A 72,089-nucleotide genomic window follows, 5' to 3' on the forward strand; every position below is an offset into this window, starting at 1 on the left:
GCTCCGCTGGTGCACCGGACAGTCCGGTGGCACACCAAACAGTTCGGTGAATTATAGCGGAGTGTGCTGGAGAAACCTGAGAGTGGCTGGTTTGAGCTGTACGGTCCGGGTGCACCGGACACTGTCCGGTGCGCCAGACTAGGGCACACTCGGTTTCTTTGCTCCTTTGTATTTGAACCCTATCTTGATTGTTTATTGGTTTATGTTGAACCTTTGTGCACCTGTAGAACATGTTTTTAGAGCAAACTACTTATTCCATTATTTGTGTTGGGCATTCAACCACCAAAATTAATTGTGGGAAAAGGTTAACCCTATTTCCCTTTCAATCTCCCCATTTTTGGTGATTGATGACAACACAAACCAAAGCAAATATGTAAAGTGCATAAATGAACTAGTTTGCATATTGTAAGTGCATAGGTTACTCGAAATTAAACCAATATGAAAGTCTTGTTGCATATGAATAAGAGTGAATGGATTGCTTTCTTTTATTTAATATTTTGGACCACTTTTGCACCACATGTTTTTGTTTTTGCAAATCTTTTTCAAATTCTTTTTAAAAACCTTTTGCAAATAGTCAAAGGTATATGAATAAGATTGTAAGAATCATTTTCAAGATTTGAAATTTCTCCCCCTATTTCAAATGCTTTTCCTTTGACTAAACAAAAGCTCCCCCTGAATGAAATTCTCCCCTTGGCTTTCAAGAGGGTTTTGAAATGGGTACGAATTTTGAAATCTTAATTTTATAAGCATAGATACCAATTTGAAATTTACCAATGTGAAATTTATCTTGAGTACTACTTGAAAAACAAACATTGGTGAATACCAAATAACTTAATTTTGAAATGGTGGTGGTGCGGTCCTTTTGCTTTGGGCTTGATATTTTCTCCCCCTTTGGCATTAAGCGCCAAAAACGGAGAACGTTGGAGCCCTTTTTAGGTTTTCTCCCCCATTGATAATATAAATATGAGTGAAAGATTATATCGATGTGGAGAGATGGCGGAATACCGGCGAAGGGTAAATAATACCGATGGAGTTGAGTGGAAGCGTTGTCTTTGCCGAATACTCCATTTCCCTTTCAATCTAAGACTAACACAAGAAATACTCATGGAAGCACATTAGTCTTAGCTTTGGCACAAGAAGAATAAGAAATATGCATATGTACCAAATGAAAGAGATATGACCAAAAGATATGCCAATTAAGCTTTATCATAGTTCTATATAATATAGATTGCTCCCCCTAAATATGTGCCTTGAGAGGAATACATATTTTGGCCTTAAATGCCAAATGCACATAATGAGGTTAATGAGAACATATCTATATCATAGAAAATGTGAAGTGCAATGTGTCATAATATAAGTGTGATGCTCACGACAGATTATGCACTTATGAAAGCATGTTATAGATATTTGATGCATTTCCCCTTGAGGTTTCAAAGAGACTTAAGGAACTTCCACCTTTGAGACAAGGTAGCCTATCCTCATTACAAGGTTAGGCTTTAAGCTCTTTGATAAGAAAATCACTTCACCCAGTTTTAACAAAAATGCATTAATGCAGAAAAAAATAGAGGTTAAACTAGGTATGAAGCAGGGATATGCATAGACATGCTTTTTCTTCTTTTTATAAAAGATATGCAAAGAATGTATATAAGAGGAAGATTTAGGTACATGTATAAATGAGAGGAAGTAGTTTTACCCTTTTGTACCTTTACATACAGACGCTCTCTTCATTGTGCATTGTCCTTAGTCTTGGTTACTTAAGATCTATATTCAAGACAATGTATGCAAATATTTTGCACAAGAGAGAGTTCTACAACTAGTGATCCTTTTCTAAGCCATTGTTGTCATATATCAAGTAGATCACAAATTGCATAAGTTTATCATGAGTTCTCCTTTTAACTTAGTGCATATCAAGAGAGATATTGATTGATAGTATATGAGGCACTAAGCAACATAAGTGTTAATTGAAGTTATTCTATAATCAAACGAATAATAGATGCGATCAAAAGAACAACATATGCATTAGATTTTCAAATAAGCTTGAAATAGGAGAATCCAGTAAATATGCTACTTTAATAATGAAAGCCACAATCCTTGATAAAAGTGACATTACTTTACCAAAATGGATTGATATGACGTAGCATACTTCATGAGAAACTTATTCTCATAGTTGAGAAACTAGTTAGTCCAGTATTTGTGTTGGGCATTCAACCACCAAAATTAATTATGGGAAAAGGTTAACCCTATTTCCCTTCCAGCTGTCCCTGGTGTCTTGGAGCTCCATGAAGCAAAATTGTGTTGCACTTTCCACTGCCGAGGCTGAATACATAGCCGCTGGTGCTTGCTATGCTCAGTTGCTATGGATGAAGCAAACCTTGAGAGATTTTGGCTGTGAGTTTATGAGAATTCCATTACTATGTGATAATGAGAGCGCCATTAAACTAGCCAATAATCCCGTGCAACACTCTAGAACCAAACACATAGATATAAGACATCATTTTCTGAGGGACGATGAAGCAAAAGGAGATATCGAATTATGTCATGTGAACACAGAAAATCAATTAGCCGATATCTTCACAAAATCCCTCGATGAGACTAGATTTTGCTTTCTTAGGAGTGAACTAAATATTTTGGATTCTCGTAACTTAACTTGAAAACGGACACATAAATTGCTTGAACAAATAACACTTAAATCATGATTGATTTGCATGAATTTGTTTTTATGACACAAAAATACATTTAAAATCTTACTTTTAGTGTCTAAAATGTTAAGAATGGTCACTACATTAATCTTGTTTGTATACTTAGTCATATTTGGCTCCTACTGTAACCTGGTTGAGTAAACCGGCTGAGCCAGCCACTCAACCGATTTCTCTCTGGTGTAAACCGGCTGAACCGCTTTTTTTGTGACCCGTGACTGTGCTGTCAGCTCTGTGTGTCAGTCTGTCTCGCAGACTGCGCTGTCAGCTCTACGCGTTAGTCCTTTTTCTGCAGCTTTTTCTGTGCGCACTGCTGCAAAATCGGTTGAGCCGGTTTCTGGACCGGCTGAACCGGTTTTGGGCAATCTGCCCAGTCGCCACTACCCCTTTTCTTCTCCTTTCCCCTTTACCTCTCCTCTCTCTCCTCAGTTTCTTCCCTAGCCGATGCCTTTATCTTTTTGTTTTCTCTCATTCCCTCACCTCAAAATCCCTCCAATATCCACTCAAATCTCTCCAAAAAATTTTGGAGATAAGTTGAGGATTTGCTCCTCTCCCTCCGCATCCTCTCCTCTTCTTTTCGGGATTTTTGTGGACGATTTCACTAATCGAGGTAATTTTATATCTTCCCTAATTTTTGACTCGTTCCATGCATATCTTGAAATATCTTGAGATTTTCTTCCAGGAGAAGTTAGGTTTAGGCATTTGATTCACACTTAATCAATCCTCATTGTCGTGAACATAGTTTTGAGATTGAATCAGTTAATATTGTTCATTGTAGTTAGACCGTCCATATGAACGGTTGAAATGCATGCCCAATATTACACTTGACTCTCCTCAAATATGTTCTTTAAATTCCTTGAACATCAATATCTTTCTCACCGTATGTATCTTGTTTGATCTCAAGGATGGTTCGTCGTCTGAATCCATCGGTAATTGAATCTGACTCGGATGATAGTTCCCCTAAGATTCGTGAGGAGGTGCCCTCACAGTCTAGATCCAAGTGTGGGCGAGGATCTGGCAATGTCATGATGAGTGGTGAGGCCTCTGGGTCTCAGGGAAGTCGCGGGCGAACGGCTAGAACTCCTTCTAGTCGTTCTCGTCCCGTGACTAATCCACAAGCATGGGAGCCTACCAGTGATGATGAAGGCGGTAAAGATAATGATATTGATCTGCCTTCCGCTAATGCCCCCATTATTCATGGATTGGTTCTTCACAAGGCTCAGGCTCGGCGATCCCCCAACGAAGAAATCACTGACTTCAGTGCCAGCAGAGGGTCAGCTCTCCTTCACGATATGCGTTTTTAGAATCCTGCCCTCTGTGTGAGAGACATCAGGATTGAAGGTAATTGTTTTTGGACTCTACTACATGTCGATTTCTATAATACAGTTATCCTTCCCAAGAAACATCAGCCCATTTGCATCAATGTTTTATCAACTGGAGTGGGTGTGAAGGCATTGGCGATAGGGAGATGACGTTGGCTCTGAAGGCCTGTGAACAGAGGAATATGAAGAACATCATGACCTTCCAATTTGATTAGAACGATGAAATTATTACTCAATTCTACTCTACATTATGGATCAAGAATGCTGATGAGGAAAGTCCCTACAACTTTCCTTATATGATTTTTTTATTGAAGGGAGCTGGTACAACATCAGCTATAGAAGATTTGCTCATATATTGGGATTCTCTGATAATGATATAGCTGGAGATAAGGTCAGAATTCATGATTTTCGCGCTCCCACCAGAGCTGAGGCCAAAGATCTCCATCTTTCTGAAGATGATGAGTACTGGAAATCCACCAACATGCATAAGTACTACAGGTATCTTAACTCTCTCTTCAAGATGACTCTCATTCCCAAAGGGAGAAATCAAATAAACATTCTAGGAGAAAGCAAGGTACTTCTCTCTTTCATGAAGCCCACTAGCAGTGAGAGATTGAATGTGTTTGATATGATCTGGCAAGAAATCATTCATGCCTCTTGCTCTCCACCCAAAGGCTATCTGCATGTCCCCTTCATCATGAAAATGATTGAGGTAGTAACCCAATTCAGATATGAAAAGGGCACAAGGCATCTTTCTTATACCCCTTTTTGGATTGACCCTAATAATCCAGCAGGAAGGATGAAGAAGGCCCCTGTCAGCTCTCGTGAGCAGACTTCAGCTGGTACCTCCCAACCTTCTCCTGGTCGTGGCTCTCCCACTCCACGTGGCCGTGGTCGTGGTCACGGCCTAGGAGTCAGGTTGGCTCATGGGATTGCAACATTTTTCTCTATGTGCAGGAACATTTCTACTGACGTGCATGAGCTTGCCAGGCGGTAGCGAGAGACGGATGACAATCTCCGTCGTCAGTTTATCACCATGGGAATTCCCTTTGCTCCTCGCTCGCCCGATGTGCCTCTTCATGCACCCCCTCTAGATATCAATGAATGGCACCAGCAAACCTATGGTGTTCCATTTATGGCTGCCGAAGATGAAGATGTTGAGGAAGAGTTCTTTGATGATCGAGATCAGTTTGTCCCGCCTCCCCACCAGGGTGATCCGGGCCCCTCATCGTCTTATCTTCCCCCAGGAACCTTCAGGAAGCACTCCTCCCCCTGCTAACCCCGGGGAGGAAAACATTGTTGTTAATCTGGCGTCTCGGTTCTTCGACCCCTCTCCATCTTGGTGATATGTGGTTGTGTCTTCTCCCGTTTTTTTGGTGCTCGCTGCCAAAAAGGGGGAGAAGGGTTGGTGGTGGTTGGTTGGTAGCCCAAGGGGCTAAACTGCTGAACTATTTTATTTATGTAATGAACATGATGGTTTGTAATAACTTCACATTTGTCTGTGCTTGTGATGATGGCCTAGGGCCATGAACTACATTATGTGATGGTGATCGTTATTGTAATAGCTAGTTTTTATGATCCTCTTTATCCATCATATATGTGTTATGCTATGACATGATGAAATTGTGAGAGTATGTTATTTTATATCATCATCTCTTATACAACATTGTTGCATCCTTCAAATAATTATGCGATGTGTTGACTATTCACTCCCTCCAAATATGTTGCATAATTAACATATCAAGTCAATATGAAGATCACAAAATACATGCACATATTTAGGGGGAGCCACACATACACAAGTATTCACAATCTCACTAGTAATTTTCTCTTATATCTTTACTCTAGTTTGTTTTGGCATCAATCACCAAAAAGGGAGAGATTGTAAGTGCAATCAACCCTGACCGAGGGTTTTGGTGATTAAATGACAAAACAAACAAAGTTTCTAACAAGTTTGCTCCTAGTTTGTATACAGTTATCCTAAAGACAGAAGGAGCACAGATTCCATATGTACACAAAAGGGAAAGCACCGCGGATTAAAATTCTACATCATATGGCGTTCTTCGAGTGCTTGTGAACAACGGCAGTTTAAATTTTACAAATTCTTGAGTTATAGGAATCACCATTCAATTAAGAGGGATCCACAAAATTTGAGTAAGTAACTGCGATGAGCTCAGTCTAAACCTCTTCAAAAACCTCTAAGAAAATATTTTGTTAGACCTTGAATGCTCTTGGAAAAATCACTTTTATTTCCCACTCAGACTTCCCCAAGGTTCTGTCGTGTTTTCTAAAAACCAGCTCAAACTTTTTGAAAACTGACTCAGCCGGTTTTTTTGGACTGTTCACCCTGCTCTTTTCTGCACTGACAGTCTGCGAGTCTGCCATGTCAGAAAAAGCAGTGCGCAGACTGTTGAAACAGGCTCAACCGATTTTGGAGCCGGCTCAACCGGTTTTGATACCGGTTCACTGACCGACTGAGCCAGTCCCTGAACCGAGAACCACTCTAGTGGAAACTGGCTCAACCGGTTTTAGGACCGGCTCAATCAGTTTTCAGTCAGAATTCCCCAATGGCCACCAGCTTTTTGGGGGCTCCTTTATATACTCTTTGCACTCTCTCTCTTCATTCACTTCAACCCCATTCATAATTTCCTAGCTAACCTACTCACAAACAAGAGCATTCACTCCACATCTCACACCCAAAATCACATCTCCTTAATTGATTGAAGGACCCTTGGTGTGAGGTGAAGTTTGTCTAACTCGCTGTTGATTTTATCTCAATTCTCCCTTTCTCTTCATCTCTCGAGCTCATCGCAAACTTTAATCTTGTGTGGATTTGTTACTCTTGTAACCTTGTGTTCCTTGAGGGATAGAGGTTGCTCGAGAGTCTCCAAATTTGTGGACGACCCCAAGAAGTTTGTATCACCCACTCGTTGAGCTAAGTTAAGTAGAGATTGCCTTGAGCTTGGTGGTCGGCTTGTGAAGGATTAGGGTTGGAAAAGACATGGCCCTTTGTGGGCTTCTCAACGAGGAGTAGGACACCTTTGTGGTGACTGCCGAACCTCGAGTTAAATCATGTGTTCTTGGTATATTCTTGAAAAGTGCTTTAATTGTTGGTTAGTTCAGATCTGTTTATATTGTGTGCAAATCTTGTGGAACCGGTCCACATAGATTTGTCACCCATTCGAGTGGATTTTCTCTAGGGCAAGTCTTAAGAAAGAATCTCTCATTACTTCATGATATTTGTTTAACTGTTTATCTAATCTAAGTTGAGTAGGTTCAAACTTGTTCAATTGGGAACAAAATCAGCTGAACCAGTTTGCACCAGTGCAACTTGAATTTGACACTATCTCAAAGTTTTTGGTGAGAAATTTCAGGTGCAGCCTATTCACCCCCCCCCCTCTAGGCTACTTTCAGTTTTAATATATGATAGTTTTATTTAAAACTAATTTGATAATTGGTGAGCATCATATTTGGAATTGGGCACAGTCGGACGGTCCAGTCATAAGGCCCGGATAGTCCGTGATTAGATTAGCTCGGACAAGAGTCCTTATCCTTTGCGTGCTTATCTGGCTAATCATGTGGGAATTTTTTGGAATACGCCTAGGAACAGGTCCAAACCTCCCTTGAGGGAGTATGGCTGATTGATACACAACACAATCGATCCAAATCAATCTATTATCATTTTGTTTAAATTTCTTGCCTTACAAGTAGCAATAATTAGTCTTTCTTATCCCCGATCTTTACCTCTCCTTGATTCTTTCGTTTAGAGTCATCTTGGATGGCATGTCAATCACAAGACTACTCTAGGATCTTTCCTTCCTAAAGGATTCTCTCCTGGGGGTGAGATCCAGGTGCTAAAGGAGATCCGGAAGCCCTTTGAGCACACGTGGACGATCCATCACCCTATTGCGAACAGTCCGCGTGCCACAGAGAAGATCAAAGACCCTCTGTGCAGTCACGGATGGTCTGGTCACCCAGCATGAATGGTCCACGCGCCGTACGTCATCCCTTGGTTCATTTGGCGATTGGCCCCAGAGAAAGCCAACACACTTTTGGCGACTCCACTGGAGACAAAGGTGTATAGAACTAAAAATCGACCTCCAAAATGGCCAGTTCCAAAAATCACACCGTAGTTTCCGCAAGCAACATCACGAAGCCGACTCTATAGAGTCTATCGACTGAAGATCAACAACAATTTAAAGATTACATAAATCAACGACAAGCCCAAGAGCACAAGGGGGTGAAGGAAAGATATCTGACACATTTTCAGGTGGACCGGCATTAGAGGATCGTCCAACAGGGAGGGTTCGAGATGGCATCTCTTCTACATGCTACATATGCCCTCAATGCAAGTAAACCCGATGACATCCAATCGCTTAGGCAAAATATAGATAAGAAGCAGGATCAATTAAAACAATACATGGGGGGTATGTGAGAGTCCTTTAAAATTTGACACGTGGATATGAAAAATCCACCGTCTCAAATTTTCCATCACGTGACATTGATGTTAAGGCTGCCACATATAATTTATCAGCTACAAATGGTATTCACAAAACCTATACATCTTCTAGTATGCCGATGAACTCATACACCAAACCATCTTATTTTATAGGTTGTCTCAAAGGAACATTCTAGCTACGGTTTGGGCATTGTTGCAACCTAAAGAGACCATTGGTAATTTTCATTTAGTGAGCTTCCAAATGCAGTCGTGGACTCTTCACGAATAACATATAGAAATATAATTGTAGACTTTATCCTCCTTAACTAATGTACTATGCTCTTTAAGATTTTTTTCTAGCAATAGATGGTTTTAGATTGGTAACTAGTCGGTTACCCGTGCGTTGTGATGGCTCACAACAATACCCACATAAATTATCCATAAAAAGATTTCAAGATATTTTATTAATTGTCTCCGCTCTTCTCATAATATTTTTTATGAACGCACGAGTACCATAGGAAGCAAATCAGAGACCCTCGCCTCTCCCACTTCCAAGGTTTCGTAGAGCAGGAGGGTAAAGGAAGAGGCAAACATACATGTTTGTTGACGGAGAAGGACACGACGAAGACCTGGGCATCTAGAGGAGACATAGGTAGTATACCGCTAGATATATAGGTAGAGAGCACGCAAGCAGAGAAACAAGCCCAGCTGGAGCAGCTCCAAATCGAGAGGCACCCGCACCAGGCGTCAATCCGAGAAGGGCGAGAGAATGCTTGTGTTTTCCCAGCCTTAGACCCTGCCTAAGCGACACAACACCACCACCAACTCTGTAGCATATACCGACTGCTGCCATGCTAAGGGCCTTGGTTGTCCAATATCTCAGACCTGGACTCCTCATCACCAAGATAACCTAAGCGTGGCAGGCGCCACCATGTCCTCCTCGACGGCACGCACGGAGAAAGGCCAGTAGCATGACCGACTCGTGTTGTACCCTTGAAACGAGTATTGGTCGGCTCGTGGCTGCGACCGTGGGCGGGGGCAGCAGGTTGGGGAGGAAGAACAGGGTGAAGGCCGGGAAGACGAACGAGGCGTCCGACGACGGCGAAAACAATGGTGCGTGCATGATGTGAAACGTCCTCGTGGACGTGCAATAGACACTACGCGAGTCGGTGTCGGGGCTAGTGTCGGACGAATACGGGGAGGAGGCACATGCTCCTACGCCCTCTGTCGAGAATGGGGTGGCACAAAGGTGGAGGCATGAGGGGAGAGAGAAAAGAAGTAGAATGACGAACAAGGTGGTGACAACTGAGGCGTGGACCATCATTATCGTGTGGAGGTATAGATGATCAAATGAGTCGTGTCTGGCAAGTCGGCCCGAGGCACGACCTATTTAATAGTGTCTGGGCCAGCCCGCCACTATTATTTTTTATTTTACAAAAAATCATATATACATATGTACAATTTACATTCAATATTATAAACAATTGAGCATGATGTTCTATTGGTTAGACAACTTCACCTAGTGTCTTCCATCCTTCTATCAGGGTGTGGGTTCAAACCCCACCGCTTTTACGCTGAGTTGATTTGGAAGAAATATAGAGATTTTTTTATAAAAACATAACGCAGGACAACCGTTGAAACTGATCAACTTAGCGATTAGTCGTGTGATTGCTACCCTAAATCCCGCTTCGCCCAAACCCGTGCAGCCGTGCAGGTCCCTTCCCGTCGCCGGCGTCACGAGGAGTCTAAGATCATGTAGCACTAATTATTCTCTCGTTTAAAATCTAACCCGTAGTAGATTTTTTGTTTTTTTACCGTTTGGAGAGAAAACACTCTATTATTTTGGAATTAGGCTCAGGACCACGTGCAAAAAAAGAAAACAGACTCGATTACAATCTATATGATCTGATGAATGGATTTATTTTCGAACTTGCGCCCATGATCTGATGGATGGCTTCAGTTTGGACATTGTCGCGCAAGAAAGAATGGGATTATTCAAAAAGTAGAAACGGAAATAGCGTCGTGGTCACCTTGCAAGTCACAAGTCACAAGAATCGTGGTCTTTAGGAAGAAAGCATTTGTCTCTGATCACTGTAGATCATGTTAGATTGCATTGTATGAAAAAAAAACCCGTATATGATATATAGAATTGTAGCGATACATGGTCAACTAACTAGTCTAAATTAAGATATGCCTACGAAATTTGCTGCCAGATAATTACACACTAATATTAATAACAAAAATCTTGACAAAAGTCACAAAAAAAGCTTGGTTAATAACTAAGGGGAAAATTTTGTCTTGATACTCGGGCATATGCATGCTTATATATATATTTTTTGCTGAGAGGCTCATAGTCTCCACAAGATTGGCTTACCCTAGCTACTTGGTAAAGGAGTGTCCATGTTGTTATAAAATAAATCAGTCCTTAGTCCGTTCTTACTGCTTTTTTTTCAAAAAAAATGTAATAAGAACACGATTGCCATAAGAGAATCATTTCTCAGGCCTCGGACCCGTTCGTACGTACCTGACTACTCGTTATTTGGAAAACTTACGATAAGTTGTTTTACCTAAAAGTTTGTAATAAATGGTTCGAACCACACGTTTAATTTCATTTGTCTAGCTTTATTTTATGAGTCAAGGTAACTTCATGAATCGTGCATGGTATCCCCACACGGCCGCGGCGTCAGCAGCCTCTTTCCACGCGAAGACCACGGTGAGCAGCGCGGCGAGCGCCCAGACGGCCAGACCTCAGCGTTGAAGCCAACGCCTCCGGCATACTATAGTACAGTACAGTACAGTAGGAAAGATGCTACGTGGGGTGTTTGGTTCAGTTTTTTTTCTGACCAGTTTTTTCTGAGAATCTGACTGTGTAGAGAATCTGACTGTGGGAAGAATCTGAATATTGTGTGCATTACGTGTGGAGGAAGATGAAGTGGTCGAATGGTTCAAGATCTAGAAAGGAACAAATTTCTACTATCGTGACGATTCGACCGATTTTGTGTTCATATTGATTTTGAAAGGTTTTTACCAAAGCGATTTTTACAAAAGCTGGCTGAAAAGCTGAGGCGTTTGACGATCTGCAGCAGCTTTTGGTGGCAAGAAGCTGTAAAAATCCGAAACAAACGGGGTCTATAGAAGATTGCACATTTCTAAGGCTAAACTAATTTTTAAAGCAACCATATCATACGAATTATGAATATAAATCACGTGTAGCAAATGAAACCATGTTTACGTAGCAGATTAAATATATCATAAATACATCAAACTGAACGAACCACGCGAGCGAGAACAGCCAGGTCACAACTCACAGCTATATATGATCATATATACTCTGATATATAGCAAGCAAGAAAGTCCAATCCCTCCTTATTCACTTGGTAAATCATACTCAAGGCTCTAGTAAATACCTCACCATCTGCAAATCGATCGACCGATGAAGCTAGTTCCACAAGGCGAGCAAGTTCTTCAGGATGGCGATGGCCATGGCGGTGGCGGCCAGTGCCAAGTGCGGGAAGCGTCCTGCCGCTAGCACTAGCACCAGCGCGAGGAGCCACACGCCGAGCAGCCAGAGCAGGAGGCTGAGGAACGCCAGCACGGGTTCGCCGGCCGAGGTGGCGCCGAGCGCGCCGAACACCACCAGCACGCGCGCGACGTCAAGGAAGAGGTTCTGGAGAGCCTCGCGGTCACCACCCGCGTCGGCGGCGGCGGCGGCGGCGGCTTCTGCTCGGTTGGCCATTGGCGCGCGGGGCTTGCTTTTGCGCCAAGGCGCGTCCTCCCTTTATATAGGAGAGACGAGAGAGCTCACACTCGTCCATGTGTCGTACCCATGAAGGCCTCGCGATCCCAATCAGACCAACGAAGTCTTGTCATGCATGTTGTCATTTTCTTTTTCACGAGGACGAGGAGTTGATTGATCGAATCGTTGCCAGGGGCTGCGTGGGTGCACCGAACCCACTAAGGGCTTGTTCGGTTTTACCCCAATCCATATGGATTGAGGGGGATTGAGGGGGTTTTAATCCCTAGTAAGTCAAAATCCCTCTCAATCCGTATCAATCCCCTCCAATCCATATGGATTGAAAATAACCGAACAAGCCCTAAAAAGAAACTGAAACTGGCCTCTTCACGCTACCCTACTTGCAAGTTGCACCTTGTTTTACGGGAGCCACAGAGGCTCAAACTATCTCTATTTTGACAGAATATCGCTCAAGCGTATAGAAAATAAATCTTCTCTAAGTATAAAACTAGATGATCCTTTAGATTTACTCTGTAAATTGTGTAATTTACATATTTTACATGATCTATTGACAACAGCCTTACGACATCTTGTTAAAGTCAGCATCCGCTTTCTGCGTTGACTGTGTAGAGAAAAGAAGCCAAAGAAACAGCGAGCCCTGACCATGACCAGCGACCTGGCCATTTTGGCTGCCTGGCTGGGTGACTGTTGACGGTTTCCCTTTTATTTGTACTAGTAATATCATCTACTACACCCGTTTCAAATTTCAAACCGTAACGTGTTTAACTTTTTAAAATATATTCTTTTATTACATATCTAGATATAGTACTACCTCCGTTCACAAATATATGGCACCGTTGACTTTTTTGAAAACTTTGAATACTCGTCTTATTCATAATATTTATTCAAAAATATAAAATTTTAGGTCAAACACAAACTACCTTAAGTGATAAAACAAATCACCAAAAAAATAAATGATAAATCATTATTGTTTTGAATAAGACGAGTGGACAAAGTTGTTTTAAACAAGTCAACAGTGTCATATATTTATGAACGGAGGGAGTATATATCTAACCGTACAATAAAATTGTCGAGTACCGTAATAAAGGGTACCCCTAACACTCCTTAACATGGCCGGAAAACATCTTCAGAACAAACCGCAAAGACTGATAAGCACGGTTCAAGTCAAGGCCCCGTCTACCAAGGGACGCGATCTCATCCGAGCCCAGCCTCGGGCGGGAACAGTAGTGCCGGGCGGATTCACGCCTCGCCCGAGGGCCTCTACAGGCAGTGGGCGCACCCTCGGCTCGCCCAAAGCCAAGCTCGGGCGAACTTTGTCGCGTGGCGACCTCGACCAAATCACCTTACCAACCGACCGTATCGAGTACGCATTTAATGCGGGGATCGCCTGACACCTTATCCTGACACGCGCGCCTCAGTCGGCAAGGTCGAAGTGACCGCAGTCACTTCGTCCCTTTACTGACCGTTCTGACAGGAAAACAGCACTGTTCGCCCCGCTCCGGCTACTGTGCCAACCACCAGGATAAGACTAACAACAGTAAGTCATGGCCTCTCCCGAGTTCAGCCTCGGGCGCAACAGGGAGCTCCGCCTCGCCCGACCCCAGGTCTCGACCTCAGCCTCGGAGAAGGTCTCCGCCTCGCCCGACCCCAGGTCTCGACCGACGCCTCGGCCTCAAGAAGAGGTCTCCACCTCGCCTGACCTCGACCTCGGCCTCGGGAGGAGTCACATCCACGCCCGACCTCAGCCTCAGCCTCGGGAGGAGTCGCCGCCTTGCCCGACCTCGGCCTCGGACCAACTACGCTGCAGGGGATACATCATTACCCTACCTCTAGCTAGCCGCCTCAGGCTACGAAGGAACAAGACCGGAGTCACATCTAGATTACTCCGGCAACAGGTAATGATGGCTCCCCGCATGCGTCCATGACGTCAATAGCCAATAAGCTCTCTACGGAAGCAAGGAAACGTCAGCAGGATCCATGCCGCACCGCCAGCTGCGCTTCATACAGGGCTCAAGCACCTCTCCGCCGGACACGTTAGCACATTGCTACACCCCCATTGTACAGCTGGACCATCTCCTTGTATCTATAAAAGGGGATGTCCAGGGCCTTCCTAAGGGAGGGCGGCGGTGGCGAGCAGAGGCAGGCAGAGTGGGAGAGACGTGGAGGAGGCTAACTCAGACAACTCAAGGCCGAACTCTCTCTCTCTCTCTCTCGCTCAGCTTGTAACCCCTACTGCAAGCACCCCCAGTGCAAGATAACATAAGCCTCATTCCCTCTCTTGTGTTCCATCTTGCATCAACCCATCTAGACAGGGGCACGCGGCACAAAATTCACTATACACCCGATGGGTGCGCTCGCGCGCACCCATCAGGACAAAATATAACCGAGAAAGGCTGGTCCCCTTGCAAAAAATCCGGCAGAACCTCCAAGCGAGTACCTACACTCCCTTCAAGGCTCGGGGGCTACTTTCGGGTACCGTAATTAGGGGTACCCCCAACACTCCTTAACATGGCCAGAAAACATCTTCAGAACAAACCACAAAGACTGAAAAGCACGGTTCAAGTCAAGGCCCCGTCTACTAAGGGACGCGATCTCATCCGAGCCCAGCCTCGGGCGGGAACAGTAGTCCCGGGCGGAATCACGCCTCACCCGAGGGCCTCTACAGGCAGTGGGCGCACCCTCGGCTCGCCCGAAGCCAAGCTCGGGCGAACTTTGTCGCGCGGCGACCTCGGCCAAATCACCTTACCAACCGACCGTATCGCGTGCGCATTTAATACGGGGATCGCCTGACACCTTATCCTGACGCGCGCGCCTTAGTCGGCAAGTTCGAAGTGACCGCAGTCACTTCGCCCCTTTACTGACCGTTCTGATAGGAAAACAGCACTGTTCGCCCCGCTCCGGCTACTGTGCCAACCACCAGGGTAAGACTAACAACAGTAAGTCACGGCCTCTCTCGAGTTCAGCCTCGGGCGCAACAGGGAGCTCCGCCTCGCTCGACCCCAGGTCTCGACCTCAGCCTCGGCCTCGGAGAAGGTCTCTGCCTCGCCCGACCCCAGGTCTCGACTGACGCCTCGTCTTTGGGAAGAGGTCTCCGCCTCGCCCGACCTCGGCCTTGGCTTCGGGAGGAGTCACATCCGCGCCCGACCTCAGCCTTGGGAGGAGTCGCCGCCTCGCCCGACCTTGGCCTCGGACCAACTACGCTGCAGGGGATACATCATTACCCTACCTCTAGCTAGCTGCCTCAGGCTACGAAGGAACAAGACCGGAGTCACATCTAGATTACTCCGGCAACAAGTAATGATGGCTCCCCGCATGCGTCCATGACGTCAATAGCCCACAAGCTCTCTACGGAAGCAAGGAAACGTCAGCAGGATCCATGCCGCACCGCCAGTTGCGCTTCATACAGGGCTCAAGCACCTCTCCGCCGGACACGTTAGCACATTACTACACCCCCATTGTACAGCTGGACCATCTCCTTGTATCTATAAAAGGGGATGTCCAGGGCCTTCCTAAGGGAGGGCGGCGGAGGCGAGCAGAGGCAGGCAGAGTGAGAGAGACGAGGAGGAGGCTAACTCAGACAACTCAAGGTCGAACTCTCTCTCTCTCTCTCGCTCAGCTTGTAACACCTACTGCAAGCACCCCCGGTGCAAGATAACATAAGCCTCATTCCCTCTCTTATGTTCCATCTTGCATCAACCCATCTGGACAGGGGCACGCGGCACAAAATTCACTAGTCGGTCCGGTTGAGGATCCCTCGGGTCTAAAACACCGACAGTTGGTGCGCCAGGTAGGGGCACGCTGCGTGTTGACAATACTTTCCCGTTGAGTTCCAGATGGACAATCTTTGGTAGCCTCTTCAGCCCGGAACGGTGCTCCGCTTTGGGAGTCTCGAGTTCATGTCCCACGACGGCAGCTACGACATGGTACTCCTTCCCCCGCAGCACATCAACAACGACGGTCGTCGGGTCGCCCGGCGGAGACGAACTCGACGACGACATCTCCAAGTGGCAGAAGAGGAACACCTGAGTCAACCCCGCCACCCTCCTTGCCGGAGGAGACGGAGACGGGGCAAACATGGCAAGGTAGGGGGCAGCACCTCGACGGCTGTCGGACCAGAGCGAGTCGACGACGTCGGCACCCCTGGGGGGATATGTCGGGCGTTTTCCTCGCACATGAGACAACGACAAGTGTTGCTTCCCAGCAAAACACCAGCCCCAGGCGGACTGATGACGCCGGCACCTTTGCGAGGGACTTGTCGGGCATCAGTCTCGTGCCTGAGATAACGACGCAATCCATCTCCAATGCAACTTCACCGTCGTCTACCAACCAATAGGTACCTTCAGTTTTCCATCATGTTCCCTTTAGATTCAGCTTCGACTCACCAAGCGACCCCGCTTCGGTGAGCGCTTTTGTGAGGGCATATCCTGACCTTCCGGGGTACCATATGTGGTCAACTTGGGACCGACTGACGGCCGTCTCAACCTCCAGACCCGTGGGTTCTGAGGAAGAGGACGACCCCGACATCAGTTGGGATTTCTCCGGACTCCGTGATCCCGGTGCCATGCGTGACTTCATGTCCGCATGTGACCACTGCCTCTCCGGCTGCTCTGATGATGGCCACAGCCTCGACGACGAGGGTTGCGACCCAACTCATGAGTGCTTCCACATCGATCAGGAAGATCACGACGGAGAAAACCACCTCGGCATGCCAGGAAATGACGGCGCCCTTGCACCTGCGTCTCGCGTTGAGATCCCGCGGGAGCTAGCTGTGGCCCAGGTCCCTACGGGGGGTCAGGGCCCATAGCTCGAGCAACTCCGCGAGATGCAGGCCAAGCTCGACGAGGAAACTGGGTGACTTGTGCAGCTCCGGCAAAACCTCGAGCAAGAGTGGACAGGCCGAGCACTCGCCGGAGGAGCGCGTCATCGGGCCTGGGACGTCCAGCGCCGCATTATTAACGATGCCAGGGCGATGCCGCCCCCGGCCTTCAACGGGGCCAGCCAGAACCTAGCCACAGCAGCAATGTTGCTTCGAACGATGCCGGAGCCATCCACCACTGAGGGGCGGCGTATCCAGGGCGAACTCAAGGACCTCCTGGAAAACGCCGCAGCCCGGCGAGCCGAGAGCTCTGCCTCTCGAAGGCGAGGGTGCCCCTCGGAGCATCATGCAGCGTCCTCCTGACACATGCGCGAGGTCTCGGTCCACACCGAGCTTACAAGAGACGAGACACCAGCAGCCCGGGGTCGCCTTGGCGACCATCAACACCGCCGCGACCGTCGAGCCCGCCTCAAGGAGAACGTGCACCGAGGCTACCACCCTAGGCGCGGGGGACGCTACGACAGTGAGGAGGATCGAAGCCCCTCACCCGAACCACCAGGCCCGCGGGTCTTCAGCCGAGCCATACGACGTGCGCCGTTCCCCGCCCGGTTCCGGGCCCCGACAACCATCACCAAGTACTCGGGGGAGACGAGGCCAGAGTTGTGGCTCGTGGATTACCGGCTGGCGTGCCAGTTGGGAGGGACGGACGACGACAACCTCATCATCCGCAACCTCCCCCTTTTTCTCTCCGACGCTGCCCGGGCCTGGCTGGAGCATCTGCCCCCTGCGCAGATCTTCGGCTCGGACGACCTAGTCAAGGCCTTCGCGGGAAATTTCTAGGGTATGTACGTGCGCCCTGGGAACTCATGGGATCTCTGAAGCTGCCGCCAGCAGCCCGGGGAATCCCTGTGAGAGTACATCCGACGGTTTTCAAAGCAGTGCACCGAGTTGCCTAACATCACTGACTCAGACGTCATCGGGGCTTTCCTCGCCGGCACCACTTGCCGGGACCTCGTGAGCAAACTGGGGCGCAAGACTCCCACCAAAGTGAGCAAATTGATGGATATAGCCACCAAGTTCGCCTCTGGTTAGGAGGCGGTCGAAGCCATCTTCCGGAAGGACAAGCAGCCTCAGGGAAGGCAGAAGGAAGACGACCCCAAGGCATCCGTCCAGCATGGCACGAAGAAGAAGACCAGGAAGAAGGCGCAAGCAAAGCGATACGCCGTTGACACAGATCTCGTCGTTGCTGTCGACCACAGGAATCCTCAAAAGCCTCCCGGAGGGGCCAACGTGTTCGACAAGATGCTCAAGGAGTCATGCCCCTATCACAGGGGTCCCGTCAAGCACACCCTTGAAGAGTGCGACATGCTCCGGCGCTACTTCAACAAGGCAGGACCCTCGGTGGAGGACGGCAAGGACCACGACAACAACAAGAAGGGGGCGACAAGGAAGAGGGGTTCCCAGAGGTCCACAACTGCTTCATGATCTATGGCGGACAGGTGGCGAACGCCTTGGCCCGGCACCGCAAGCAGGAGCGCCGGGAGGTCTGCTCGGTGAAGGTAGCAACGCAAGTCTACCTAGACTGGTCCGACAAGCCCATCACCTTCAACCAAGGCAACCACCCCAACTACGTGTCGAGCCCAGGAAGGTACCCACTCATCGTCGACCCAATCATCGGCAACGTTAGGCTCTCCAAGGTCCTCATGGACGGAGGCATCAACCTCAACATCATCTACGCCGAGACCCTAGAGCTCTTGGGGGTTGATCGGTCCGAGATCCGGGCTGGTGCAGCACCCTTCCATGGGATTGCACCCGGAAAGCATATCCTGCCCCTCGGATAGATTGACTTGCCCGTCTGCTTCGGAACTCCCTCCAACTTCCGAAAGGAAACCCTCACCTTTGAGGTAGTTGGGTTCCGAGGGACCTATCACGCGGTGCTGGGAAGACCGTGCTACGCCAAGTTCATGGTCATCCCCAACTACACTTACCTCAAGCTCAATATGTCTGGCCCCAAGGGAGTCATCACCGTCGGACCCACGTACCGCCACGCTTACGAATGCGACGTGGAATGCGTGGAGTACGCCGAAGCCCTTGCCGAGTCCGAAGCCCTCATCGCCGACCTCGATTGCCTCTCCAAAGAGGCGCCCGACGCGAAGCGGCACGCCGGCAACTTCGAGCCGGTCGAGGCAGTCAAGTCTGTCTCTCTCGACCCCAGCAACGACGCCAGCAAGAAAGTCAGGATCGGCTCCGAGCTCGACCCCAAATAGGAAGCAGTGCTCGTCGACTTTCTCCGCGAAAACGCCGAAGTTTTTGCGAGGAGTCCCTCGGACATGCTGGGCATACCGAGGGATGTCGCCGAGCACTCACTGGACATCTGAGCCAAAGCCCGACCTGTGAAGCAGCACCTGCGCCGTTTTGACGAAGAAAAGCGCAGAGCCATAGGCGAAGAGGTCCACAAGCTAATGGCTGCAGGGTTCATCAAAGAGGTATTCCATCTAGAATGGTTAGCTAACCCTGTGCTTGTAAAGAAAAAAGGTGGGAGGTGGAGGATGTGTGGACTACACTGGGCTAAACAAAGCATGTTCAAAGGTTCCCTACCCTTTGCCTCGCATCGATCAAATTGTGGACTCCACCACTGGGTGCGAAACCCTGTCTTTCCTCGATGCCTACTCAGGCTATCACCAAATCAAGATGAAAGAATCTGACCAGCTCACGACTTCTTTTATCACACCTTTTGGCATGTATTGCTACACTACTATGCCATTTGGTTTGAGGAATGCGGGCGCAACATACCAGAGGTGCATGAACCATGTGTTCGGAGAACACATCGGCAGAACGGTCGAGGCTTACGTCGATGACATCATTGTCAAAACAAGGAAAGCCTCCGACCTCCTCTCCGACCTTGAGGTAACATTCGGGTGCCTAAAGGCGAAGAGCGTAAAACTCAATCCTGAGAAGTGTGTCTTCGGAGTCCCCCGAGGCATGCTCCTAGGGTTCATCGTCTCCGAACAAGGCATCAAGGCCAACCCTGAGAAAATCGCGGCCATCACCAACATGGGGCCAATCAAAGATTTGAAAGGAGTACAAAGGGTCATGGGATGCCTTGCGGCTCTGAGCCGCTTCATCTCGTGCCTCAGCGAGAAAGGATTGTCCTTGTACCGCCTCTTAAGGAAGGTCGAGCCCTTCACTTGGACTCCCGAGGCCGAGGAAGCCCTCGGAAACTTAAAGGCGCTTCTCACTAATGCGCCCATCTTGGTGCCCCCTGCTATGGGAGAAGCCCTCTTGATTTACGTCACCGCAACCACTCAGGTGGTCAGCGCTGCGGTCGTAGTCGAGAGACGAGAAGAAGGACATGCACTGCTCATCCAGAGGCCAGTCTACTTCATCAGCGAAGTGCTATCCGAGACCAAAATCCGCTACCCGCAAATCTAGACGCTGTTGTATGCAATGATTCTGACACGGCGGAAGCTACGACACTACTTCGAGTCTCATCTGGTTACTGTGGTGTCATCTTTCCCCCTGGGAGAGATCATCCAGTGTCGAGAGGCCTCGGGTAGGATAGCAAAATGGGCAGTGGAACTCATGGGCGAAACACTTTCATTTGCACCTCGGAAGGCCATAAAATCCCAAGTCTTGGCCGACTTCCTGGCTGAATGGACAGACACCCAGTTGCCAATGGCCCCAATCCAGGCCGAACTTTGGACCATGTACTTCGACGGGTCGTTGATGAAAACCGGAGTAGGCGCGGGCTTGCTCTTCATCTCACCTCTCAGAGAACATGTGCGTTAAGTACTGCGCCTCCATTTTCCGGTGTCAAACAACGTGGCCGAGTATGAGGCCTTGGTTAATGGACTACACATCGCCGTCGAGCTAGGGGTTCGGCGCCTCGACGCTCGTGGCGACTCGCAGGTCGTTATTGACCAAGTCATGAAGAACTCTCACTGCCGTGATCAGAAAATGGAGGCCTACTGCGACAAAGTTTGGCGCTTGGAAGATAAGTTCTATGGGCTGGAGCTCAACCATGTTGCTCGATGGTACAACGAGACTGTGGATGAGCTGGCGAAAATAGCCTCAGGGCGAACGACGGTTCCCCCGAATGTCTTCTCCAGGGATATATATCAGCCATCCGTCAAAATCGACGACGCGCCCGAACCCGAGGAGACCTCGGCCCAACCCGAGGTACCCTCGGCCGCCGAGGGTGAGGCCCTGCGCGTTGAGGGAGAGCAGGGTGGGGTTACGCCAAACCTGAACTGGCAGACTCCGTACCTGGAATATCTCCTCCGAGGAGAGCTGCCCCTCGACAAGGCCGAAGCTCGACGACTGGCTCGGCGTGCCAAGTCGTTCGTTTTACTGGGTGATGAAAAGGAGCTATATCACCGCAGCCCCTCGGGCATTCTCCAACGATGCATATCCGTCGCCCAAGGACGAGAGCTATTGCAAGAAATACACTCGGGGGCTTGCGGTAACCATGCGGCGCCTCGGACCCTCGTGGGAAACGCTTTCCGTCAAGGTTTCTACTGGCCAACCGCAGTGGCCGACGCCACTAGGATTGTACGCTCCTACCGAGGGTGTCAATTCTACGCAAGACAGACGCACCTGCCTGCTCAGGCTCTACAAACAATACCAATCACTTGGTTGTTTACTATGTGGGGTCTGGACCTCGTCGATCTCTTGCAGAAGGCACCCGGGGGCTTCACGCACCTGCTGGTCGCCATGGACAAATTCTTCAAGTGGTTCGAAGTCCGACCCTTGACCAGCATCAGGTCCGAGCAAGCGGTGGCGTTCTTTACAAATATCATCCACCGCTTTGGGATCCCAAACTCTATCATCACCGACAACGACACGCAGTTCACTAGGAAAAAGTTCCTAGACTTCTGCGAAGACCACCACATCCGTGTGGACTGGGCCGCCGTAGCTCACCCGATGACAAATGGGCAAGTGGAGCGCGCTAATGGCATGATTTTGCAGGGTCTAAAGCTGAGGATCTACAACGACCTCAACAAGTTTGGCAAGCGGTGGATAAAAGAACTGCCCTCGGTGGTTTGGAGTCTGAGGACGACGCTGAGCCGGGCCACGGGCTTCTCGTCGTTTTTCCTAGTCTATGGGGCTGAGGCCATCTTACCCACGGACTTGGAATACGGTTCCATGAGGACAAAGGCTTACGACGACCAAAACAACCAAACCAGCCGAGAAGATTCATTGGACCAGCTAGAAGAGGCTCGGGACGTAGCCTTGCTACACTCAGCGCGGTATCAGCAGTCCCTGTGACGCTACCACGCCCGAAGGATTCGGCCCCGAGGTTTCCAGGTGGGAGATCTGGTGCTTCGGCTACGACAAGACGCCCGAGGGCGCCACAAGCTTACTCCTCCCTGGGAAGGGTCGTTCATCATCGCCAAAATTTTGAAGCCCGGGACATACAAGCTGGCCAACGATCAATGCGAGGTCTACAGCAACGCTTGGAACATCGAACAACTCAGACATCGGCAGGGGGAGGAGCAGCACCCTCGGTGTCATTTCCACCCTCGGCAGAATCTGGCCCGGCCTCAGATAGCGACGCGGGCGGAAGGACCTCCACCTCGAAGGAGGAAGCCAGCACTGCGCTAGGGCCCTCGACAGCCGCGTCAAGCCTCTGGACCTCGGCTAAGGCGGCCTCCTCTTCGTCGGGTAAGCAGTACCCCTCACTGACCCGCTCCAGATCCACATCGTAGTGGGAGGCGAGGACGGCGAAGGCCCGCCTAACGCCGTGGTGCAGCGCCCCGCAGAGTCTGCTGCGCACATGGCCGCCCAAGGCCCGCAGGTGACTCTGGGGAGCTACCCGTGGGGACGTCGTCGAGGCCAAAGGTCCGGCAAAAGGCCGAGATAGCCTCGGACATGGCCACGTGGTCGGCCTCCTTCTGCTCAGCCGCCTGGGCAAGCGCCTTGCAGTTCTTGATAGACTCGTCGAGAGCCGTCTCGAACCCTGCAGACAGCCGGACAATGTTCTTCAAACATGAGGAGAAGGACGAAGCTAAACCAAAGTCGCAAAGCAGGCGAAACGTACCTTCGACCCAGACACGCTGCTGTGAGGCCTTAGCTTGGGCGGACCAAGCAGACCCGACGACCACGGCCAGGCCCTCCGCAAGGGTCCCGGCCCGAGCGGTCGCCTCAGGGTCTAGAAAGGGGGAACCCCCTCTACACCAAAACTTTCCTCGGAAAAGTTTTTCTACCAAAACGACTTTTGTGCCTTTCTACTGCGTCGATGGTGGAATCCTAAAAATGACAAGAGGGACCTTGAATGGCAAGGCTGACCGAGCCAAGGGACTCCTACGCCTCCGAGATACGGATACCTTACTCGTCACCTTCCGCGAAAGGTAACTCACGCTCGGATAAGTGATTCTGCTACCGACAAACAAGTCTTAATGCTCGAAATAAGAGGAAAGAAACACGGATTTACACACAAATACCCAAATGTTCAGGCCTCGGCAGCCACAGAAAACAAACACACGTACTTGGGATGACTATGCTGCGTAGATGTCGGCAGCAACCTCGGCAGCTTTCCCGACCTACAACAGATATCTCAGTACTTGGAGCAATTACATTTTGCTCTTACATTCCCTTACAAATGGGACCCCGCGCCATTCCCGCAGGAATGAAGTACCTCCACACCGGAGGGGCTACAAGATAACAAGCTCCAAGCGGCTCGCCGACGACCACTGCACCAGCAGCGACAACGACCTCTGCCTCGGGCGGCTAGACAGCAGCAGCGATTGCCTCAGGGCAAACGCTACTATGAAAGGGCCCTCATCCTCGTCTGAGGGGTGAGGACAAGCCATTAAAGCCAAAGAGCTGAAGGTCCGCCCGCAGGTACCACTAACGGTCTCATCGGCAGAGGCAACCACCTCGACGGTGGGAAGCCTCACCTATGGCGACCACCACCTCAGTACCGACGACAGCGACCACCTGCACCCCAACGCCGCACCGGCAAATGGCGGCCGCCCCAATGCGCACCGGCAGGTCCTCACTCCCGTCCTCGCCACAGGAGCAAGGACGAGACTGTCCCAGAACACGAACGCTGCCCTCGCGGCGTACGATGTGTTGTGCGACTGATACCCGTGCGGCGGACGGACAGCCACGCTCCGCCCCAGCGGTAGGAGGCGGCACCGGAAGCAGCGCTAGAGCTGCCCAGGCCGGGGAGCCAGACACGTGGCAGCTGACAGCGCCACGGGCGGCGAACGCCCTTCTCCCACGAACACTGAGGGAAGAAGCGGGCCGCTGCCCACGCAAAGGCGGGACCCAACTCGGCACACCCTCCTCCCCAGCACGGATGATGAACATCCTTGAAGCTGATGGTGGCAGGGAGGCCATAGCCCGGCTCGCCCTTCCCCGCCATGAGGCTGGTGGTCATCCTTCTGGATGACCATTGGTGGGGGAATGCAGCTGGGCTGCATGATGAAAATCCTTGAAGCCGAGCGATGACTGAAGAGTGCCAACCCCCACGAGGTCGTGCTCCTCCAACAGCAACAAGAAGAAGGAAAGACCACTGGCGTTGCCACGGGCGCGAGCTCTCTGGTGGTGAGGTCGCCAGAAAACACTGGCACACCTCATCTGGAGGCCCGGAAGGCGGAGGGGCACGATGAAGACGAGAGGAGCAAGGCATGGTTAGTGCCCGGGAGATCAGTCCCTTTTTATAGGCAGATCTCCCCACTTATGCCCTGAAACGTCGCGGGCAAAGTCTCCCCCGACGTGCTCCAGGATTCTCGCCCCGCGACACGGGGGCTAGGTCCCACATGTCATACAAACTTACCCGCAACGCGAAAATGGTGAACCGCTGCAGACGAAGCATGCAGCCGCCCCGCGGGTAAGCGCTCCCTCATTCTCGCCGAATCCAGCGGTCGAAAGGGCGGGCCGCCTCGCCAGAAGCGTGCAACCGCACCACGGCTGTACACCCTTTCAGCTTCGTCACAACTGGCGGTCCAACATGGAGGCCCAGGCCCGCATATCATGTAACCGATGCACCGGTTACCGCGTGCAAAGAAATCGCACCGCCATTCGCGCCAATGCCGCGTCCTCTTAGGACTGCAGAACTGTAACACCCCTGGTGTTACTGCAACTAAAACTTGAGCATGGCATCATAAACATTGGCATTGCATATGTTTGACACACCTAGAGTGCATTCACTAGGTAAAAATTTCAAACAAGTTGTATTGTTATAGCATCTTGCAAATAGAACCCTGGATAGGGGACTTAGCCCTAAATAGGGATTAAAGTGGTAAAACATAACCCAAAGTGAGAAAACCTAAAAGCTTGAGGGGAATAGTTATAAAAGGTTCCTAAGAATGAACTTGAATCACATTTATACCCTTGAGATACCAAAAACCACCATTTGAACCAAGGAAAAAACCCTAAGTCCAAACCCTAGGGGCCTATGTGCAAAAATAGTGCACATTTGGACTAAAGTGTAAAAACTACTATGTTAAAGCATATAAAGTCACATGGTTCACATTTAGGAAGATTTACAAGCCAAACCCTAAGTTTTGGGTCTATTTGCAAAAATCACCTCTTAAGTCCTATGTAGCCTAAGTCTGAATTTTAGAGTTTTGGCTCAACTTTGGGGCTTTGTAACTTTCAAAATATAGGGGTTTTGCCCTAAGTCACCACATCAAAATTATAGACCTAACATAGGAGAACAACTTTGCTTAAGAGTGTGAGCTCAGTTGTTGAGAAAAATCTAGAGATAATTAAGCCTAAAGTTGGACTGTCAGACTAATTAAAGTCTGAAATCAGACTGACAATGGACTGACATCAACTTCAAGCCCAATTTCAAGCATGATCCATTGGCTTTTTGTGGTAACACCATACAGCAATGTTGTAGATGGTATATTGCTCTACAATTTTGCTACAGAGTGTTGATCATGTTGCCATATGAATTTGGGAAAAAACGGAGCTCCAAAATGCTCTGTCAGGCGACTGAATGGGGATTCTGATGGTACAGTGCTTGGCTGGGATTAGATCGCCGCGGCAGAAAAATCTCACCGTCGGTGACTCCCCGTCGTGATTCTTGTCACCGGCGTCAGGATTCACGCTCGTGGTGGATGGATAACGTCGCGGGGAAAAGGATCTTTGCCGCCGATGAGCTGGAGGTCACTCCGGTGACTCACCGTCATCTCCCCCTTCTGCTTTGCGGCTGGTGCGGATAGCTTTGCCAGTGAACCGCCGCCTCTCGGCCTTGTGCCGCGTGGCTTTGCCTTTCCACCGCGTCGCCGTGACTCGCTATGGCTGTCCAATCGTCGTCGGTGAGATCGCCACGATGGTGGACATGAATTCATGCGCGCCAGTAACTCCCTGCCCTTCCGACCGCCGCGCATTCCCCATTGAAATTCCTGGCCATCGCTTGCGAGCACTATAAATTGAGCCCGCGGCTAGCTTCGCAACATCATCACCCACCCAGCCACCGAGAATCGCTAGCAATCGTGCACCAGTGAGCTTGAATTTCAGTTTTCCCCCAAATCAAGCTTCTGCCACCCTGAAACCAACCTCACCGCGGCCAGCCCCATTCCAGTCAGTTCATCCTCCCCTCTCCCTCGTTTAAGCTTTCTCATATGTCTACGATGCTTGCCGAAACACCAATTTGGACTAGGGGATCACCAATCCACGGGAACGTGCTCATCAGACCGCCATGTTCACGGTCGCCGTGGCTAGAACAACCCGTGTGACCATTAGTGAAATTGTGTTGGGGGAAAGGGTCGGGGTGGATTCAATTTCGTGTCCGCCGCTCGGGAGCGCCGGTCATGGCCCCGTTCGGCCGGTCTGCAAGCTCGCCGGAGCTCGGCTGCGCGCGACGCTGTCGGGGACCTTGCCTCGCGAAGGAATAGAAGACCGAGGGCTTTTCTGCAATCTGTCAGAGACACAGCGAAACAGTGAAAGAACATGTTCCAGTTAGCCGAAAATCCAAGTCCCTTTTTGCAAAACAACCAGCGCGCGCGGGCACGGGCGCGCTTCTGTCCACTGTTGGACCGTCTGGGCTGAAATCAGCCCAATACTATTCACAAGTTTCCCCTTTTCTTTTTATTCCAGAGCTAAAACAATTACAAAAAATTGTAGAAAAATCCTAAAATTGTCAAACCAATTTTCCTAGACTTCTTATTTTCCATAGTATTTAATAAAATTAGTTTCATGATTTTTAGATTAAATAAGGAATTTTAAGGCATTTACAGTAGTTTAAAACATTAGTTCTGGATTTTTAGAAAACAAATGGTAATTCCAAAAATGTCCAAACTTTTTATATGAGCTCTACACATTAGTTAGAAGCCATGGGTAGAATTTGGTTTGATTTGGACCTTGTTTGATACTTAGAACCCAAAACCCCCACCCTTGCCCTTTGAACTCCTTTACGGACTCCGGAAACCCTAAGTTCTCAGAGTTCCGTGAAGGAAAAGTGTATTCAAGACCTTAGATAATAAATTCTTATTATCTTTGAACTCTCATGAGCATTACATGGCATTCATTCTTATATACATATATGGTTATGTTTAGAAAACGAAGAAGAGATCGAAGTGACTAAAGAGAAGACACCACCACCATTGGAATCTCAGGCAGGGACTTGTCTCTACTTTGACATCTGCGGGCCCGAGCCTGACTCACCCACTAACGAAGGCAAGCCCCGGTGCATTTGCCACCTTCCTTGATGTTTTTAAAATCTTTCTCACTTGATTGATGCATTAGGTAATAGGAGTTGAATGCTTAAACAATTCCTGCATTCCCTTCCTTGAACTTGATTACCTTCCTTGAAAACCCTGTTTTTACAAAAGGTTTTATTATGCTTAGTATTGCTCTAGCAAAACAAAAGGTTTGGTTTTACAAAGGATGTTTGGCAAAGTGGGAGGGATGTTTTTGAAAATAAAACTTGATGGTGGATCCATCATGGCCGTGATGGATTCAACATCAGAAAAGATGTACCTCTGCCCCAAGTTTTTGGGGTTAAATGATTAAGCTGAGACCGGGCGGGTGACTTGCACGAGAAGAGAGTGTCGGTGTAGTGTCTCCGTCTGAGTCGATTAAGGACCGTCTCGATGTGGGCTTGATGACCGAGGACCCTTTAACTGGTCACATGCCTCGTCATGGGTAAGCCTTGCCTCGGGCAGACTAAGACCAGAATAAAATAAGACGAAATGGGCGTGGAGCGGTGGCGAGAGTAGCGTGTACCCTCCGTAGCAAGAGGCTGGACGGTGGTGTATCTGTGCTCTCGGTTTGCGTGAACCTGATCTGGTCTTAAGAACCCCGGTGGCGGGTTGACATATGCAAGGGTTAAGTGATACATATGTCGTGTGATTGGAGATCCTCAGCTGAGTATAATCGATTCGGATCGCCGTACCTTCGCGGTCATGAAGACTTGGTCACTGCCCTATACGTAGAAAACCAGTAAAGATGAAGGATGGATTAAGAAATTGGCTAGTTCAGGATAAGTGTTTGAACTAGGTTAGAAAGAACTCTAGATGCAGGTAAGTTTACCTAACCTGAAAATAAAATTGGATTTTTAAGGATCCACTCTTAGTAAGCATTTATGCAAAACAGAGTCTTCGATCTTGAGATACCTTACCTTGACTCCCTTATAACCAGCATACCCTTGAGAGTCTTTTCTTTAGTCGGGTAAGACTTGCTGAGTAATTCCATACTCAGGGTTTATTCCCCCGTTGTTTTTAGGTGAGGAAACAGCAAATTTTTGTTTCTTTTGTACCAAGGTGGTTCCACCTGAAGAAAAACAAGAGTGAAGCTGCGGGAGGACATGGTCCTCCATAAAAACTTTTATGTAAAGAACTTATCGGGAGGAGTTTTTGCCTCCCTTGGTATTGTAATAATACTATTCAGCACTCGTGTTATAACTCTGGTCTGTAATAAGTAACTTGATCTTACTTTCTAAATAAATGTAAGTTTATGTAATTGCTTCCGCATTTCTATATCTCCGATGTTCTGTGATGTCTGCAAGACGGGTGAAACGTTCCTGGAAAGGTAAGAAAGGAGATATCGAACTTGTCAAGTGATTCAGGAACATCTATAGGGTTGTCTGATGTCTGTTGGACAAGGACAACTATAGGTGGGCCTAATGACTTGGGAGGTTCTATCACAAGAACCAGTGCAGCGACTCGAGGCAGCCCCGCGCGTGACCCAACAGTGCCAATTAAGTGCGACGAACATGGGTCAGTCAGCCGCGGGGATAGGCGCGACAGTTGATATGACCAAAGGCGGACCAGCAGTAATTGCAGCGACAGACGTGCGGAAACGGCGGTCCAATCACCTACTGGCTCGCATCCTCTCCTGAAACGGTAGGGGAGCCCTCTCCCACGGCATAAAGACGACGCGCCCGTGTTCCATTCCTCGAACGGCACGCGCACGCGTAACAGGTACCCCGTGAATCGCCTGTCCCATCGCATTAACTTTCTGGCAGGGAAAGCGACACCTCTGGCAGGCGAAGCGGGCGCTGTTTCACCTCCGTCATGATGACCGCGTCAAAAAGGTGCGCCGCATTATTTAAATTCATATCCTTTTTCTTTTCCTCTCTCTATCTCTTGCCACAGGGATCGAGAAATGGGATATTTCGAAAAAGGATCCTTTTCGGCGAAGGAAACGGGCCCCGAGCCCTCCTACTGATCAGGGGTTCGAAGGTTGTGCCCTGCGGGGTTCGGCAACTGCCCCAGAGCATTCAGGCTTCGAGCCCTTTACTGATCAGGGGTTCGAAGGCTGGCCCCTCGGAAGGGTTCGATAGTCGCCCCAGAGCACGCAGAGTCAGGGATGACCCTGGGTACGTCTGTTACATGGCCGAGGCTCGGGCTACGCTCCCGAGGTACCCTAGGACATTTCCGAGACCAGCAGAAACAATTTGTAATGGAATCCCACCGGAGGGAGGCACCGAGCCCTCGGACCCTATCAAATGGGTTCGGGTCTAGCAAATCACCTGCAAGTACTTTTGGAGCACGCCTTTGGGCCACTAGCCGACCCTTATCGAACGGGGCTCGAGCGTCCACTCGGATCACCCGATAGCAACTCACTGGAAACACCATGTTCGGTGCCCTCCGAGGGTAACATGGCGCTTCCCCCCTTCCTCCTTGCGGAAAGGCGACGAAGGGGCGTACAATAAAAGTCGAGACGGTCCTTGATCGTCCTCTCGCTCTGTGCAGAGGCTCGGGGGCTGCTCTCGCACCAGGCTACGGCCAAATCGTCGACCACGTTGACAAAACAGCTTGAAAACTCGGAGCCTGACCATGCACCCGGGCTGCGGCCAGGCCGCACGAGGAAACAACAAGGCCGACCGAGGCATCACAAAAAGAATTAAGACCTCAGAGGAGTCAAACCACTCCTCCGAGGCCTCGGGGGCTACACCCGACGGGTGCGCTCGCGCGCACCCATCGAGACAAAATATAACCGAGAAAGGCTGGTCCCCTTGCAAAAAATCCGGCAGAACCTCCAAGCGAGTACCTACACTCCCTTCGAGGCTCGGGGGCTACTGTCGGGTACCGTAATTAGGGGTACCCCCAACACTCCTTAACATGGCCGAAAATCATCTTCAGAACAAACCACAAAGACTGATAAGCACGGTTCAAGTCAAGACCCCGTCTACCAAGGGACGCGATCTCATCCGAGCCCAGCCTCGGGTGGGAACAGTAGTCCCGGGCGGATTCACGCCTCGTCCGAGGGCCTCTACAGGCAGTGGGCGCACCCTCGGCTCGCCCGAAGCCAAGCTCGGGCGAACTTTGTCGCGCGGCGACCTCGGCCAAATCACCTTACCAACCGACCGTATCGCGTGCGCATTTAATGCGGGGATCGCTTGACACCTTATCCTGACACGCGCGCCTCAGTCGGCAAGGTCGAAGTGACCGCAGTCACTTCGCCCCTTTACTGACCATTCTGACAGGAAAACAGCAATGTTCGCCCCGCTCCGGCTACTGTGCCAACCACCAGGGTAAGACTAACAACAGTAAGTCACGGCCTCTCCGAGTTCAGCCTCGAGCGCAACAGGGAGCTCTGCCTCGCCCGACCCCAGGTCTCGACCTCAGCCTCGGCCTCGGAGACGGTCTCCGCCTCGCTCGACCCTAGGTCTCGACCGACGCCTCGGCCTTGGGAAGAGGTCTCTGCCTCGCCTGACCTCGGCCTCGGCCTCGGGAGGAGTCACATCCGCGCCCGACCTCAGCCTCGGCCTCGGGAGGAGTCGCCGCCTCGCCCGACCTCGGCCTCGGACCAACTACGCTGCAGGGGATACATCATTACCCTACCTCTAGCTAGCCACCTCAGGCTACGAAGGAACAAGACTAGAGTCACATCTAGATTACTCCAGCAATAGGTAATGATGGCTCCCCGCAAGCGTCCATGGCGTTAATAGCCCACAAGCTCTCTACGGAAGCAAGGAAACGTCAGCAGGATCCATGCCGCACCGCCAGCTGCGCTTCATACAGGGCTCAAGCACCTCTCCGTCGGACACGTTAGCACATTGCTACACCCCCATTGTACAGATGGACCATCTCCTTGTATCTATAAAAGGGGATGTCCAGGGCCTTCCTAAGGGAGGGCGACGGAGGCGAGCAGAGGCAGGCAGAGTGGGAGAGACGTGGAGGAGGCTAACTCAGACAACTCAAGGCCAAACTCTCTCTCGCTCTCGCTCAGCTTGTAACCCCTACTGCAAGCACCCCCGGTGCAAGATAACATAAGCCTCATTCCCTCTCTTGTGTTCCATCTTGCATCAACCCATCTGGACAGGGGCACGCGGCACAAAATTCACTAGTCGGTCCGGTTGAGGGTCCCCCGGGTCCGAAACACCGACAAAAATTCATGCATTTAGATTAATCCAAACTGCCTTATAGTTTGAAAGAAATGGGGGCATATTTCTCTTCGTTTTAAACTCAGTGATAGATCCAGGGTTTTGCTATAGAGTATGTTGTCCCAAAATTTTCATGCCTAACACGGTAATTTAGTAAAAAACAATAAGTTTGTTGTGCAGATGAATATTCAAGGGGAAACCAACATAATAATTCTTACACGTTTAACAATTAGGGTTGCACTAGAAATTAGCTAGCCCATAGCTAACTAAGGAGGGGTGGAGATGTTAGGGTAGATGTTGATTTTTGCTAGGCGCCCCTCACCCATCAGTGCCCTTGGTGGCAGGCCACTAAGGCTCGAGCTTCACATTGCGATGGCCATGGAGCTCCATGTCCCTAGACCAATGGCCTCCAATAGGCCCATCATGTTGTGCCCATTTGAAAGTCGCCTAGAGGGGGGTGAATAGGGTGAAACTGAAATTTACAAAGTTAATCACAACTACAAGCCAGGTTAGCGTTAGAAATAGAAATGAGTCTGAGAGAGGGCGTAAAAACAAATCGCGAGTGAGTGAGGAAGTGAGACGCAAGGATTTGTTTTACCGAGGTTCGGTTCTCGCAAACCTACTCCCCGTTGAGGAGGCCACAAAGGCCGGGTCTATTTCAACCCTTTCCCTCTCTCAAACGGTCCCTCGGACCGAGTGAGCTTCTCTTCTCAAATCAACCGGGAACAAAACTTCCCCGCAAGGACCACCACACAATTGGTGTCTCTTGCCTCGGTTACAATTGAGTTTTGATCACAAGAACAAATGAGAAAGAAAAGAAGCAATCCAAGCGCAAGAGCTCAAAAGAACACGACAAATCTCTCTCACTAGTCACTAAAGCCTTGTGTGGAATTGGAGAGGATTTGATCACTTTGGTGTGTCTAGAATTGAATTCTAGAGCTCTTGTAAGGTGTAGAAGTGTGAAAACTTGGATGACTTGAATGTGGGGTGGTTGGGGGTATTTATAACCCCAACCACCAAACTAGTCGTTTGGTGAAGGCTGCTGTCGACGAGCGCACCGGACAGTCCGGTGTGCCACCGGACAGTGTCCGGTGCGCCAGCCACGTCACCCGGCCATTAGGGTTCGACCGATGGAGCTTTGACGCGTGGGCCCGCATGGCTGTCCGGTGGTGCACCGGACATGCCCTGTAGGCTGTCCGGTGTGCCACCCGCGCGTGCTCTGCTCCTCTGCGCGCGCTGGCGCGCATTTAATGCTGTAGCAGGTGACCGTTGGCGCGGACTAGTCGTTGCTCCGTCGTTACACCGGACAGTCCGGTGTGCACTATTCTTGAATTATAGCAGAGCGGATTCCCGAAGCTGGCGAGTTCAGAGCCGCTCTTCCTTGGTGCACCGGACACTGTCCGGTGGTACACCGGACAGTCCGGTGAATTATAGTGAAGCGCCTCTGAGAATTCCCGAAGGTGCGAAGTTCAGCTTGGAGTCCCCTGGTGCACCGGACACTGTCCGGTGGTGCACCGGACACTGTCCGGTGGCACACCGGACAGTCCGGTGCGCCAGACCAGGGCACACTTCGGTTATCCCTTGCTCTTTTTGTTGAACCCTTTTCTTGGTCTTTTTATTGGCTTATTGTGAACCTTTGGTACCTGTAGAACTTATAAACTAGAGCAAACTAGTTAGTCCAATTGTTTGTGTTGGGCAATTCAACCACCAAAATTAATTTAGGAAATAGGTGTAAGCCTAATTCCCTTTCAATCTCCCCCTTTTTGGTGATTGATGCCAACACAAACCAAAGCAAATATAGAAGTGCATAATTGAACTAGTTTGCAATATGTAAGTGCAAAGGTTACTTAGAATTTGAGCCAATAAATATTACTTGCTAGATATGCATGGATTGTTTCTTTATTTTTAACATTTTGGACCATGCTTGCACCACATGTTTTGTTTTTGCAAATTCTTTTGTAAATTCTTTTCAAAGTCCTTTTGCAAATAGTCAAAGGTAAATGAATAAGACTTTGCGAAGCATTTTCAAGATCTGAAATTTTTTCCCCTTGTTTCAAATGCTTTTCCTTTGACTAAACAAAACTCCCCCTCAAATAAATTCTCCTCTTAGTGTTCAAGAGGGTTTTAAGATATCAATTTTGAAAATACTACTTTCTCCCCCTTTTGAACACAATAAGATACCAATTTGAAATTTACCAATTGAAAATTATTAGTTTTAAAATTAGGGTGGTGGTGCGGTCCTTTTGCTTTGGGCTAATACTTTCTCCCCCTTTGGTATGAATCGCCAAAAACGGATACTTAGAGTGAAATATAAGCCCTTTGCTAACTATTTTCTCCTCTTTGGCAATTAAAACATATGAGTGAAAATTATACCAAAGACGGAGAATTGCTTGGAGCGACGGCGAAGGATGAGTTATGGAGTGGAGTGGAAGCCTTTGTTTTCGCCGAAGACTCCAATTCCCTTTCAATATACCTATGACTTGGTTTGAAATACACTTGAAAACACATTAGTCATAGCATATAAAAGAGATATGATCAAAGGTATATTTATGAGCTAAGTGTGCAAGACATCAAAAGAAATTTCTAGAATCAAGAATATTTAGCTCATGCCTAAGTTTGGTAAAAGTTTGTTCATCTAGTGGCTTGGTAAAAATATCGGCTAATTGATCTTTAGTGTTAATGTTTGCAATCTTGATATCCACCTTTTGTTGGTGATCCCTAAGAAAATGATACCGAATGGCTATGTGTTTAGTGCGGCTATGCTCAACGGGGTTATCCGCCATGTGGATTGCACTCTCATTATCACATAGAAGAGGAACTTTGGTTAATTTGTAACCATAGTCCCTAAGGGTTTGCCTCATCCAAAGCAATTGCGCGCAACAATGGCCTGCGGCAATATACTCGGCTTCGGCGGTAGAAAGAGCTACGGAATTTTGCTTCTTTGAAGCCCAAGACACCAAGGATCTTCCCAAGAACTGGCAAGTCCCCGATGTGCTCTTTCTATTAATTTTACACCCCGCCCAATCGGCATCCGAATAACCAATTAAATCAAATGTGGATCCCCGAGGATACCAAAGCCCAAACTTAGGAGTATAAGCCAAATATCTCAAGATTCGTTTTACGGCCGTAAGGTGAGATTCCTTAGGGTCGGCTTGGAATCTTGCACACATGCATACGGAAAGCATAATGTCCGGTCGAGATGCACATAAATAGAGTAATGAATCTATCATCGACCAGTATACCTTTTGATCCACGGACTTACCTTCCGTGTCGAGGTCGAGATGCCCATTGGTTCCCATGGGTGTCTTGATGGGCTTGGCATCCTTCATTCCAAACTTGTTTAGAATGTCTTGAGTATACTTCGTTTGGCTGATGAAGGTGCCTTCTTGGAGTTGCTTCACTTGGAAACCTAAGAAGTACTTCAACTCCCCCATCATCGACATCTCAAATTTCTGTGTCATGATCCTACTAAATTCCTCACATGTAGATTCGTTAGTAGACCCGAGTATAATATCATCAACATATATTTGGCATACGAACAAATCATTGTCAAGAGTCTTAGTAAATAAAGTAGGATCGGCCTTGCCGACTTTGAAGCCATTAGCAATAAGGAAATCTCTTAGGTATTCATACCATGCTCTTGGGGCTTGCTTGAGCCCATAAAGCGCCTTAGAGAGCCTATAGACATGGTTAGGGTACTCACTGTCTTCAAAGCCGGGAGGTTGCTGAGAGCACCAAGAGGGGGGGGGTGAATAGGTGATCCTGTAAACTTCAAAACTTAAGCCACAAAACTTTGATTAAGTGTTAGCACAGTTAATGCCAAGTGGCTAGAGAGAAGATCTTGCACAATATGATAATCACAAGGAGTTTCAACACAGAGAAGACACAGTGATTTATCCCGTGGTTCGGCCAAGTACAAAACTTGCCTACTCCACGTTGTGGCGTCCCAACGGACGAGAGTTGCACTCAACTCCTCTCAAGTGATCCAATGATCAACTTGAATACCACAGTGTTATGCTTTCCTTTCAATTTCCCGTTTGCGAGGAATCTCCACAACTTGGAGTCTCTCGCCCTTACACTTGAGATTCACAAAGAAATACGGAGTAAGGGAGGGAAGCAACACACACAAATCCACAGCAAAATGCGCACACACACGGCCAAGAATCGAGCTCAAAAGACTATCTCAAAGTTCTCACTAGAACGGAGCTCGAATCACTTAGAATGACAAACGAATGCGCAAAGAATGAGTGTGGATGATCAAGAATGCTCTTAGGTTGCTTGGTCTCTTCCTCCATGCGCCTAGGGGTCCCTTTTATAGCCCCAAGGCAGCTAAGAGCCGTTGAGAACAAAACTGGAAGGCCATCCTTGCCTTCTGTCATCGGGCGCACCGGACAGTCCGGTGCACATCGGACACTGTCCGGTGCCCGATTTATTTCCTTAAACAGCGCAGCCGACCGTTGCCGACCGTTGCAGATCTGGCGCACCGGACAGTCCGGTGCACACCGGACAGTCCGGTGCTTCCTTCCGACTGTTGGCCAGACCACGTGTCGCGCGCAGATTCCGCGGCCGACCGTTGGCTCGGCCGACCGTTGGCTCACCGGACAGTCCGGTGCACACCGGACAGTCCGGTGAATTTTAGCCGTACGCCGTCGGCAAATTCCCGAGAGCGGCGTCTTTAGGTCGAGGCAGCCTGGCGCACCGGACACTGTCCGGTGCACCACCGGACAGTCCGGTGCCCCAGACCGAAACAGCCTGTTGGCTGTACACAGCCAACAATCTCCTTTTCTTCTTCTCTCTGTTTCTAACACTTAGATAAATATATTAGTACACAAAACCAATGTACTAAGGCTTAGAAACATACCTTTACTTGTGATTTGCACTTTGTTCATCCATGGGCATAGATTCACATTTAAGCACTTGTGTTGACACTTAATCACCAAAATACTTAGGAATGGCCCAAGGGCACATTTCCCTTTCAATCTCCCCCTTTTTGGTGATTTATGCCAACACAATATAAAGCAACTAGAAAAAGTGCAAAATCACTTCAAATAAAACTCAAATTGATTTTGATTCAATTTTGGCATATATGGATCATCCTTTGCCACCACTTGGTTTGTTTTTGCAAATCAAACTCAAATCTCTATCTCTAAGTCAAGCACACATGTTGAAGCATAAAGAGAGTCATCCCAAAAGAGATTGATTAAAGATTTCAAAAACTCTCCCTATTTCCCATAATCAACACTTCTCCCCACAAGAAGCCAGCTTTTGATAAGAGAGACAATAAGAGACAATAAAAGAGTTTGACAAAACAAAAACTCTATTCTACTATTTTCAAAATCTCTCAAGTGGTAGCTGATCCATTTATTGCTTTGGCCTTTATTTTCTCCCCCTTTGGCATCAAGCACCAAAACGGGATCAATCTTGGCCTCTTTAACCCCATTGCCTCACCAAAATCTTCAATTAAGAGCAAATAGGCAATAAGAGTTTAAAGATGAACTTGGAATAAGTTACCCTCTCATCGGAGTGCAGTGGAAGTCTTGCATGGTTCAAGTCCACCTTTTCCCTTTCAATCCTCCTTCGAGACTAAATCATCAACTCAAGCATATGGTTAGTCTCAAAGGGTCAAGTTGTAACACATCTCCCCCTAAACATGTGCATCACTTTGCAACGGACTTGTGAGGTCCAGGAAGTGTTTGTACAACTTGAGCACCATAATAAGCAACAAAATGCAAAAAGGAACATGATCAAAAGCATAACTACATGTATTCTACAATTCAATCCAGGTTCCGCGAATCTAAGACATTTAGCTCACTACGCAACCTGCAAAAGGTCTTCTCATCTAGAGGCTTAGTGAAGATATCGGCTAGCTGGTTCTCGGTGCTAACATGGAACACTTCGATATCTCCCTTTTGCTGGTGATCTCTCAAAAAGTGATGCCGGATGTCTATGTGCTTTGTGCGGCTGTGCTCAACAGGATTTTCCGCCATGCGGATAGCACTCTCATTATCACATAGGAGTGGGACTTTGCTCAGATTGTAGCCAAAGTCCCGGAGGGTTTGCCTCATCCAAAGTAGTTGCGCGCAACACTGTCCTGCGGCAACATACTCGGCCTCAGCGGTGGATAGGGCAACGGAGCTTAGAATTCCATGACACCAGGGACCTTCCTAAGAATTGGCACGTCCCAGATGTACTCTTCCTATCGACCTTACATCCAGCATAGTCGGAGTCTGAGTATCCAACCAAGTCAAAGGTAGACCCCTTTGGATACCAGAGCCCGAAGCAAGGCGTAGCAACTAAATATCTAAGAATTCGCTTCACCGCCACTAAGTGACATTCCTTAGGATCGGATTGAAATCTAGCACACATGCATACGCTAAGCAGAATATCCGGTCTACTAGCACATAAATAAAGTAAAGACCCTATCATTGACCGGTATGCTTTTTGATCAACGGACTTACCTCCTTTGTTGAGGTCTGTGTGTCCGTCGGTTCCCATCGGCGTCTTTGCGGGCTTGGCGTCCTTCATCCCAAACCTCTTTAGCAGGTCTTGCGTGTACTTCATTTGGGAGATGAAGGTGCCGTCCTTGAGTTGCTTCACTTGGAACCCAAGGAAGTAGTTCAACTCGCCCATCATCGACATCTCGAATTTCTGCGTCATCACCCTGCTAAACTCTTCACAAGACTTTTGGTTAGTAGAACCAAATATTATGTCATCGACATAAATTTGGCACACAAACAAGTCACCATCACATGTCTTTGTAAAAAGGGTTGGATCGGCTTTCCCAACCTTGAAAGCATTAACAATTAGAAAGTCTCTAAGGCATTCATACCATGCTCTTGGGGCTTGCTTAAGTCCATAGAGCGCCTTAGAGAGCTTACACACGTGGTCGGGGTACCGTTCATCCTCGAAGCCAGGGGGTTGCTCCACGTACACCTCCTCCTTGATTGGCCCGTTGAGGAAAGCGCTCTTCACATCCATTTGGTACAACCTGAAAGAATGGTGAGCGGCATATGCTAACAAGATACGAATTGATTCTAGCCTAGCCACAGGAGCAAACGTCTCCTCAAAGTCCAAACCTGTGACTTGGGCATAACCTTTTGCCACAAGTCGAGCCTTGTTTCTCGTCACCACCCCGTGCTCGTCCTGTTTGTTGCGGAACACCCACTTGGTTCCCACAACATTTTGCTTCGGACGAGGCACCAGCGTCCAAACTTCATTTCTCTTGAAGTTGTTGAGCTCCTCCTGCATGGCCAACACCCAGTCCGGATCTAGCAAGGCCTCCTCTACCCTGAAAGGCTCAATAGAAGAGACAAAGGAGTAATGCTCACAAAAATTAACTAATCGAGATCGAGTAGTTACTCCCTTGCTAATGTCACCCAGAATTTGATCGACGGGATGATCCCTTTGAATCATCGCTCGAACTTGGGTTGGAGGTGCTGGTTGCGCTTCTTCCTCCATCACTTGATCATCTTGTGCTCCCCCTTGATCAAGCGCCTCCACTTGAGGTACCTGTGTGTCATCTTCGGTTGGGGGATGCACCATAGTTGAGGAAGAAGGTTGATCTCGTTCATCTTGTTCCTGTGGCCGTATTTCTCCAATCGCCATGGTTCGTATAGCAGCCGTCGGAACATCTTCTTCATCTACATCATCACAATCAACAACTTGCTCTCTTGGAGAGCCATTAGTCTCATCAAATACAACGTCGCTAGAGACTTCAACCAAACCCGATGATTTGTTGAAGACTCTATACGCCTTTGTATTTGAGTCATAACCTAATAAAAACCCGTCTACAGCTTTGGGAGCAAACTTAGAATTTCTACCCTTCTTCACTAGAATGTAGCACTTGCTCCCAAATACACGAAAGTAAGATACATTGGGTTTGTTACCGGTTAGAAGCTCATATGAAGTCTTCTTGAGGAGGCGATGAAGGTAGACCCTGTTGATGGCGTGGCAAGCCGTGTTCACGGCTTCCGACCAAAAACGCTCGGGGGTCCTGAACTCTCCAAGCATAGTCCTCGCCATGTCGATTAGCGTCCTGTTCTTCCTCTCTACCACACCATTTTGCTGTGGTGTGTAGGGAGCGGAGAACTCATGCTTGATCCCTTCCTCCTCAAGGAACTCCTCCACTTGAAGGTTCTTGAACTCGGACCCGTTGTCGCTTCTTATCTTCTTCACCTTGAGCTCAAACTCATTTTGAGCTCTCCTGAGGAAGCGCTTGAGGGTCCCTTGGGTTTCAGACTTATCCTGCAAAAAGAATACCCAAGTGAAGCGGGAAAAGTCATCAACAATAACTAGACCATACTTACTTCCTCCTATACTCAAATAGGCGACGGGTCCGAAGAGGTCCATATGCAGCAGCTCCAAGGGTCTTGAAGTGGTCATCACATTCTTGCTGTGATGTGCTCCTCCCACTTGTTTACCTGCTTGACAAGCTGCACACGGTCTATCTTTTTCGAATTGCACGTTAGTCAAACCTATCACGTGTTCTCCCTTTAGAAGCTTGTGAAGGTTCTTCATCCCCACATGTGCTAAGCGGCGATGCCACAGCCAGCCCATGCTAGTCTTAGCTATTAAGCATGCATCTAGACCGGCCTCTTCTTTTGCAAAATCAACTAAATAAAGTTTGCCGTCTAATACACCCTTAAAAGCTAGTGAACCATCACTTCTTCTAAAGACAGACACATCTACATTTGTAAATAGACAGTTATACCCCATGTTGCATAATTGACTAACAGATAGCAAATTATAACCAAGAGACTCAACTAAAAACACATTAGAGATAGAGTGCTCATTAGAAATGGCAATTTTACCTAACCCTTTTACCTTGCCTTGATTCCCATCACCGAAAATTATTGAATCTTGGGAATCCTTATTCTTGACGTAGGAGGTGAACATCTTCTTCTCCCCCGTCATATGGTTTGTGCATCCGCTGTCGATAATCCAGCTTGAACCCCCGGATGCATAAACTTGCAAGGCAAATTTAGGCTTGGGACTTAGGTACCCAACTCTTGTTGGGTCCTACAAGGTTAGTGCAAATATCCTTAGGGACCCAAATGCAAGTTTTATCACCCTTGCATTTTGCCCCTAACTTTCTAGCAATTACCTTTCTATCCTTTTTATAAATTGCAAAGGAAGCATTCAAAGCATGATATATTGTAGAAGGCTCATTAACTTTCCTAGGAATATTAACAACATTTCTCCTAGGCATATTATGAACAACATTCCTCCTACCAACTTTTCTATCATGCACAACATGAGAACTAGAAGCAGTCATAGCATAAGAATCATAAGCATGTGAATCAAAAGCATCATATCTTCTAAAAGCATTTCTAGAATTTTTCCTATCATGATACAAAAAGGCATGGTTCTTTTTAACACTAGTAGCCATAGGGGCCTTCCCTTTCTCCTTGGCGGAGATGGGAGCCTTATGGCTTGTCAAGTTCTTGACTTCCCTCTTGAAGCCAAGCCCATCCTTAATTGAGGGGTGTCTACCAATTGTGTAGGCATCCCTTGCAAATTTTAGTTTATCCAAATCACTCTTGCTAGTCTTAAGTTGGGCATTAAGACTAGCTACTTCATCATTTAATTTAGAAATGCACTCTAGGTGTTCACTACAAGCATCAACATTAAAGTCTTTACACCTAGTGCAAATCACAACATGTTCTACACAAGATGTTAATTTACTAGATTTTTCTAGCTTAGCATTTAAATCATCATTTTTGCTCTTTAAACTAGCAATTGAATCATGACATGTAGACAACTCACAAGAGAGCATTTCATTTCTCTTAATCTCTAATGCAAGTGATTTTTGTGCTTCTACAAATTTGTCATGTTCTTCATACAGCAAATCCTCTTGCTTTTCTAAAAGCCTATTCTTATCATTCAAGGCATCAATTAATTCATTTATTTTGTCTACCTTGGTTCTATCTAGGCCCTTAAATAAGTATGAATAGTCTATGTCATCATCATCACTAGACTCATCCTCACTAGAAGAAGCATAAGTAGAGTTTCGAGTACTTACTTTCTTCTCCCTTGCCATGAGGCAAGTGTGACGCTCGTTGGGGAAGAGAGATGACTTGTTGAAGGCGGTGGCGGCGAGTCCTTCATTGTCGGAGTCGGAGGAGCAATCCGAATCCCACTCCTTTCCGATATGTGCCTCGCCCTTGGCCTTCTTGTAATTCTTCTTCTTTTCCCTCTTGTTCCCCTGTTCCTGGTCACTATCGTTATCGGGGCAGTTAGCGATAAAATGACCAATCTTACCGCACTTGAAGCATGAGCGCTTCCCTTTTGTCTTGGTCTTGCTTGGCTGCCCCTTGTGACCTTTTAGCACCGTCTTGAAGCGTTTGATGATGAGAGCCATCTCTTCATCATTAAGTCCGGCTGCCTCAATTTGTGCCACCTTGCTAGGTAGCGCCTCCTTGCTTCTTGTTGCTTTGAGAGCAAGAGGTTGCGGCTCGTTGATTGGTCCATTCAAGGCGTCGTCCACGTACCTTGCTTCCTTAATCATCATTCGCCCGCTGACGAATTTTCCTAGGACTTCTTCGGGCGACATTTTGGTGTACCTGGGATTCTCACGAATATTATTCACCAAATGAGGATCAAGAATGGTAAAGGACCTTAGCAATAGTCGGACGACGTCATGGTCCGTCCATCGCGTGCTTCCATAACTCCTTATTTTGTTGATAAGGGTCTTGAGCCGGTTGTATGTTTGGGTTGGCTCCTCGCCCCTTATCATTGCAAACCTTCCAAGCTCGCCCTCCACCAACTCCAATTTAGTGAGCATGGTGATGTCGTTCCCCTCGTGAGAAATCTTGAGGGTGTCCCATATCTGCTTGGCATTGTCCAAGCCGCTCACCTTATTGTACTCGTCCCTGCACAAAGAGGCTAGCAACACAGTAGTAGCTTGTGCATTTTTATGAATTTGTTCGTTAATAAACATAGGGCTATCCGAGCTATCAAATTTCATTCCACTCTCTACAATCTCCCATATGCTTGGATGGAGAGAGAATAAATGGCTACGCATTTTGTGACTCCAAAATCCGTAGTCCTCCCCATCAAAGTGTGGAGGTTTGCCAAGAGGAATGGAAAGCAAATGCGAATTCGAACTATGTGGAATACGAGAATAATCAAATGAAAAGTTCGAATTGACCGTCTTCCTGTAGTCGTTGTCGTCGTCCTTGTGGGAAGAAGTAGACTCGTCGCTGTCGTAGTAGACGATCTCCTTGATACGTCTTGTCTTCTTCTTCTTCCCATCTTTACGTCTGTGGCCCGAGACGGAGTCGTTGGATTTGTCATCTTTTGGCTCGTTGACGAAGGACTCATTTTCCTTGTCGTTGATCACGATTCCCTTCCCCTTAGGATCCATCTCTTTGGGCGGTTAGTCCCTTTCTTGAAGAGAACGGCTTTGATACCAATTGAGAGCACCTAGAGGGGGGGTGAATAGGTGATCCTGTAAACTTCAAAACTTAAGCCACAAAACTTTGATTAAGTGTTAGCACAGTTAATGCCAAGTGGCTAGAGAGAAGATCTTGCACAATATGATAATCACAAGGAGTTTCAACACAGAGAAGACACAGTGATTTATCCCGTGGTTCGGCCAAGTACAAAACTTGCCTACTCCACGTTGTGGCGTCCCAACGGACGAGAGTTGCACTCAACTCCTCTCAAGTGATCCAATGATCAACTTGAATACCACAGTGTTATGCTTTCCTTTCAATTTCCCGTTTGCGAGGAATCTCCACAACTTGGAGTCTCTCGCCCTTACACTTGAGATTCACAAAGAAATACGGAGTAAGGGAGGGAAGCAACACACACAAATCCACAGCAAAATGCGCACACACACGGCCAAGAATCGAGCTCAAAAGACTATCTCAAAGTTCTCACTAGAACGGAGCTCGAATCACTTAGAATGACAAACGAATGCGCAAAGAATGAGTGTGGATGATCAAGAATGCTCTTAGGTTGCTTGGTCTCTTCCTCCATGCGCCTAGGGGTCCCTTTTATAGCCCCAAGGCAGCTAGGAGCCGTTGAGAACAAAACTGGAAGGCCATCCTTGCCTTCTGTCATCGGGCGCACCGGACAGTCCGGTGCACACCGGACACTATCCGGTGCCCGATTTATTTCCTTAAACAGCGCAGCCGACCGTTGCCGACCGTTGCAGATCTGGCGCACCGGACAGTCCGGTGCACACCGGACAGTCTGGTGCTTCCTTCCGACCGTTGGCCAGACCACGTGTCGCGCGCAGATTCCGCGGCCGACCGTTGGCTCGGCCGACCGTTGGCTCACCGGACAGTCCGGTGAATTTTAGCCGTACGCCGTCGGCAAATTCCCGAGAGCGGCGTCTTTAGGTCGAGGCAGCCTGGCGCACCGGACACTGTCCGGTGCACCACCGGACAGTCCGGTGCCCCAGACCGAAACAGCCCGTTGGCTGTACACAGCCAACAATCTCCTTTTCTTCTTCTCTCTGTTTCTAACACTTAGATAAATATATTAGTACACAAAACCAATGTACTAAGGCTTAGAAACATACCTTTACTTGTGATTTGCACTTTGTTCATCCATGGGCATAGATTCACATTTAAGCACTTGTGTTGACACTTAATCACCAAAATACTTAGGAATGGCCCAAGGGCACATTTCCCTTTCAGTTGCTCAACATAGACCTCTTCCTTGATTGGTCCATTGAGGAAGGCACTCTTCACGTCCATTTGATAAAGCTTGAAGCCATGGTAAGTAGCATAGGCTAATAATATACGAATTGACTCAAGCCTAGCTACGGGTGCATAGGTTTCACCGAAATCCAAACCTTCGACTTGTGAATATCCCTTGGCCACAAGTCGGGCTTTGTTCCTTGTCACCACACCATGCTCATCTTGTTTGTTGTGGAAGACCCATTTGGTTCCTACAACATTTTGGTTAGGACATGGAACTAAATGCCATACCTCATTCCTGGTGAAATTGTTGAGCTCCTCTTGCATCGCCATCACCCAATCCGAATCTTGGAGTGCTTCCTCTACCCTGTGTGGCTCAATAGAGGAAACAAAAGGGTAATGCTCACAAAATTGTGCAACACGAGATCTAGTGGTTACCCCCTTATGAATGTCGCGAGGATGGTGTCGACGGGGTGATCTCGTTGGATTGCTTGGTGGACTCTTGGGTGTGGCGGTCTTGGTTCTTCATCCTCCTTGTCTTGATCATTTGCATCTCCCCCTTGAGCATTGTCGTCATCTTGAGGTGGCTCATCATTTTGATTTTCTCCTTCATCAACTTGAGCCTCATCCTCATTTTGAGTTGGTGGAGATGCTTGCGTGGAGGAGGATGGTTGATCTTGTGCATGTGGTGGCTCTTCGGATTCTTTAGGACACACATCCCCAATGGACATGTTCCTTAGCGCGATGCACGGAGCCTCTTCATTACCTATCTCATCAAGATCAACTTGCTCTACTTGAGAGCCGTTAGTCTCATCAAACACAACGTCACAAGAAACTTCAACTAGTCCGGAGGACTTGTTAAAGACTCTATATGCCCTTGTGTTTGAATCATATCCTAGTAAAAAGCCTTCTACTGTCTTAGGAGCAAATTTTGATTTTCTACCTCTTTTAACAAGAATAAAGCATTTGCTACCAAAGACTCTAAAATATGAAATGTTGGGCTTTTTACTGGTTAGGAGTTCGTATGATGTCTTCTTGAGGATTCGGTGTATATATAACCGGTTGATGGTGTAGCAAGCAGTGTTAACCGCCTCGGCCCAAAACCGATCCGGCGTCTTATACTCATCAGCATGGTTCTTGCCATGTCCAATAGAGTTTGATTCTTCCTCTCCACTACACCATTTTGTTGTGGGGTGTAGGGAGAAGAGAACTCATGCTTGATGCCCTCCTCCTCAAGGAAGCCTTCAATTTGTGAATTCTTGAACTACGTCACGTTGTCGCTTCTAATTTTCTTGATCCTTAAGCCGAACTCATTTTGAGCCCGTCTCAAGAATCCCTTTAAGGTCTCTTGGGTTTGAGATTTTTCCTGCAAAAAGAATACCCAAGTGAAGCAAGAATAATCATCCACAATAACTAGACAGTACTTACTCCCGCTGATGCTTATGTAAGCGATCGGGCCGAATAAATCCATGTGTAGGAGTTCCAGTGGTCTGTCAGTCGTCATGATGTTCTTATGCGGATGATGAACACCAACTTGCTTCCTAGCTTGGCATGCGCTACAAATCTTGTCTTTCTCAAAATGAACATTTGTTAATCCTAAAATGTGCTCTCCCTTTAGAAGCTTATGAAGATTCTTCATTCCAACATGGGCTAGTCGGCGGTGCCAGAGCCAACCCATGTTAGTCTTAGCAATTAAGCAAGTGTCTAGTTCAGCTCTATCAAAATCTACCAAGTATAGCTGACCCTCTAACACTCCCTTAAATGCTATTGAATCATCACTTCTTCTAAAGACAGTGACACCTACATCAGTAAATAGACAGTTGTAGCCCATTTGACACAATTGGGAAACGGAAAGCAAGTTGTAATCTAATAAATCAACAAGAAAAACATTGGAAATGGAATGGTCAGGAGATATAGCAATTTTACTCAAACCTTTGACCAAACCTTGGTTTCCATCCCCGAATGTGATAGCTTGTTGGGGATCTTGGTTTTTCTCATAAGAGGAGAACATTTTCTTCTCCCCGGTCATGTGGTTTATGCACCCGCTATCGATGATCCAACTTGAGCCCCCGGATGCATAAACCTACAAAACAAGTTTAGTTCTTGACTTTAGGTACCCAAACGGTTTTGGGTCCTTTGGCATTAGAAACAAGAACTTTGGGTACCCAAACACAAGTCTTGGATCCCTTGTGTTTGCCCCCAACAAACTTGGCAACTACCTTGCCGGATTTGTTAGTCAAAACATAAGATGCATCAAAAGTTTTAAATGAAATGTCATGATCATTTGATGCACTAGGAGTTTTCTTCTTAGGCAACTTAGCACGGGTTGGTTGCCTAGAGCTAGATGTCTCACCCTTATATATAAAAGCATGATTAGGGCCAGAGTGAGACTTTCTAGAGTGAATTCTCCTAATCTTGCTCTCGGGATAACCGGTAGGGTACAAAATGTAACCCTCGTTATCCTGAGGCATGGGAGCCTTGCCCTTAACAAAATTAGACAATCTTTTAGGAGGGGCATTAAGTTTGACATTGTCTCCCCTTTGGAAGCCAATGCCATCCTTGATGCCAGGGCGTCTTCCACTATAGAGCATACTTCTAGCAAATTTAAACTTTTCATTCTCTAAGTTATGCTCGGCAATTTTAGCATCTAGTTTAGCTATATGATCATTTTGTTGTTTAATTAAGACCATATGATCATGAATAGCATCAATATCAACATCTCTACATCTAGCACAAATAGACACATGCTCAACGGTAGATGTAGAGGGTTTGCAAGATTTTAATTCTACAACCTTAGCATGTAATATATCATTTTCGCTTCTAAGGTTAGAGATAGTAACATTGCAAACATCAAAATCTTTAGCCTTAGCAACCAATTTTTCATTTTCACATCTAAGGCTATCAAGAGAGATGTTTAATTCTTCAATCTTAGCAAGCAAATCATCATTATCATTTCTAAGATTGGGAATTGAAACATCACAAACATGTGAATCAACCTTAGCATTTAACTTTGCATTTTCATTTCTAAGGTTGGCAATAGTATCATGGCATGCGCTTAGCTCACTAGATAATTTTTCACATTTTTCTACTTCTAGAGCATAAGCATTCTTAACCTTAACATGCTTTTTATTTTCCTTGATTAGGAAGTCCTCTTGGGAGTCCAAGAGATCATCCTTTTCATGGATGGCACTAATCAATTCATTTAATTTTTCCTTTTGTTGCATGTTTAGGTTGGCAAAAAGAGTGCGCAAATTATCCTCCTCATCACTAGCATTATCCTCAACACTAGAGGTTTCATATTTAGTGGAGGATCTTGATTTTACCTTCTTCCTTTTGCCGTCCTTGGCCATGAGGCATTTGTGGCCGACGTTGGGGAAGAGAAGACCCTTGGTGACGACGATGTTTGCGGCGTCCTCGTCGGAGGAGGAGTCGGTGGAGCTCTTGTCGGAGTCCCACTCCCGGCAAACTTGGGCATTGCCGCCCTTCTTTTTGTAGTATCTTTTCTTCTCCTTTCTTCTCCCCTTCTTGTCGTTGTCCCTGTCACTATCACTTGATAATGGACATTTAGCAATGAAGTGACTGGGCTTACCACACTTGTAGCAAACCTTCTTGGAACGGGATTTGTAATCCTTCCCCTTCCGTTGCTTGAGGATTTGGCGAAAGCTTTTGATGATTAAAGCCATCTCCTCATTGTCGAGCTTGGAAGCATCAATGGGTTGTCTACTTGATGTAGACTCTTCCTTCTTTTCCTCCGTCGCCTTGAATGCAACCGGTTGTGCTTCGGGCGCGGAGGGGCCATCAAGCTCGTTGATCTTCTTTGAGCCTTTGATCATCAACTCAAAGCTAACAAAATTACCTATAACTTCCTCGGGGTCATTTTTGTATATCTAGGATTACCACGAATTAATCGAACTTGAGTAGGGTTAAGGAAAACGAGTGATCTAAGAATAACCTTAACCACTTCGTGGTCATCCCATTTTTTGCTCCCGAGGTTGCGCACTTGATTCACCAAGGTTTTGAGCCGGTTGTACATGTCTTGTGGCTCCTCCCCTTGGCGAAGACGGAAGCGACCGAGCTCCCCCTCGATCGTTTCCCGCTTGGTGATCTTGGTCACCTCATCTCCTTCGTGCGCGGTCTTTAGCACGTCCCAAATTTCCTTAGCACTCTTCAACCCTTGCACCTTGTTATACTCCTCTCGACTTAGAGAGGTGAGGAGTATGGTGGTGGCTTGTGAGTTGAAGTGCTCGATTTGGGCCACTTCGTCCTCATCATAATCTTCATCCCCTACGGATGGTACCTGTACACCAAACTCAACAACATCCCATATACTTTTGTGGAGTGAGGTTAGGTGATATCGCATCATATCACTCCACCTAGCATAATCTTCACCATCAAACGTTGGTGGTTTGCCTAATGGGACGGAAAGTAAAGGCGTATGTTTAGAAATGCGAGGGTAGCGTAGGGGGATCTTACTAAACTTCTTGCGCTCATGGTGCTTAGAAGTGACGGACGGCGCGTCGGAACCGGAGGTCGATGGTGATGAAGAGTCAGACTCGTAGTAGACCACTTTCCTCATCCTCTTGTGCTTGTTGCCTCTCCGATGCGACTTGTGGGAAGATGATTTCTTCTCCTTCCCCTTCCCTTTGTTGGAGGACTCTTTCTTCTCCTTCCTCTTGTTGCGGGACTCTTCCGATGAAGTCTCCCTGTGGCTTGTAGTGGGCTTGTCGCTAGTCTCCATCTCCTTCTTGGCGTGATCTCCCGACATCACTTCGAGCGGTTAGGCTCTAATGAAGCACCAGGCTCTGATACCAATTGAAAGTCACCTAGAGGGGGGTGAATAGGGCGAAACTGAAATTTACAAAGTTAATCACAACTACAAGCCGGGTTAGCGTTAGAAATAGAAATGAGTCCGAGAGAGGGCGTAAAAACAAATCGCGAGTGAGTGAGGAAGTGAGACGCAAGGATTTGTTTTACCGAGGTTCGGTTCTCGCAAACCTACTCCCCGTTGAGGAGGCCACAAAGGTCGGGTCTATTTCAACCCTTTCCCTCTCTCAAACGGTCCCTCGGACCGAGTGAGCTTCTCTTCTCAAATCAACCGGGAACAAAACTTCCCCGCAAGGACCACCACATAATTGGTGTCTCTTGCCTCGGTTACAATTGAGTTTTGATCACAAGAACAAATGAGAAAGAAAAGAATTAATCCAAGCGCAAGAGCTCAAAAGAATACGGCAAATCTCTCTCACTAGTCACTAAAGCCTTGTGTGGAATTGGAGAGGATTTGATCACTTTGGTGTGTCTAGAATTGAATGCTAGAGCTCTTGTAAGGTGTAGAAGTGTGAAAACTTGGATGACTTGAATGTGGGGTGGTTGGGGGTATTTATAACCCCAACCACCAAACTAGCCGTTTGGTGAAGGCTGTTGTCGACGGGCGCACCGGACAGTCCGGTGCGCCACCGGACAGTGTCCGGTGCGCCAGCCACGTCACCCGGCCGTTAGGGTTCGACCGATGGAGCTCTGACGCGTGGGCCCGCCTGGCTGTCCGGTGGTGCACCGGACATGCCCTGTAGGCTGTCCGGTGTGCCACCCGCGCGTGCTCTGCTCCTCTGCGCGCGCTGGCGCGCATTTAATGCTATAGCAGGTGACCGTTGGCGCGGATTCCCGAAGCTGGCGAGTTCAGAGCCGCTCTTCCTTGGTGCACCGGACACTGTCCGGTGGTAGTGTCCGGTGGTACACCGGACAGTCCGGTGAATTATAGTGAAGCGCCTCTGAGAATTCCCGAAGGTGCGAAGTTCAGCTTGGAGTCCCCTGGTGCACCGGACACTGTCCGGTGACACACTGGACAGTCCGGTGCGCCAGACCAGGGCACACTTCGGTTATCCCTTGCTCTTTTTGTTGAACCCTTTTCTTGGTCTTTTTATTGGCTTATTGTGAACCTTTGGTACCTGTAGAACTTATAAACTAGAGCAAACTAGTTAGTCCAATTGTTTGTGTTGGGCAATTCAACCACCAAAATTAATTTAGAAAATAGGTGTAAGCCTAATTCCCTTTCACCATTGCTCTTAATATTGAAGTGTGGGAGTGTCCATGCAGGCCCGTGCACAGAGCTGTGCGGGCTGTTCGACGGAATAGGGCCCCATTTTTTTGGGACCCCAAAATTCTTGAAGTGTGGGAGTGTCCATGCAGGCCCGTGCATAGAGCCGTGCGGGCTGTTCGACGGAATAGGGCCCTATTTTTTGGGACCCCCAAAATTTATTGTACCAGCCCATTAGTACTACTAATTTGGCATTAGGAGGCTGGGAAAGTGAAAAGGAAATCATTTCGCATGCCATACGCTAGTGTTTCTATGCTTGAGCATTTAGCATGCCAAACATCGTTTCGTCTTTCATCTACTGCTGAGTCTAGACCAACGCATTTGCTAGTTCACCACCACGAGCGCTCGTTGCTGCTTGTGCCTGACGTTCGTTTTCCTACGACCAGACGTCAGCGCGCCAGTGGGCATCTGGTTGTCCATCGTGTAGGCAGTAGGGATCCTACACGACAACGTCGCCGATCTTGCTCGTTCTTCGTATTTGTGAAACAAAGCGATCAAATAAGGTATTTCTAATATATCAGTATGCATGTATATTTATTTGCTAACTTTATTTATAAAACAATTTATTGATTATCATATTAAATATTGTAGCATTTCAAGATCTAATTATCAACATCATGTCTTCGGCTAATCGGTCTAGAAAATATGATTCTGGTTACCAAAAAACGTAAGAAAAAATAAAGAATATATGATTTAAATCAATCTCAGAAGGGAGCTATGAAGAGATTTATTATAAAAGAATCAAGTAACACAAGGTGAATGAAGTTGTTCAAGTAAAATTTATGTAACCAAGAGTTTAATAGGTATGCTTTTCATAAATTCTATTTCTATATTACATTACAATATTTATATTATTACACTATTACTTTTTAGTGATTTTATAAGAAGATGCCTGTATTCAATAATTTTGTACAGGGCCTCGCTTTTTGCCGGCACGGCCCTATGTCCATGTGTCGTCCATTGACCGATGCCTTTCTACTCTTAATGGCATGTGGCAATGGAGCCCCTATGCCTGTCATCGGGCCAGATCATCAGTAGGCAACAACCTCTATTAATATAGGTTAACGGAGGTGGTCGTGTTACATCCCTCACCTCCATTAACATTTAATCGAGGTGGGCGTAATAACAGCGACCATGCCAACGTTTAACGAAGGCGTCCTTGCAAAATCTTTTGTGTAGTAGTGTTCCTTGTGTGCCCCTTACCCTATAGGTTGGTGCAATCTTTTGATATTCCTCGATCATCGTTCACACATGAGAGTTAATGCATGTGGTGCGTTCCGCTCCATGCAGGGGAATCATCATGCCGCACGGTGATGATTAGAGGGTTGAGTAGTCATTGCATTTCAAATGTGTGGATCTTAGCCATCGGTTGGACATGGAGGATTCAAGAGGGTCATGGTCCCTTGATCCCTATCCTAGGGCATGTGTGTGATTCACGAGGCATGACTGCTTAAGGGTGTCACGACACTTAGACCATTATGGCATGTGGTTTCCCCATGCAACTGGCCAATTCAAGATTCATGGAGTACAAGACATTAGGCTTTGAGTCCCATGGCCCTCTCAACTTATCCCCATCAGTGGTCGATTAATTGGTTGGCATGTAGGTGCTTCACGCTGCTCGAGGTTGGACTAGAAATCGCCCTTTTGCTAAAGGTGTCTAGAAGGCACTCTTCACAAGATTTCCAGACTTCCATCAACATAGAGGGTCCCTTGGAGTGGGATTGTGCCCTCTGTGTAAAACATCCCAACTTGTAGACGCTTCTTCAGTGAGGTTGGTGGGATTTCAACGAAGGTTGGAGAGAAAGGAGCTAGCCTATGGTGGAATATAAGGGGATGAGTTCTACTATGTCCTTAGTGGCCCAAGATGGGTCGCCCTTGCCTTCGCGTGATGCCATCAAGGTTAGCTCTCATGTGCCACATGAGAACCGTCACATGAGAAACGTCGAGAGTGAGTGTCCACCTATTCATCTATGTTTGAGTCAATCCAAGACAGTTGGTGGGACCTCTTTGATAGCACCTAGAGGGGGTGAATAGGTGATCCTACAAATTTTGCTCAAAACAACACAAACTTGGTCTATAATATGGGTTAGAGTAAATAAAACCAAGTTTGAGAGTAGAGAGAAGAGAGATGAAAACTCTTCACTTGATTGCTTGTCGGCGTTTCGAGACAGGGGGGTCCCTAAGCCGACGAGTGAGTGTGCTGCGTGCCCCAGCCCAGATGGGTCGAGCGCGTGGGCGAGCGCGGAGGGGGGAGAGGCGAGGCGGCCGGAGCCGAGCGTGAGAGAGGTGGAAGTCCCGCGGCCTTCGTGTTCGTCCCGCGCCCAGGTCAGGTGCGATTGCAGTAGGGGGGTTACAAGCGTCCACGCGGGTGAGGGAAGCGAGCGGCCCCAAGAGAGCGCCTGTCCCGTCCTCGGTCCCGCGCGGCCAACCTTCTCTGAGAAGGCCCTGGTCCTTCCTTTTATAGTTGTAAGGAGAGGATCCAGGTGTACAATGGGGATGTAGCAGAGTGCTACGTGTCTAGCGGAGGGAGAGCTAGTGCCCTAGGTACATGCCGATGTGGCAGCCGGAGAGATCTGGGCATCCTGCTGGCGTGATGTCGTGGCTATCGGAGGTGCGATGGAGCCTGATGGAGGGACAGCTGTTGGAGCGGTCAAGTCCCTGCTGACGTTGTCCTGCTGCCGTAAGAGAGCTGGGGGCCGCCGTCGTCATAGAGCTCGTGGAGCGCCATCATTGCCCCTCTGGCGGAGCTGGCCGGACGAGACGCCGGTCTTGTTCTCCGTGACCCGAGTCGATTCGGGGTAGGATGATGATGACGTTTCCTGTTGACGTGGCGGTCTGTGCTCTAGGCAGAGCGACGTGGGGTTTCCTCCGAAGCCGAGGTTGAGTCTTGCCTTCAGTTGCCGTGGCCGAGCCCGAGCCAGGGGGTCGGGCGAGGCGGAAGTCGTCCGGCCGAGGCCAGGGCGGAGTCCGAGCCCTGGGGTCGGGCGAGGCGGAGTTTCGTCGTCTTCCGGGTCTTAGCCCGAGTCCGAGCCCTGGGGTCGGGCGGAGCGGAGTTTCGTCGTCTTCCGGGTCTTAGCCCGAGTCCGAGCCCTGGGGTCGGGCGGAGCGGAGTTCGCCGTCTTCCGGGTCTTAGCCCGAGTCCGAGCCCTGGGGTCGGGCGGAGCGGAGTTCGCCGTCTTCCGGGTCTTAGCCCGAGTCCGAGCCCTGGGGTCGGGCGGAGCGGAGTTCGCCGTCTTCCGGGTCTTAGCCCGAGTCCGAGCCCTGGGGTCGGGCGGAGCGGAGTTCGCCGTCTTCCGGGTCTTAGCCCGAGTCCGAGCCCTGGGGTCGGGCGGAGCGGAGTTCGCCGTCTTCCGGGTCTTAGCCCGAGTCCGAGCCCTGGGGTCGGGCGGAGCGGAGTTCGCCGTGGCGCCTTTGGCAAGGCCTAATTGCCTGTCAAACTCACTCTGTCGAGTGGCACTGCAGTCGGAGCGGCGCAGGCGGCGCTGTCCTTCTGTCAGACTGGCCAGTGGAGCGGTGGGGTGACGGCGGTCACCTCGGCTCTGCCGGGGGCGCGTGTCAGGATAGAGGTGTCAGGCCACCTTTGCGTTAAATGCCCCTGCAATTTGGTCAGTCGGTGTGGTGATTTAGTCAAGGTTGCTTCTGAGCGAAGCCAAGGCCTTGGGCAAGCCGGTGATGTGTCCGCCATAAAAAGGGGGCCTCGGGCGAGACGGAAGTCTCTCGAGGTCGGCTGCCTTCGGCCGAGGCTAGGCTCGGGTGAAGCGTGATCGAGTCACTCGTGTGGACTGATCCCTGACTTAATCGTGCCCATCAGGCCTTTGCAGCTTTATGCTGATGGGGGTTACCAGCTGAGAATTAGGCGTCTTGAGGGTACCCCTAATTATGGTCCCCGACAGTAGCCCCCGAGCCTCGAAGGGAGTGTTAGCACTCGCTTGGAGGCTTTCGTCGCACTTTTTTGCAAGGGGACCAGCCTTTCTCGGTGGCATTTCGTTCCGGTGGGTGCGCGCGAGCGCACCCGCCGGGTGTAGCCCCCGAGGCCTCGGAGGAGTGGTTACACTCCTTCGAGGTCTTAATACTTCGCTTAACGCTTCGGCTGGTCTGGTCGTTCCCTCATGCGAACTGGCCGTAGCCCGGGTGCACGGTCGGGGCCCAAGCTCTCGGGCTGGTATGTTGACGCTGTCAACGATTTGGCCGGAGCCGGTTTTTGCGAGAGCAGCCCCCGAGCCTCTGCACAGGGCGAGAGGACGATCAGGGACAGACTCGGCTTTTTACATACGCCCCTACGTCGCCTTTCCGCAAGGAGGAGGGGGGAGTGCGCCATGTTACCCTCGATGGGCACCGAACATGGTGTCTCCGGTGAGCTGCAAGCGGGTAATCCGAGTGGACGTCCGTGCCCCGTTCGTTGGGGGTCGGCTAGGGGCCCAGAGGCACGCCCAAAAGTACCTGTGGGTGACTTGCCGGACCCGGTCCCCTGGCGACGGGGTCCGAGGGCTCGATGCCTCCCTCCGATGGGATTCCGTTACAAGATCGTTCCCGCTGGTCTCGGATATGTCCTAGGGTACCTCGGGAGCACAGCCCGAGCCTCGGTTATGTATCGAACGTACCCCTGGTCATCCCTCGCTCGGTGTCTGAGGCGACTGTGAACCCTTCGGAGGCCAGCCTTCGAACCCCTGATCAGTAGTGGGCGCGGAGCCCGAGTAGCCTGAGGCGGCCGTGGAGCCCTTCGGAGGGCCGGCCTTCGAACCCCTGACCAGTAGTGGGTGTCGGGCCCACGCGATCTGAGGCGGCTGTTGAACCCTCGGGGGGCCAGCCTTCGAACCCCTGATCAGTAATGGGGGGCGCGGAGCCCGGTTCCTTCGCGGAGAAGGATCCCTCTCGGGGCATCCCCCTTCCCCGGTCCCTGTTGCAAGAGATAGAGAAAGAGGAAAACGGAAAAGGATACGAAATCAGACGACGTGGCGTACCTTTTCTGTCGCGGTTATTAAGGCGAAGGTGAAGCGTCGCGCGCTCCTCCTGCCAGAAGCGCCGCGTGTCCCGCCGCGGAGTTAATGCGACGGGGCGAGTGGTTGGCGGGGCGGCCGTTGCGCGCGGGTGATCCGTTCGAGGAACGGGTCACGGGTGCACCGTCTTCACGCCGTGAGAGGAGGCTCTCTTGCTGTCTCAGGATGGGATGTGAGCCTGACTGACGACGTGACCGCTGCGCCCGCCCGCCTGCCACCGCTATTGCCGCCGGCCCACTTTCGGTCGCTTTGACCGACGCGCCAGTCTGGCGCTGTTGGGTCGCCTCGAGTCGTGGCATAGGCTTCGCAACCGAAGAGGCGCGATGGTGGCACAAGTGGCGGTGCGGTTGCTTGCATGCAGCAACTGGCGTGCCGGTTGCTCGACGCGTGGGCCTGGGTTCCATGCTGGCGTGTCAGAAGTTGGAGAAGCGCGTCCATCTGGCGCGGTTGCATGCCGCCTGCATGGCTGCTCGCCCCTTCTGCCCGTTGGTCTGGGCGGAAATGGGGGGTCGCCTGTAACCGCTGGACGGTCGTGCGCACCATGCGCGGCGGTTTGGCTTCTTCTGCCCTGAGCCGGCTTGCATGACATGCGGGACCCAGCCCCCGAGTCGCAGGGGAGGGCCTTGGAGCGTGTTGGAGAAGACTCGGCCCGCGGCGCCTGGGGGCGCACGTGGGGGGAGTTGCCTTTAAAAGGAGGGAGGCTCCCCTCGTAAGGCAACCATGCCTTCTTCCTCCCTTAAGCGTCGGGTCTTCCCGTCTTCCAAGCCCCCGGATGGGGGATATCCGCCGCCTTTCCGCCTCCTCGTTGGAGGAACACAACTCCATGGGAGTTGGTACCTCTCAGCCATCGTTCGGCTTCAAGGATTTTCATCATGCTGCCCGGTTGCTCCCCTCCGCCGGCGGTCACCTGAGATGGCGACCTCCGACTTGATAGTGAGGGAAAGCGAGCCGGGCCGCGGCCTCTTCCTCTCCCTCAGCCTCAAGGATTTTCATCGCCAGGGCTGGGGAGGGGAGTGCGCCGAGTTGAGGTCGGCCCCCGCGTGGGCGGCAGCCCGCTCCTTCACTCAGTGATCGGAGGGAAAGGCGGCCGTCGCCCGTGGCGCTGGCAGCTGCAGCGTGCCTGGCCTTTAGGCGTGAGTGGCTTCGGAGCCACTCGCGGCGCCGGCATCCGCCGCGGCAGCTTGAAGAAGTTGTCCCGCCGGCGAGATGGCCGGGGCCGACCGCGGGCTGACCTCCGACTCTATGGCCTTCTGCCCGTCCTTGCCTCACAAGTTTTGGCATGGGCGGGGGCTTCCTGGCAGCGGCATCGAGCCCGAGGCTGGCGCTGCCGCTGCTTGGTCCCTCGGAGCAGAAGGCGTTGTCGTCGCTGCTGCTGGAGCGGGCGACGGCGCACCACTCGTCGGCCTTCCGTTGCTCCGCAGGCCTTCCCCCTCGGAGTGGGGTTGTTTGTACCTGCGGAGGGGGAACCGGAGTTCCGTTTGTAATGGCACTTCGAATGCCAGTGAGTTCGTTCATTGTGGCTATCGAGGCCTGAACGTGTATGTAATTTTGGCACGGAGCCGTGTTTTTTCCCCATTTCCGAGCACTAAGTCTCGCCTGTTTTATTATCTGAACCGCTTTACCAAGCATGAGTTGCCCCGTGTCAAGGTGACTGGTGAGGTATCCGTATCCCGGAGGCGTAGGAATCCCTCGGCCCGTTCGGCCTTGTTGTCTGGGGCTCCTCTAGCTTAGTTGAAGGGACCCCTCGGCCGCCTTTTGGTGGATCGAGGCCGGGGGTAGCGATATCAGTGTGAACAGAGGCGGAGTTGGCTCGAGAATGGGGAACCTGGTTGGCCGGAGCCTAGCCGTGTCGCCCGTCAGCGGTGCCGACGCCCAAGTCGGTCAGTCGAGGCCTCGGATCGGGCTAGCGCCCTTGGAAGCCGGTTGCCCGAGGCCCCAGGGGTAACCGGTTGAGCCGCCTGCTCGGGCCGGATTCCCGGAGGAGCCCCTGGACCTCGGCACTGCCCGAGGCTGGGTCGGGCTTTGCTGTAGACGTCGTCGATGCCGAGGGTGCTACGGCTCCCTTCGGCGCGAAGACCCGAGCCTGCAGGATCAGATCATCTTGTAGCGTGCGCTTTCTGCGGCCGCCGAGGCCAGAAGAACACGCCCTCGCCGCGCTTGCGAAGCTGCGTCCTTTTTTCCTCTTGTTTCGAGCATCTGGACTCTGTCGGTAATAGGGATGTTTGTGTGAGCGAGAGTTGCTTTTCGCGGAAGGGACGAGTGAGGTATCCGTATCCCAGAGGCGTGGGAATCCCTCGGCTCGGTCGGCCTTGCCGCTTACGCGTACTTTCACCCGTCCATGAGGCCCTGTCCCCGATTTAGTCGAGAAAGCTTGAAGGACTGCTTCGGCAGGAGAGCTTCCGAACGTGATGACTCGTTCGGTCCACGGAGTCGCCTTATCCGAGCGCAAGTTACTTATCGCAGAAGGGGACGAGTGAGGTATCCGTATCCCGGAGGCGTAGGAGTCCCTCGGCTCGGTCAGCCTTGGCTGCTTACGTGTACCTCGTCGTTTCCAGGATCCGCTTTCCCAAGTAGTCAAGAAGCACGGAAGAAATCCTGCTAAAAAGAGGTCCTTTTTCGAGGAAAAAATTCGACGCAGAGGGGGTCTCCCCCCTTTTAGCCCCCGAGGGAGGGTCGGGCCTTGCCGAGGCTAGGCCGACCCTTCCTTGACAACTAAACTTTGCGTATGTGCGAGGTATATGAACAACTTGAAAACATCTTAAGGGTAGAAGCGACGTAGCTGTTTGATGTTCCAAGCGTTGCCGTAGATCTCGCCTTGATTGTTGGCCAGCTTGTATGTTCCGGGCTTCAGAACTTTGGCGATGACGAACGGCCCTTCCCAGGGGGGCGTGAGCTTGTGCCTCCCTCGGGCATCTTGTCGCAGCCGAAGCACCAGGTCGCCCACCTGGAGTTCTCGGGACCGGACCCCTCGGGCGTGGTAACGTCGCAGGGACTGTTGGTACCGCGCCGAGTGTAGTAAGGCCCTGTCCCGAGCTTCCTCCAACTGGTCCAGCGATTCCTCTCGGCTGGCTTGGTTGCTTTGCTCGGTGTAGGCCCTCGCCCTTGGGGAGCCGTATTCCAGGTCAGTGGGCAGGATAGCTTCAGCCCCATAGACCAGGAAAAACGGCGTGAAGCCCGTGGCACGACTCGGCGTCGTCCTTAGGCTCCAGACCACCGAGGGGAGTTCCTTCATCCATCGCCTGCCGAACTGGTTGAGGTCGTTGTAGATCCGAGGCTTGAGCCCTTGTAGAATCATGCCGTTGGCACGCTCTACTTGCCCATTCGACATGGGATGAGCCACGGCGGCCCAGTCCACCCGGATATGATGATCCTCGCAAAAATCCAAGAATTTTTTGCCGGTGAACTGGGTGCCGTTGTCGGTGATGATGGAGTTCGGGACCCCGAAGCGATGGATGATGTTGGTGAAGAATGCCACCGCCTGCTCGGACCTGATGCTGTTCAGAGGTCGGACCTCGATCCACTTGGAGAATTTGTCGATGGCGACCAGCAGGTGCGTGTAGCCCCCGGGCGCCTTTTGCAAGGGACCGACGAGGTCCAGACCCCATACAGCGAAGGGCCAGGTGATGGGTATTGTCTGCAGAGCCTGAGCGGGCAGGTGTGTCCGCTTCGCATAGAATTGGCACCCTCCGCAGGTGCGGACAATTCTAGTGGCGTCAGCCACCGCCGTTGGCCAGTAGAAGCCTTGCCGGAAAGCATTTCCAACAAGGGCTCGGGGTGCTGCGTGGTGGCCGCAAGCCCCCGAGTGTACTTCTTGCAGCAGTTTCCGACCTTCGGCGATGGAGATGCATCGCTGGAGGATGCCCGAGGGGCTGCGATGGTAGAGCTCCTCTTTGTCGCCCAGCAGGACGAATGACTTGGCGCGTCGCGCTACCCGCCGAGCCTCGACTTGGTCGAGGGGTAGCTCTCCTCGACGGAGATATTGCAGGTACGGGGCCTGCCAATCCTGGTCTGGCGTGGCCCCGCTCTGCCCTTCCTCGACGTTCAATGCCCCGCCCTCGGGGGCCGAGAGTACCTCGGGCTGGGCCGAGGGTGCCTCGGGCTGAACCGAGGGTACCTCGGGCTGAGCCGAGGGTACCTCGGGCTCGGGCGCGTCGTCGAGCTTGACGGAGGGTTGATGCAGATCCCGGGAGAAGACGTCCGGGGGGACTGTCGTTCGCCCCGAGGCTATCTTCGCCAGCTCGTCTGCGGTTTCGTTGTAGCGCCGAGCGATGTGGTTGAGCTCGAGCCCGAAGAACTTGTCTTCCAGGCGCCGAACCTTGTCGCAGTAGGCCTCCATCTTCGGGTCGCGGCAGTGGGAGTTCTTCATGACTTGGTCGATGACGAGCTGCGAATCACCGCGTGCGTCGAGGCGTCTGACCCCTAGCTCGATGGCGATCCGCAATCCGTTGACCAGAGCTTCGTACTCGGCCACGTTGTTGGACGCCGGGAAGTGGAGGCGCAGCACGTAGCGCAAGTGCTTTCCGAGGGGCGAGATGAAGAGCAGGCCCGCACCGGCCCCCGTCTTCATCAGCGACCCGTCGAAAAACATGGTCCAGAGCTCCGGTTGGATCGGAGTCGTTGGTAGTTGGGTATCGACCCATTCAGCCACGAAATCCGCCAACACTTGGGACTTGATGGCCTTCCGAGGGGCGAACGAGATCGTTTCGCCCACTTTGCGATCCTGCCCGAGGCCTCTCGGCACTGGATGATCTCCCCCAGGGGGAAGGATGACACCACAGTCACCGGATGGGACTCGAAGTAGTGTCGTAGCTTCCGCCTCGTCAGGATCACAGCATACAGCAGCTTTTGAACTTGTGGGTAGCGGATCTTAGTCTCGGACAGCACTTCGCTGATGAAGTAAACCGGCCTCTGAACGGGCAATGTATGCCCTTCCTCCTGCCTTTCGACCACAATCGCGGCGCTAACCACCTGAGTGGTCGCGGCGACGTAGACCAAGAGGGTTTCTCCGTCCGCCGGCGGCACCAAGACTGGCGCCTTTGTAAGGAGCGCCTTTAGGTTGCCGAGGGCTTCCTCGGCCTCAGGGGTCCAAATGAAACACTCGGCTTTCCTTAAAAGGCGGTACAGGGGCAGACCTCTTTCGCCGAGGCGTGAGATGAAGCGGCTCAGGGCCGCGAGGCATCCCATGACCCTCTGTACCCCTTTTAAGTCCTTGATGGGCCCCATGCTGGTGATGGCCGCGATCTTCTCCGGGTTGGCCTCGATGCCTCGCTCAGAGACGATGAACCCTAGGAGCATGCCTCGGGGCACCCCGAAGACACACTTCTCAGGATTAAGCTTGACCCCTTTCGCCTTGAGACACCGGAATGTCACTTCAAGGTCGGAGAGGAGGTTGGGAGCCTTCCGTGTCTTGACTACGATGTCATCGACGTAGGCCTCGACTGTGCGACCGATGTGTTCGCCGAACACATGGTTCATGCACCGCTGGTACGTCGCGCCTGCATTCCTCAGGCCGAACGGCATGGTGACGTAGCAGTACATGCCGAACGGCGTGATGAAAGAAGTCGCGAGCTGGTCGGACTCTTTCATCCGGATCTGGTGATACCCCGAGTAGGCATCGAGGAAGGACAGGGTTTCGCACCCAGCAGTGGAATCCACGATTTGGTCGATGCGAGGCAGAGGGTAGGGAACCTTCGGACATGCTTTGTTGAGACCAGTGTAGTCTACACACATCCACCATTTCCCCCCTTTCTTCCTCACAAGCACAGGGTTGGCAAGCCATTCGGGATGGAATACCTCTTTGATGAACCCTGCCGCCATTAGCTTGTGGATCTCTTCGCCAATCGCTCTGCGCTTCTCCTCGTCGAATCGGCGCAGAGGCTGTCTGACGGGTCGGGCTCCGGCCCGAATATCCAGCGAGTGCTCGGCGACATCCCTCGGTATGCCGGGCATGTCCGAGGGACTCCACGCAAAGACGTCGGCGTTTGCGCGGAGAAAGTCGACGAGCACTGCTTCCTATTTGGGGTCGAGCCCGGAACCGATCCGTATCTGCTTGGTGGTGTCGCCGCTGGGGTCGAGGGGGACGGCCTTGACCGTCTCCGCTGGCTCGAAGTTGCCGGCATGGCGCTTCACGTCTGGGACCTCCTTGGAGAGGTTCTCCAGGTCGGCGATGAGGGCCTCGGACTCGGCGAGGGCCTCGGCGTACTCCACGCACTCCACGTCGCATTCGAACGCGTGTTTGTACGTGGGGCCGATGGTGATGACCCCGTTGGGGCCCGGCATCTTGAGCTTCAGGTAGGTGTAGTTGGGGACGGCCATGAACTTCGCGTAGCATGGCCTCCCTAACACGGCGTGGTAGGTTCCTCGGAACCCGACCACTTCGAACGTCAGGGTCTCCCTTCGGAAGTTGGAGGGTGTCCCGAAGCAGACTGGGAGGTCGAGTCGCCCGAGGGGCTGGACGCGCTTCCCAGGGATGATCCCGTGGAAGGGCGCAGCGCCTGCTCGGACGGTGGACGGATCGACGCGCAGGAGCTTGAGGGTCTCGGCGTAGATGATGTTGAGGCAGCTGCCCCCGTCCATCAGGACCTTGGTGAGCCTGACATCGCCGACAACGGGGTCGACGACGAGCGGGTATTTCCCCGGGCTCGGCACATGGTCGGGGTGGTCGGCTCGGTCGAAAGTGATGGGCTTGTCGGACCAGTCTAGGTAGACTGGTGCCGCCACCTTCACCGAGCAGACCTCCCGGCGCTCTTGCTTGCGGTGCCGAGCCGAGGTATTCGCCGCATGCCCTCCGTAGATCATGAAGCAGTCGCGGACCTCGGGGAATTCTCCTGCTTGGTGATCTTCGTTCTTGTCGTCGTCGCGGGCCCTGCCACCCTCGGCGGGTGGCCCGGCCCTGTGGAAATGACGCCGAAGCATAACACACTCCTCGAGGGTGTGCTTGACGGGCCCCTGATGGTAGGGGCACGGCTCCTTGAGCATTTTGTCGAAGAGGTTTGCACCTCCGGGGGGCTTCCGAGGGTTCTTATACTCGGCGGCGGCGACAAGGTCCGCGTCTGCGGCGTCGCGTTTCGATTGCGACTTCTTCTTGCCTTTCTTCTTGGCGCCGCGCGGAGCAGACGTCTCGGGAGCTTCTTCCGACGGGCGGCCCTGGGGCTGCTTGTCCTTTCGGAAGATAGCCTCGACCGCCTCCTGGCCGGAGGCGAACTTGGTGGCGATGTCCATCAGCTCGCTCGCCCTGGTGGGGGTTTTGCGACCCAGCTTGCTCACCAGGTCGCGGCAAGTGGTGCCGGCGAGGAACGCGCCGATGACATCCGAGTCGGTGATGTTGGGCAGCTCGGTGCGCTGCTTCGAGAATCGCCGGATGTAGTCCCGGAGCGACTCCCCCGGCTGTTGCCGGCAGCTTCGAAGGTCCCAGGAATTCCCGGGGCGCACGTATGTGCCCTGGAAATTGCCAGCGAAGGCTTGGACCAAGTCGTCCCAGTTGGAAATCTGCCCCGGAGGCAGGTGCTCCAACCAGGCACGAGCAGTGTCGGAGAGGAACAGGGGGAGGTTGCGGATGATGAGGTTGTTGTCGTCCGTTCCACCCAGTTGGCAGGCAAGGCGGTAGTCCGCGAGCCACAGCTCCGGTCTCGTTTCCCCCGAGTACTTTACGATAGTAGTCGGGGGTCGGAACCGGGTCGGGAATGGCGCCCGTCGGATGGCCCGACTGAAAGCCTGCGGACCGGGTGGTTCGGGCAAAGGACTCCGATCCTCCCCGCTGTCGTAACGTCCCCCACGCCTGGGGTGATAGCCTCGGCGCACCCTTTCGTCGAGGTGAGCCCGACGGTCGCGTCGATGGTGCTCGTTGCCGAGGTGGCCCGGGGCCGCAGGCGCGGTGTTGCGCGTGCGCCCGGTGTAGACCGAGGCTTCCCGCATGAATCGGGAAGTCGCGGCATGAGGTTCCGAGGGATATCCTTGCCTTCGGGATGCAGTGCTCTCGGCCCGCCGGGCCGCGGCGCCTTCCAGGAGATTCTTGAGTTCTCCCTGGATCCGCCGACCCTCGGTGGTTGACGGCTCCGACATTGCGCGGATGAGCATTGCTGCGGTTGCCAGGTTCTGACCGACCCCGCTGGATGCGGGCGGCGGCCTGATCCTGACGTCGTTGGCGACGCGGTGCTGGAGACCTTGGGGCAGATGACGTATTTCTCCGGCCAGGGGTTGGCCCACCCATGCCTGTCCGACGTCCCGACGGATCGGCTCAAGCGCTCCCGTTCCCTCGTTGAGCCTGGCCTGCGCCTCGCGGACTTGCTCGAGTTGTGGGTCGTAACCCCCCGCCGGAGCGGGGACCACAGCTAGCTCCCGTGGGATGTCGGCGCGAGGCACCGGCCTAGGGAGATCACCATCCTCCGGCATGCCAAGATGGTTGCCTTCGGTGGGATTCCCTAGCTCGATGTGGAAACATTCGCGGCTTGGGCCGCAGCTCTCGTCGCCAAGGCTGCGGCTTGCATCGGAACAGTCGGACAGACAGTAGTCACATGCGGCCATGAAGTCCCGCACGGCACTGGGGTTGCCAAGTCCGGAGAAATCCCAACCGATGCTGGGGTCGTCATCTTCCTCGGACCCAGAGGGCCCGTAGGTCGAGACGTCCGTCAGTCGGTCCCAAGGCGATCGCATACAGAACCTCAGTGGGGTTGCACTCGCCTCAATGAGGGCGCCCGCCAAAACGAGGTCGTTTGGCGGGTTGAGGCCGAGTCGAAATGACGCAAGATGGGAGTTAGTCGTTACCTTTTGGTCGACGAGGAGCGACGTAGTCACATCGGGGACTGGTTGCGCCGTCATCTCTGGTTCGAGGGCGACGTCCTGCAGGCTTTCCGCGAGCGCGCCGGCGTCGTCTTCTTGCTCGGGGTCGTCGTGCCGCGGGGGGACGGCGCTTGCCTCCGTCTTGAACGCGAGGTCGATGTCCGGCGTGCCTTCCGTCGGGGCGTCGGGGGCGTCGATTCGCTCAACGGCCGGCGAAGCGCGGCCTCCCGTCTGGCCTTGACGGCCCCGCCTCCTCCTCCGTTGGCGGGGGAGAGAACGGAGCGAGCCCGAATGTTGCTTTTCCACCACGCGGGGTAGACGTCGTCGATTCCGCCGCCGGCGGGCGGGTTGTCGGCCGCCATTGTCGTGGTCGCACGGCGGTGGAAGAAGTATCATGTCGTAGCTGCCGTCGAAGGACATGAACTCGAGAGCCCCGAAACGAAGCACCGTCCCGGGCCGGAGAGGTTGCTGGAGACTGCCCATCTGGAGCTTGACGGGGAGCTATTCGTCAGCACGCAGCGTGCCCCTACCTGGCGCGCCAACTGTCGGCGTTTCGAGACAGGGGGGTCCCTAAGCCGACGAGTGAGTGTGCTGCGTGCCCCAGCCCAGATGGGTCGAGCGCGTGGGCGAGCGCGGAGGGGGGAGAGGCGAGGCGGCCGGAGCCGAGCGTGAGAGAGGTGGAAGTCCCGCGGCCTTCGTGTTCGTCCCGCGCCCAGGTCAGGTGCGCTTGCAGTAGGGGGGTTACAAGCGTCCACGCGGGTGAGGGAAGCGAGCGGCCCCAAGAGAGCGCCTGTCCCGTCCTCGGTCCCGCGCGGCCAACCTTCTCTGAGAAGGCCCTGGTCCTTCCTTTTATAGTTGTAAGGAGAGGATCCAGGTGTACAATGGGGATGTAGCAGAGTGCTACGTGTCTAGCGGAGGAAGAGCTAGTGCCCTAGGTACATGCCGATGTGGCAGCCGGAGAGATCTGGGCATCCTGCTGGCGTGATGTCGTGGCTATCGGAGGTGCGATGGAGCCTGATGGAGGGACAGCTGTTGGAGCGGTCAAGTCCCTGCTGACGTTGTCCTGCTGCCGTAAGAGAGCTGGGGGCCGCCGTCGTCATAGAGCTCGTGGAGCGCCATCATTGCCCCTCTGGCGGAGCTGGCCGGACGAGACGCCGGTCTTGTTCTCCGTGACCCGAGTCGATTCGGGGTAGGATGATGATGACGTTTCCTGTTGACGTGGCGGTCTGTGCTCTAGGCAGGGCGACGTGGGGTTTCCTCCGAAGTCGAGGTTGAGTCTTGCCTTCAGTTGCCGTGGCCGAGCCCGAGCCAGGGGGTCGGGCGAGGCGGAAGTCGTCCGGCCGAGGCCAGGGCGGAGTCCGAGCCCTGGGGTCGGGCGAGGCGGAGTTTCGTCGTCTTCCGGGTCTTAGCCCGAGTCCGAGCCCTGGGGTCGGGCGGAGCGGAGTTTCGTCGTCTTCCGGGTCTTAGCCCGAGTCCGAGCCCTGGGGTCGGGCGGAGCGGAGTTCGCCGTCTTCCGGGTCTTAGCCCGAGTCCGAGCCCTGGGGTCGGGCGGAGTGGAGTTCGCCGTCTTCCGGGTCTTAGCCCGAGTCCGAGCCCTGGGGTCGGGCGGAGCGGAGTTCGCCGTCTTCCGGGTCTTAGCCCGAGTCCGAGCCCTGGGGTCGGGCGGAGCGGAGTTCGCCGTCTTCCGGGTCTTAGCCCGAGTCCGAGCCCTGGGGTCGGGCGGAGCGGAGTTCGCCGTCTTCCGGGTCTTAGCCCGAGTCCGAGCCCTGGGGTCGGGCGGAGCGGAGTTCGCCGTGGCGCCTTTGGCAAGGCCTAATTGCCTGTCAAACTCACTCTGTCGAGTGGCACTGCAGTCGGAGCGGCGCAGGCGGCGCTGTCCTTCTGTCAGACTGGCCAGTGGAGCGGTGGGGTGACGGCGGTCACCTCGGCTCTGCCGGGGGCGCGTGTCAGGATAGAGGTGTCAGGCCACCTTTGCGTTAAATGCCCCTGCAATTTGGTCAGTCGGTGTGGTGATTTAGTCAAGGTTGCTTCTGAGCGAAGCCAAGGCCTTGGGCAAGCCGGTGATGTGTCCGCCATAAAAAGGGGGCCTTGGGCGAGACGGAAGTCTCTCGAGGTCGGCTGCCTTCGGCCGAGGCTAGGCTCGGGTGAAGCGTGATCGAGTCACTCGTGTGGACTGATCCCTGACTTAATCGTGCCCATCAGGCCTTTGCAGCTTTATGCTGATGGGGGTTACCAGCTGAGAATTAGGCGTCTTGAGGGTACCCCTAATTATGGTCCCCGACATTGCTCTTTTGAGATGAGTATTAAACTAGGAGCAACATTCCAAGTGAATGTGAGAACTAAAGAAGACAATAATCGTAATTAAGAAAAGAGACAATGATTTTTATCGTGGTTCGGCCAATACATGCTCCAGGTTGTGGTGAGCTCCTTTTCGTCAAGGATTGCACTCAACCCCTCTCAAGTGATCCAAAGATCAAACTTGAGTGCCACGTATGTCTTCCTTATATCAAACTGAGAGCACCTAGAGGGGGGTGAATAGGTGATCTTGTAAAAACTTAAACTTAAAGCCACAAAAACTTGATTAATTGTTAGCACAATAATGCCAAGTGGCTAGAGAGGAGTCTAAGCAAGACACGATAACCACAAGAAGATCAACACAGATAGACACAGTGGTTTATCCCGTGGTTTGGCCAAGTCCAACTCTTGCCTACTCCACGTTGTGGCGTCCCAACGGACGAGGGTTGCAATCAACCCCTCTTAAGCGGTCCAAAGACCCACTTGAATACCACGGTGTTTTGCTTTGCTTTACTATATCCCGTTCGTGAGGAATCTCCACAACTTGGAGCCTCTCGCCCTTACACTTGAAGTTCACAAAGAAGCACGGAGTAAGGGAGGGATGAGCAACTCACACAAGACACAAAGATCACAGCAAATACGCACAAACAAGACCCAGACTTGAGCTCAAAGGAGTATCACGAGTTTCTCACTAGAGCGGAGCTCAAATCACTAAGAATGTCGAACAAGTGCGCAAGAATGAAGTGTGAGTGATCAACAATGCTCAAAGGATGCTTGGTGTTCTCCTCCATGCGCCTAGGGGTCCCTTTTATAGCCCCAAGGCAGCTAGGAGCCGTTGAGAGCATTCCAGGAAGGCAATTCTTACCTTCAGTCGCCTGGCGCACCAGACAGTCCGGTGCACCACTGGACACTGTCCGGTGCGGATTTCTTTCCTTCTTTAGCGAAGCCGACCGTTGGAGTTTGAGAGCCGTTGGCGCACCGGACACTGTCCGGTGCACATCGGATAGTCCGGTGCCTCCTTCTAGCCGTTGGCTCGGCCACGTGTCCCACGCAGATCGCGCGGCCGACCGTTGGCTCACCGGACAGTCCGGTGCACCACCGGACAGTCCGGTGAATTATAGCCGTACGCCGTTAATCATCTCCCGAGAGCGATGAGTTCGCCTGTGAACGGCTCACCGGACAGTCCGGTGATTTATAGTCGTACACCGCCGTCGAAGTCCCGAGAGCAGCAAGTTCGCCAGAGCCAGCCTGGCGCACCGGACACTGTCCGGTGCACCACCGGACAGTCCGGTGCACCCAGACCGAGCTGACTTTGGCTGAACAGAGCCATCTCTTTTCCAATTCGATTTCTCCTGTTTCCAGCACTTAGACACAATACATTAGTTCTCAAAACAATGTACTAAGTCTAGAAACATACCTTTAGACTTGATTTGCACTTTGTCCAACATTTGGCATATATTTTCACTTAAGCACTTGTGTTGGCACTCAATCACCAAAATACTTAGAAATGGCCCAAGGGCACATTTCCCTTTCAATCTCCCCTTTTTGGTGATTTATGCCAACACAGCAAAAAGCAACTAATAGAAGTGCAACATCAATACAAATGAGAACTCAAAATTGTTTTGATTCAAATTTGGCATATATGGATCACTCTTTGCCACCACTTGGTTTGTTTTTGCAAATCAAACTCAATTTCCTATCTCTAAGTCAAATTCACTTGTAGAGACATAAAAAGAGGTATTCCAAGAGAATTTGATCAAAGATTTCAAAAACTCCCCCTTTTCCCATAATCGACTATTCTCCCCACAAGAGGCCAACTTTTGACAAAAGAGACAATAAGAGAGTTTTGACAAACCAAAAGCTCTATTCTACTATTTTCAAAATTTCTCAAGTGGTAGCTGATCCATTTCTTGCTTTGGCCTTATTTTCTCCCCCTTTGGCATCAAGCACCAAAACGGGATCAATCTTGGCCCTTGAACCCCATTGCCTCACCAAAATCTTCAAATAAGAATACAAAGGCAATAAGAGTACATGAGATGAACTTGAAATAAGTTACCCTCTCATCGGAGTGCAGTGGAAGTCTTTCATGGTCCAAGTCCACCTTTTCCATTTCAAACCTCCTTTGAGACTAAATTAAGAACACTCAAGCACATGGTTAGTCTCAAAGGGTCAAGTTGTAGCACATCTCCCCCTCAATGTGTGCATCACTTGCAAATGGACTTGTGAGGTCCGAGGAGTGTTTGCACAACTTGAGCACCATAAGTAAACAACAAAATGCATAAGGAACATGATCAAAGGCATAAACACATGTATGTTATAAATCAATCCAAGTTCCACGAATCTAAGACATTTAGCTCACTGCGCGGCCTGCAAAAGGTCTTCTCATCTAGAGGCTTGGTGAAGATATCGGCTAGCTGGTTCTCGGTGCTAATATAAAACACTTCGATATCTCCCTTTTGCTGGTGGTCTCTCAAAAAGTGATGTCGAATGTCAATGTGCTTTGTGCGGCTGTGCTCAACAGGATTTTCCGCTATGCAGATAGCACTCTCATTATCACATAGGAGTGGGACTTTGCTCAGATTGTAGCCAAAGTCCCGGAGGGTTTGCCTCATCCAAAGTAGTTGCGCGCAACACTATCATGCAGCAACGTACTCGGCCTCAGCGGTGGATAGGGCAACGGAAGTTTGTTTCTTAGAGTTCCATGACACCAGGGACCTTCCTAAGAATTGGCACGTCCCCGATGTACTCTTCCTATCGACCTTACATCCAGCATAGTCGGAGTCTGAATATCCAATCAAGTCAAAGTTAGACCCCTTTGGATACCAGATCCCGAAGCAAGGCGTAGCGACTAAATATCTAAGAATTCGCTTCACGGCCACTAAGTGACACTCCCTTGGATCGGATTGAAATCTAGCACACATGCATACGCTAAGCATAATATCCGGTCTACTAGCACATAAATAAAGTAAAGACCCTATCATTGACTGGTATGCCTTTTGATCAATGGACTTACCTCCTTTATTGAGGTCGGTGTGTCCGTCGGTTCCCATTGGAGTCTTTGCGGGCTTGGCGTCCTTCATACCAAACCACTTTAGCAAGTCTTGCATGTACTTCGTTTGGGAGACGAAGGTGCCGTCCTTGAGTTGCTTCACTTGGAACCCAAGGAAGTAGTTCAACTCGCCCATCATCGACATCTCGAATTTCTGCGTCATCACCCTGCTAAACTATTCACAAGACTTTTGATTAGTACAACCAAATATTATGTCATCGACATAAATTTGGCACACAAAAAGATCACCATCGCAAGTCTTAGTGAAAAGAGTTGGATCGGCTTTCCCAACCTTGAAAGCATTAGCAATTAAAAAATCTCTAAGGCATTCATACCATGCTCTTGGGGCTTGCTTAAGTCCATAGAGCGCCTTAGAGAGCTTACACACATGGTCGGGGTACCGTTCATCCTCGAAGCCAGGGGGTTGCTCCACGTACACCTCCTCCTTGATTGGCCCATTGAGGAAAGCGCTCTTCACATCCATTTGGAACAACCTGAAAGAATGGTGAGCGGCATATGCTAGCAAAATACGAATGGACTCTAGCCTAGCCATAGGAGCAAAAGTCTCCTCAAATTCCAAACCTGCGACTTGGGCATAACCTTTTGCCACAAGTCGAGCCTTGTTCATTGTCACCACCCCGTGCTCGTCCTGTTTGTTGCGGAACACCCACTTGGTTCTCACAACATTTTGCTTGGGACGAGGCACCAGTGTCCAAACTTCATTACGCTTGAAGTTGTTGAGCTCCTCCTGCATGGCCAACACCCAGTCCAGATCTAGCAAGGCCTCTTCTACCCTGAAAGGCTCAATAGAAGAGACAAAGGAGTAATGCTCACAAAAATTAACTAATCTAGAACGAGTAGTTACTCCCTTGCTAATGTCACCCAAAATTTGGTCGACGGGATGATTCCTTTGGATCGTCGCTCGAACTTGGGTTGGAGGTGCAGGTTGTGCTTCTTCCTCCATCACATGATCATCTTGTGCTCCCCCTTGATCACACGCCTCCTTTTAATGAACCTGTTCATCATCTTGAGTTGGGGGATTCACCATCGTTGAGGAAGAAGGTTGATCTTGCTCCTTTTGTTCCTGTGGTCGCACATCTCCAATCGCCATGGTGCGTATCGCGGCCGTTGGAACGTCTTCTTCATCTACATCATCAAGATCAACAACTTGCTCTCTCGGAGAGCCATTAGTCTCATCAAATACAACGTCGCTAGAGACTTCAACCAAACCCGACGATTTGTTGAAGACTCTATACGCCTTTGTATTTGAGTCATAACCTAACAAAAACCCTTCTACAGCTTTGGGAGCAAATTTGGAATTCCTACCCTTCTTCACTAGAATGTAGCATTTACTCCCAAATACACGAAAGTAAGACACATTGGGTTTGTTACCGGTTAGAAGCTCATACGAAGTCTTCTTGAGGAGGCGGTGAAGGTAGACCCGATTGATGGCGTGGCAAGCTGTGTTCACGGCTTCCGACCAAAAGCGCTCGGGGGTCTTGAACTCACCAAGCATCGTCCTCGCCATATCGATGAGAGTCCTGTTCTTCCTCTCTACCACACCATTTTGCTGTGGTGTGTAGGGAGCGGAGAACTCGTGCTTGATCCCTTCCTCCTCAAGGTACTCCTCCACTTGAAGGTTCTTGAACTCGGACCCGTTGTCGCTCCTTATCTTCTTCACCTTGAGCTCAAACTCATTTTGAGCTCTCCTGAGGAAACGCTTGAGGGTCCCTTGGGTTTTAGTTTTATCCTGCAAAAAGAATACCCAAGTGAAGCGGGAAAAATCATCAACTATAACAAGACCATACTTACTTCCTCCTATGCTTAGATAGGCGACGGGTCCGAAGAGGTCCATATGCAACAGCTCCAGGGGTCTCGACGTAGTCATCACATTCTTGATGTGATGAGCACTTCCCACTTGTTTACCTGCTTGAAAGCTGCACAAGGTCTATCTTTTTCGAAATGCACGTTAGTTAGACCTATCACGTGTTCTCCCTTTAGAATCTTGTGAAGGTTCTTCATCCCCACATGTGCTAAACGGCGATGCCACAGCCAGCCCATGCAAGTCTTAGCAATTAAGCATGCATCTAGACTGGCCTCCTCTTTTGCAAAATCAACTAAATAAAGTTTGCCGTCTAGTATACCCTTAAAAGCTAGTGAACCATCACACCTTCTAAAGACAGACACATCTACATTTGTGAACAAGCAGTTATATCCCATATTGCAAAGTTGACTCACAGACAGCAAGTTATATCCAAGCGACTCAACTAAGAATACATTAGAAATAGAGTGCTCGGATGAAATAGCAATTTTTCCTAACCCTTTCACCTTGCCTTGGTTCCCATCACCGAATATTATTGAATCTTGGGGATCCTTGTTCTTGACGTAGGAAGAGAACATCCTCTTTTCCCCCGTCAT

The 72,089-nt window shown here is 50.7% G+C and overlaps 1 protein-coding gene across 1 annotated transcript; it reads right to left on the reverse strand.

Moving 5' to 3' along the window:
- Positions 1-11,620: 11,620 nt before the first annotated feature.
- Positions 11,621-39,643, reverse strand: LOC100277039 (uncharacterized; the record flags this gene model as incomplete). Its single annotated transcript, NM_001150710.1, is given in 3 exon segments — positions 11,621-12,286; positions 22,390-22,405; positions 39,627-39,643. A coding segment is annotated over 1 exon segment (297 nt). The 3' UTR covers positions 11,621-11,895.
- Between the last annotated feature and the right edge of the window lie 32,446 nt (positions 39,644-72,089).

The sequence above is a fragment of the Zea mays genome, chromosome 6 (genome assembly GCF_902167145.1).
Source record: "Zea mays cultivar B73 chromosome 6, Zm-B73-REFERENCE-NAM-5.0, whole genome shotgun sequence".
NCBI lineage: Eukaryota > Viridiplantae > Streptophyta > Magnoliopsida > Poales > Poaceae > Zea > Zea mays.